Below are 72,089 nucleotides of genomic sequence, written 5' to 3'. Positions count from 1 at the left end.
GAACTTGGAAAATTTAAGGGCCTCAACCCAACACTGTCAATTACCATGCCACGTCAACCATTCATACGATCCCAAGTGTGTTAACTCATTCTGTTGAGTTGCAACCTTTCATATCCAATCATCTTACTCGGAGTCTAGTGTAGTCCATTCCTACGGTTCATCACTATACCTTTTTACCTCCCAGTATACGAATATCAGATCTTGTTATCCACTTAAGCTCCCTGACTATCATATGCTTAAGGAGGTAGTACAATGTCCATTTAGGATCTCCATCCCAACACCAAGTTCCATTAGATCACTCATCCGATCTTCATCCCTTAGTTCATGCTACGATGGTCGGATTCTTAACCATTCCCACAAGATTCTCTTTTTGAATTTCATTGTCCATAGGGATATATATCGATCCACAACCAATCACAGGTGCTCAATCAATCTCAATCATTACCTTATTTGACCTTATTTTAATCCATGGCGTCCTACCCAACTAACACAAATCTTCCCAAATAAGAGATCAGCTTCCAAATTAATTCTCCCTTGTATAGTCAAGGGTTTCTAACATGAATCACCCATTAAGTCTCACTGGATCCTGGTGTAATGCCCTACTTCCTTAGAGCTGTTACTAAGTGAGTTTAAAACGTGCAATTAACTCACTAATCGAGGTTTTAAGTCAAAGGTGTAATTAAACCATAAACAGAGTCCTATACGTTGAAAATAATTCCATTCATTGAAGATCATAAAGCCTTTAACAGTTGGGATCCCAAAATACTGTTTAGAAATATTTACAACTAAAAAATATAACTAAATCCGACTAAACGACAAACTTTAGGTTTAGTACAATCATCTCCCAAAAACACCCCTGGCCATGGTAGCCAGGTAGGCAGAACATGTACGCGGCACTTCATGCTCTCCGTACTCATGGTTGGTCGACTTATCCCTTGCCCTTACCTGCACCATAGAGCACCCGTGAGCCGAAGCCCAGTAAGAAAAGTCAGACAAGCAGATAACATATGCATTTCTATCATTCAGCATACAAATAAACCACCAATGGGCTAAACACATACGGCCATGCCGTCCTAGGCACTTTACCAGGACCTAGGTTCACGGTCTACACCGTGAGGATATCCCAGGTATCCTATAGGGTCTCTCCCTGGAAACTCGCACTCCCCATGCTAAACGCTGCTCTTGGCCCCTTGCCGTACTCGGCCTTCGCCGTTCCTGACCTTTGCCATTCTCGACCCTCGTCGTTCCCGACTCTTGCCGTTCATTCACATATATGCACATATAGCATAATTAAATAAATACTTAAACATGTATAAGCACAATCAATGGGGCTATGCCCTGCAACACAATCATATAGGGTTGTGCCCTGCAACACAACTATAGGGCCTCGCCCTGCTCTACGGGTACAACAATTTTCTTACCTGTGTCCCGAGCTTTCCAAGCACCGATGTCCCGAGCACATCCCCTAGTCTGAGCCTCGCTGAACCCTTATCTCTGCTTGAATCCACAAATTGATACTGAACAATCTCCAAGTTTTAGAGCTCCAATTCCTAGCTTGATCTTCAAAGTTCTCCTTGGTATGACTTAGAGAAAAATGAGAGAAAAAAGAGGGTGACTTGGGTCGGTTCACAAAGTTTTGAAAGCTTCCTTGGTTTTGTTTTATTTAACTTAAGTTTCTAAGGTTACCTCAAAGGCTCGGGGTACCAAAAGCGTCCCCGAGGGCAAAATTGTAAATTTCCCCAATATTCCCTCCTAAAAGCTCTAACTTCAAATATATCTCCAAATATTTATTTTCATAACCCGAAAACCCAGTAAAACGTCCAATGCCTAAAATACCCCTCGACTCGGGTATTAGACCCTGTTGTGACTTTCTAGCTAAACTGCTCCCTAGGACGGTCTCAGATCGTGCAACACAGATATATCACAAATATATCACAATATTCACATTTAACACATTTATGACCTCAACGGGCTAAAATTACGAACATGCCCCTAATAACCAAACGGGGCCCACATGCATATTTAATTCACCTAAACATGCATTTCTAATCACATATTCATTAAATTCACACATTAAGAAAATAAATCACTTATTGCCCTCCAGGCACACTAATCAAGGCCCTAAGCCTTATTAGAAAATTTGGGTCGCTCGACCTGGTCTCAGGGTTATTCCTCTACAAACGACCAAGCGCTCAAATCCCTTACACTAGGCATTCACCATCAACTCAATATTCCCTGTATACCGACCATGTTCCCATTCTTTCAACTACTGCTAGGCTCAAACCATCATCCATTCAGTCTATATCTGGGCGCGTCTCAGACTTCGACGCATCGCTTACAGTTTCATGTCTTCACAAAAATAAGGTCCTTCGTATTACCCTTCGGTATCAACTCATTACATACAAATTCCTATATCATAGAGTGCTAACCAATCCTCATTCTGTCTTCTGAAAATCTGATACAAAATCACCCATTCAGTCTACCCTTAGGTTCTTCTGTCATTTCAATCTCTAGTGTAGTTGTCTTCAAAGATACTTCAAGTAGTAGATGACATGTCCACTGGTCTCATTGTGCTTCTTATCCCTCAAACGTTCTTCAGTAACTTTTTTGTGGCTTCTGAATAAATCTCTTCATACCTGATCCCTTCGCTTCTTGTAGCGTGACCTTGAATACCCTTGGCGAGATCGAAACTGACACCTTCTGGAGCCTTACCTATGATCCTGGTTCTTCAGTCTTAACATCACCAATATAGTAGTCGTTTGCATTCCTCTTCTAACTGGGGAGTAGTCTAACACATCCTTAATGAACCTGGATGTGACTTGTTCATATCATTCCTGTACTCTCTGCATGTCGAACTTACCTGTGTTTTTGAAGTTTAAATCAACTAAGAACCTTTACTAATAATCCATCACACCCCACTGGGTACAAGTACAAATTCCTGAAATGCCTATTTCCTTGATCCTCAGATGGTAATAACCAGATCGAAGATCAATTCCAGAAGACATTGTCCTGTCTTGTAACCGGGCATTTAAACTCTTCATCCTTAACATGCGATGTCAACGAATCCCACAATACGATGCTCCGTCTAAACCACCCCTAAGCCAGATACTTCTTCAACTGAACCAGTAATTCTTTCTGCCAAACTAATACCATTCTTCATAATGTCCTTGATACCAAATCTGTCCATAGTTGAATCCTGAAGCATACCCAACAACTCCTTAAATACTCATTTGAATCCCTACCGACCACTTCAATTTCCATTCAGTCCAACTTATATACTTCAAGTGATGTCCCTCGCAATCCATGGTTGTCTCTTAACAAATTAGCTCTTACTTAGGCTCATAACAAGGCTCTCATATGACAAGCTCAATTACTTTCACTTCGAACCTCTTTATTAGTTACATTCCAGTTCCTCTTTTAGAAGTTCCTAATTCATCCCCAACAAGAACTACTATCTCAAGCCCCTCATACAATAGCCTTGAGACATAAACTTCACATCTGAACCTTTCCTGAGAGATACGCAATACTGACCTCTTTCCGCTTGTTATATAACCAAAAATGTGAACTATCAAGTCGACTGGTCACCTCCGCGGAACTAGCCTCGGGCTTCAAATGTAGCAAGGGATACCAATCTTCCATTCTTTAATCCTGAGCAATCCTAAGTCTGACCCGATGTACTAAACCATTCCATGTAGATAACGTATCCCTACCTAGCATCCTTCCATATGGCATCTCTTTCTTCCGGTGCATATTAAATAACTTCATTAGATCTCAATACTGCCCTGACTGCTGTCTTGTAAACTAGACCCCTTTCTGTCAAAACCAGGAGCCATAGAACTATCAGGGGTCTTTCTGTTTTGATTAATGAGCATCTATCCTTACTACATCCCACAAATGCAAATACCGTCATATTCATTTCTTGCCCTATTGCATTCACGCTCAATACATCATTCCTTATATCTTAAATAACATGGTCCTCCGTGTTGCCCAAGCATAGATAAACATCCCGTGAACTGGAGCGACCCTGATGCTCTGGGCCATCCCATAGTTAAATCCTTAAATGAATCATCATTTCTATATCCGCTAGTATCAACTTCCAAAGCAGATCGACTGGCTCACCAAACTTGTTGACATACTCTGTTGTTGTCTTACCATTCTAAACCACATTCATAAACTCATTAGTCCCCGTAGCTCCAACTACTTCATAGTAACCTCTTCTATCAAATCACTGTCCGAGTTCCTCCCAACCCATCATGCCAACACTTCGAGTCTGGGTTACCATTTCCGGGCATCCCTCCGCCACAACTGCTTAACACAACCACTCTATCATGACCTATCATCTTCATATAATCAATGATAGGATTAACTATGCCCATCCACTAATCAATCATCGAACATACCCAAATCTTTCTCAAAACTAGAGGATAATGCTTCTAAAGCCTTCCATATAATAATTCCAATCTATCTTCACCCTCAGGTTAAACCAACACTGGTGCCCTTACCATCAAGGTATACAAAGCAGCTATTTTCCCCAGCAAAACCCGTTGTTTCACCAATCTAATTCCCTCAATCAGACCTAACAACCTTTCTCACAAATCAGCAAACATCTGCTGCAACATTCAGGGGAAGATGGAGGATTCCAATCCTTGCTATCATCTGCAATCCCCACTATAACATTACCAGGTCCACTTAACCATTATGAGTACAACAATCTGAATTCATCCGCCATCACCGACTAAACCCCTCAGCTCTGACGCTCATACCCAGAACCATCCCACGACCAAGACCAAACAACCACAATAATCATGCACACATACAGCATAATAAACACCAATCTACAGTACTATGCATTTAGTTATCAAATTTCATTGCTACCAGGTACATTCACACTTACCATGCTTTTCGTATACCAATAAACATGTATAAAAATATAAGTTCAATTTAAACAATTTACCACCTACCATCAATACACAAACCATTATCCACGTATTCATACACATACAATAGCAATGCTAATCAGTATACATCAATAACATCACACAGCAGTCAAGGGCCAGGCCCTATAAGAATCTCATGCGCCCTATTAACCAAACAAATCAATGCATTCATATTTCATTCAAGCACTTAAGCATATAATCTCATGAATTCAATTACAAAACCTTGAGTCGAGCTTGTCTTTAGCGGTAATTGTACATGTCCAGCCAGTCTTCAGGAACCCTTAAACCTAGACCGCTCTGATACCAAGTTGTAACGGCCTGGATAACCAAGACCGTCACACTGTGTGTTTAAAATAGTGCAGGACTTGCTAATCAAGTCTTTCAAATGAAAACGTGATCCTATAGTCATAAACAGGTTAGGTTTAAAAGATTTTGGTCATAAACAGATAATTTTCTTTAGTACATGGGATCCCAAAATAGGGTTTAAAGACATATTTACAAAAATTCCAGAAGTTATAAATAAACAAGGCCACTCTAATGGCAAAATATACATTTTAGGTTTCCGTCCCTGTACAATCCCTCGACCGTGGTGGCAGAGCATCTGACAATGCACACCTCGACCCCAAAGCTCTCCAACTCATGGTTGAACCATCAAACGCTTGCCTTTACCTGCACCACGTAGTACCCGTGAGCTAAGGCCCATCAAGAAAACTATAATACAGAGCATAATCAATAATAGTAATCAGATAACTCACAGATCATTAATCAAACACTCTATAGACCACATCGTTCACATAATCAGTGATGTTAGTCAACAAACCAATAATTAACAGAATATGTAATAAAAATGCCATAATCATCAGATTAACATCAATAAACATATCATACAATATCTAGGGTCGACGCCCTTAGGCCGCACCCTCTATTTAACCCACTGACTCCGGCTCACTTAGGACGAGCTCAGTGATTATATTGTTAACCTCAGCTACCAGTGGCCGAGCCGCGTCCTTGTGCGCCAATAGTAATTCCGACACTCTTAGGCCGTTTATTTCATGTTCACATGGCATAATACCGTCATGCAACATTGCATACATACATAGGGAACTCTTAGTCCCAACATAATCACACAATCGGGTGCAGTATTCTTACCTTTAATTTCCAAGCGGAGAAAGTGAAACGGTTCCGAGCACGACCCTTAGCTCCGAGCCTTGGCGATAAACCTAGTCCCAATCCATAAATGGTACTTTGATGAGTTCAAACTCCAAAGGACAATTCCAGGACTACACTCGCGCTCTTGGGACCCCAAGTTCCACCAAACGAGGTGGTGAACCGGTCCTTCAAGCCCCTAAGCGAAAACCCTAAGAAAATACCCAAAAACCAATTTCAGGAGGCTAAGGAGCGCTACATCGCTATAAGGTGGGCGCTACAGTGCTATAGATAGAAACCCAAAACCCCCAGAAAACACAGCCTAGCGCTGTAGCGCTCCCAACCTAGCGCTACAGCGCTGATACTAGAAATGCAAATTTATGAATTTTCTTTCTTCGAACCTCCCCGAGCCAAAGCTCCAAAAATCCAATACAAACCTCAACTAAACTCAAAATTGAACCTACAATACACTATAGCTCAACAAAAACACCCACATAACACCAAACCTTGCCTAACAACTTCATCAAACACAAAAATCAAACTGAGCTTTGAAGCTCAAGAACACCATCTAAAACTGGAAAACTCAAAACAAATAAGGGCCAAAAATGGTTACCTCAGTTGGATGATTCCGATCCTAGCCTCTGGATTGTCCCTAATAGCCACCAATTCTTCCTTTCCCTCTAGCTACCACCAAAAATCAAACCTCTTTTCCCCAAAACCCAGAACACAATAAAAACCAGGGTAAGAACTTAGGAATTTAACTCAACTAAACTCAACAAACTTAAAGTCTTGACTCCTTACCTCAAAAATGGCTAAGTTCTCCAAATTCCTCAACTGGATTCTCTCCACAAGCCTTCTCTTCAGCTTTGCCCAAGCAAGAACCAATCTAGTTCCCAACCAAAATTCTGCAGCCCTACAACCTTAGCTCAGAAATCCCAGTCAAATACCCAAGCTTTTTCCCTTCTTGTCCCTTTCTAACCTTTGAACTAATTGAGAGGAGAACGTGAGCAAGAAAGAGTAGGGAGGTTCCACCTCTTTCTTCTTTATTCTACTTTATTCAGAACATATCTTTTAACAGCCAAATGACTCACTTGCCCCTCTACCCATTTAAATTTTTCAAGAGTGCCTAAAGGGTAATTCAGTCATTTTGCTCCCAGTTCCCATTAGCTGCTTGAGTGTTCCTATTATTTACCACTTAAATCCTATCATCTAGTTAATCACCAATTATTTACCCATTGTCTAAAAATTCCCAAATTATTCTCCAAATTCCCAAAATACCCCCAGGCTCCCCCGAGCCGGGTATAAATCCCGCTGTGACTATTTCGCAAATCATCTCACTAGGACCGTCTCGAACCATATGCTGCAAATATATCCACATAATAATGTGGTCTCAACAATTAATCACATAAAATTACATTTATGCCCTCTACGGGCCAAAAATTACAAATATGCCCTTATAAGCAAAACAGGGCCCACATGCATATTCAATACTCATAAACATGCACTTAATCATTTCCTCGTAGTCATATAATCATGAATTAAATCATATATTCACATAATTACCAATTATGCCCTCCTGGCACACTAATTAAGGCCCTTAAGCCTTATTAGTAATTTTTGGATCGTTACACTACTAACTCCCCAGTGGACAGTAAGGTTCCGAATCCTATAGTATAATAATCACATGGTATAAACAGTCTATGAATTACCCTACTAGAAAAAAAAAAGAGTGTGTAGCACCAGAATCAATCAAAACAATATAAGAGGTTTCAACACTAGAAATCTGACCTGTCACTACTGAGGGACTAGCCTCAGCCTCTGCCTGAGTCAATGCGAACACTCAAGCTGGAGCTAAGTTGTCCGCCTTCCTTGGTTCCTCCTTTCTTGCTCTTGCATAATCTTTCTTTAGATGTCCCACTATCCTGCACAATATCGACACTCTCCCACATGGCGCCTCCTACTCCTAGCTCACTCTTGGTAAATCCTCTAGCCCTCATTGCTGCCCTGGTGGCCTATCTGTATACCATGTGGCCTCCTGTCGAGGTCTGGAGTTGAAAAAGCATCTGGGGCCTTCCTTTTCTGGTCACTGGGGCCTCCGCCCATACCTGAACCCATAAATGGAGGTCCCATCCTCTTGGCTGCATTCTTACACCAGATTTTGTTCTTTGCGTCCTCTGCCGTAAGGGATTTCTCTACCACCTGTCCATATGTTGTCACTCCAGGCACGGTGGCAATGCAAACATGATATCATAGGTTGTAGCCCCTAAAGGAACATTTCATTCCTTGTCCCACCAGTGGGTACCAAATCTGCGGTGAACTTGGCTAATCTATCAAATCTCAGTGCATACTCTATCACTGACATGTTTCCCTGTAGCAGCTTACTGAATTCTTTTGCCTTCGCAGCCCAAACTGCATCATTATAGTACTTTTCATTGAATACCATTATGAACTCCTCGCAAACCATGTCATTCATGTTCCTGGTCTGGGATATCACTTCCCACCAGATTTGGGCATCCTCCTGAAACATAAAGGTGGCACAGGCCACCCTCTTATTACCAACTACCCTTATGAAATCTAGGATAGTGGTAACCATGCTCATCCACTATTCAGCCTTAGTCAGATCTGCACTACCCTCAAAGACTGGAGGGTGCTGCTTCTTGAACCTTTCATAGAAAGGTTCACATCAATTCCCAGCCTCTGCCGGCTGTAATACTGTCGGCACCAACATAGGTGGTACATCTAGCTGAACGTTCCCTGTAGGAACTTGTTGCTGTCTCAGAAAGTGGACCTCTTCTTCCTGCCTCAGTAACCTGGCTTACATATCAGTAAGCACTTGCTGCTAGTTCTTAGGAGCAGGCAGAGGGGTCTAACCCTGATTATCATTTTCAGCATGTATTCCTTGGCTGGCTTGCAGATCTGACTGCCCTTGAATCACACTTCCAAGCTTGTACCTTGCTGTAGTAATCAATTCGGCCAGTTAGGTAGTAATAACTTTAGTCCAAGACCGAACAAACAAGCATTCACATTCAATAATCATGCTAATAAGCATGTCAGTTCATATTCGTACTCAAACATGGTGCTAATAAGCACTTCCTGACATTTATAAGCAACGATGCTAATAAGAATTTGTTGGCATGTAAATACAAATAGCAATGTTGATAAGTATTTCTTTAACATTTAACAGTGTTAATAAGCATTTCATGACATACATGTACATATAACAATGCTAATAAGTGTTTCCCTTGCATTCACAAGCAATATCAGTGCTAATAAGCATGTCTTTATCAATCATTCAATAATCAAGGGCCACACCCTATCAGAATATCACATGCTTCCTAATAGGGCAAGCATATAAGGCATTTATATCTTATTTAAGAAGTTAAACACATAACAACATTCATAGTTACCAAACCTTGAGTCGAGCTTTCCTTTAGTGGCATGTCTACATGCTCAGCCAGTCCTTAGAAACCCTTAACCATGGCATACTCTGATTCCAAGTTGTAACGCCTTAGATAGCCAAGACCGTTACACTATGTATTTTAAATAGTGTTAGACTCTCTAAACAAGTCTCTTGGCCATAAACGTGTAACTAAAGGTAATTAAAAGATTAGGGTTAAAGATTTTGGTCAAAAAGGAATAACCATCTCATTAAAATATTCACTTTCGTACATGAGATCCCAATATAATGTTTACAAGGCTAATTACAGTTCAAAAGTTACAACCAGATGACCTAAGCGACAAAATAGGGTTTGACCCTATTTCCTCTGAGAAACCTCGGCCGTGGTGGTCGGGCAGCAACATATGTTCATGTCACCACCAAAGCTCTCCAACTCATGGCTGGTCCCACTTCCCTTTCGCCTTACCTGCACCACAAAGCACCTGTGAGCCGAGGATCGGCAAGAAAACTTAAACCATGATCATAAGCAGTTAACAACATATCATAGAATCATAATAAGCATGCCTAGCATTAATAACCCTACTCATGCATGCATTTTATTCAGGTAAGTGACTACAGTGTCACGCTAGGGCTCGTCGCCCTAGATACTTGACCATAGAGTCACCAAGGAGCTGTTGCCTTAAATAAATGAGTAATAAGTCATACTGGGACATGTTGCCCTAGGATATGGGACTATAGAGTCACCCCGGGGCCCATTACCCTATCCTCTGTATAACTAGCCTTAGAGCTGGCCCATCGTACCTAGTGCTTTAATTTTCCAATGACCATAGGGTCGGTCAAGCGTATATCACCCTCCTGATTAGGCCTAACCATATCGGCTAGCGCTCAACGAGTTATTGCCGCCCTTGTCTTATAATTCAATGCTTTCGACCAACACTCAACGTGCTACTGCCGCCCTTGACTTAAAAGTCAATGCTTTTCAATTAGATAATGCAAACATGCATACAACATTTAACAATTATCCACATACAAATTATTCAAGCATGCTTAATGAAGCAATCATAGGCACAATCATAATCATGCTCATTCACAAGAGTCCGAGCCCTAATCAAACCTATATTTAACAACCGGGCCAAGCCCTAATCACATATATATTATGTATTAAGTGTAGTTTTCTTACCTTCAGTCCAAGCACAGGTTAATTAACAACCCCCAAGCACGATCCTAGTCACAACCATAATAAATGATATATATAAATATTGAGTTAATAAAGACTTCCTAACGGATTCTGAGTCTCCGGGACCTCGATTTCTACTAAATCGGGTAGTAGAATCCTCCCCGAGCACTTAGGTTTGAGTTCCCGCCACCCAAAACCTAACTTGACAAAAATATCCACTTTGAGCCGCGGTGCCTCGTCACATGCACCGCGATTCTCCTCAAGTGAGAGAGCCCAACCCTCTTTTTCTTTGGACAGGAGCTGCAGCACAACTCAACAAGTGCTGCGGCGTGATGGCTGTTTTGGGAATTGCCCTAGCCTCTGAGTTCATGAGGGTCGCGATGCGACTCCTCGAACCCCGTTTTTCAAATGTTTTCTCCAAACAAATTTTCTTAAAATTCACCCCAAAACACTATCAAACCCATAACTGAGTTCCAAGACATCATTAGTACATCACAGGCAGCAAAACCCAACTCACAAATGAATGAAAAACTCACCAAAACAATACAATTCAATGAAAGCTTAAGAAACTATGAAAGACAAAACTCAGAAAAATAAAAGCTCAAATTACCTCTGATAAATCTGTTTTCCAGCTAAATTCCCAGGCTATAAAACTTTTAATCTTCCCTATAATCATTATGACTCTAACCTCGGTTGAATTCGAGCTCTAAAGCTTGAGTTTCTTTCGAAAATGCTAATGAACCTAAAGAGAGAACGGGAGAGAGAACAGGAGAGAGAACAAGAGTAAGATTTTGTGTTTTTCTGAGTTAATTAACTCAGGCATACCCTTATATTCGAATGGTCCAAAATGACCAAAATGCCCCCCCCCCCCCCCCACTCAACTTGCTTCTCTCTCAACACCCCATAAGGGCAAAAATGTCATTTTCACTCTGTAATCCCGCTTTATACCCAAATCTCCCCAAAATAATTCTACTGAACCCAATATATTGTTATTTCTCTTAAAGTACGGCTCACGCAACAATGGGTCTCAGTGACTTTCCAAATTACCCACAATACCCAATGGCCCGCCCCGAGCTGGGTATTACTCCCTATTGTGACTAAACCACTAACTTGCTCCCTAGGATCGTCTCGTGCCGAATAACTCAAATGTATCCACATAATAATGTGGTCTTAATCAATATGCACACACACACACACACACACATATATACAAATATGCCCTCAATAGGCCAAATTATGAAAATGCCCTTCTAATAAGTAACATGCCCTCATGCATGCTTAATACACCTAAACATTCCCATATAGTCATATTACAATATAACCCACATAATTCATATAATCATGCATATCATCACATAATAATGCAATTAAATCCATTGTTTCCCTCCTGGCCCCCTAATCAAGGCACTAAGCCTTATTAGGGAAATTGGGACGTTACAGTGTCCGTCTGTAATAAGCGCATGTTCGAGTTTCGAGTACTGTGTCAGTTGTCTGGTCAACCTTTTGTAGCCACTTGGTTTATTTAATTTAAGCCCTTGGATCTTGAATTGATCTAATTGTGTGGCCTATATCGATTACGAAAGTTTACATATAAATAGGAGAGCCACTCCTGAGCCTTACCACCTTTGCATTCAAAATTTTCCTTTTGCCTTTAATCTCCTTATAACATTCAAACTTTTTGGAATCCCTTGCTTCTCATAGATCCCTAGGTCCTCACACTCAGATTTTTCAAGCCCTTTTTGTTCTTACTTCACTCATTAATCAAGAAACTAATTTGTAAGCATGATCATTCCTGGTTCAAATTTCATTTTCTCATTTTTCAACAAGTTTTATGAAATTTTCCAGTACTTTGTCTTACTTTCGTTCTGTTTGAGTTTTGTGTGGGTTTTTGTTAGGCCAAAAACAATAGTACTAGATTTGATTAGAAATAATGCACAAAAAAATGGGTGATTTATGGGTTTGAAAGAAGAACGTCTGAATATGTGAATTTGAAGATTTGAGGGTATTTTAGGTCCAGTTCTATGTAGCTTGAGGGTCACTGTATCTTTAGTAGTTTTGCATTAAACTGCTTTCCAATGAGGTACTAGGTATGACACGCGAATCTTGAAGTATCAGGGTTTCCTGAGGTTATGGCACATGATTTCTAACCACGCATTAACTCACAAATTAGCATTAGGTGAGAATCTAGCTCATAGGTATCTTAGGTCGAGTAAATCGAATATAAAACCCTAGGTTTCCCTTACTTCACGTGTCACAATGAGGTTATATGTTAGGTCGCCTCTAACAGGCCACTTTGTTGCCAGGCGAACTAAATTATTACCAACAAGAAGAAGAAATCAGTGGCGAGCTCCTCCACTCAAAACAAAAATAACGATAAGTAGGTCACCTCCGAGACCCATATTCCTAACTTTGGCCCAGTGGTGGATAGGAAGGTTGTGGTTGACCTCGATACCTTTTTTGAGGTCGTGCATATTAAATCTCATATAAAAACTCAAGGCAAGGTGAACAAAATCTTACTGAGTCGCGGGATCAAGACAGGTTCCAAAGTATTTGTTACCCACCCTCCGTTGGATGGAGAGCGAAATTGCACCCCGCTCCAGGACGACCTTGGGGCTTGGAGTGATGAGCACCTGAAGGCAGGTGCCTTCATTCTCTTGGACCAGTACTTTGTAGATTTTTTAAACTACGTGGAACTAACACCATTCTAACTCCCCCGAACTCGTATTGACTCCTGGCAGGGTTGAAGTATTTATTTTTGAAGTATGAGTGGGATGTCCCTACTCCTACCGATATTATGTATTTATTTCACCTCAAGGCCAATCAAGAGTCAAAGGGTTGAGGTGATGGCATCTACTACCTCACAAGATTTCTCAGCACAACCTATATCATCAACCTCCCTAGCCATCAAAATGACTATAAGGACCAATTCTTTATTTCACCTCAACTGTTCTCGTAAGTTTCTCAACTTCTTGAACTTTGCACCTGAATTCTTTCTTAACCAAGTTCAAACTTATTCTGATGGAGTTGTTACTTTGTGCACATATATATAAGAAAACAGAGCGTTCCAAGAACCTCGGAGGTCAATATGAGACTCCAGCTCGTGCTCCCACCGAGGAGAAAGAGTTTCGGATGGTGGTGAATGATGCCACCATGGTGGCTTGCAAGCGTATCTGCAAGGATTAGACACTGGCCATCAAATCCCGAGGCCCCCTCCCCGAGATCCCTCATCCCCTAGATCTCCTTTTAGTCATTGAGGAGGTTGATGATGAAGAGGAGGTCGCACAGTTGGTGCGTAAAAGAAGAGCTTATGAAGATAATCAGAATTCTAGTCAAGGCCATGCTGAATTGGGGGCAGCAGTCGGCACCTCCAGCCAAGGTAATCCATATAGAGAAATGAACCAACTTGCTGCCAGTTTTAGGCTAATCTGATTTAATTTGAGGCAGCTCGTGAGCCATCATCCGGTAGATCCGGACCTGAATGTGACCCTTCTTCAGTGTGTTGACCAATTGGTCGTACACCACGATCATATTTACCCCGAATGTACTATAGTGGTAGTTAATACCTTGCACTTTAGGTCCACTATTTTTGAAGAATACGGTAAAAACCTTTGGTCATGGCCTTCCCTGTGTCATGGTGTTTTTACCACGGGTATTAGGCAGGTCGAGCACGAGTCTAGTCTAGTCGAGAAGCCTGGATCACGTAGATCTCAAATTCTAATAATACTAGAGTCTTTCCCTCCTATGATAATCCAAGAGTTAGAGGTTTTACCCAACCCGATTCATAATCCAGAGCCGATCATAGTAGTTTTCTCCTCTAGTTCGAAGGGTAGGGTTCTTGTATTGTTACTCTTTGCTTTATGATATCTTGACTAACATTTCTTGGGTCTAACTTTTCTGTTTTTCTTTTGCAGATGAAGACATGAATCTAAAAGTATCCCTTAAAACCGAACCACATGAAAAGAGGCTGAGGGTATCGAAGAAAACCACTACCAGAGCTGGAGCCGCCACTGGGTCTCCTACAAAAGACAAGGGTGCCAGCTCCACCTAGAAGTAGAAGCAGTCTTAACCCATCGTAGTCATGACCCTACTAGCTCCTCCACCAGATCTTTGTGACCCCACTCCTATCCCGTAGGTTGCCCAAACCGATGCCCCAACAGTTACTACCCCAGTGCCCTTCCTCAGGGTGGAGAAATATCCAGAGACTCTGCGCGGCTCATATTAGGAAATTGTGAGCCCTATGATGAAACGCACGAGTGTGGTCAGCATCAAAGAGTTGCAAGCTATTGAGTTGCAACCATCAATGACCATCCTCGACTTTGTGTTGGGGATGACTCTGACGATAAGTGTTATACTGATCTTCTTCTTCCACCTCCCATGCCTTCAAAAACTAACCCCTCTTTATCCTTTGTTTGTAGTCTTGGATGGCTCAGATCTGTGGCATCACTCGGGTCCAAGCTGAGGTTGATGAGGCCATGTCCACCTTGGGGAAAGTGTAGGTTTCCTTGGAGGAAGCCAATGCCATGAGGGCTTCCCAAGACGAGGCCAACAGTGCCCTAAAGACCTCGAAAGAGAATGAGCTAGTTTCCAAACCATAAGCCTTTAAGGTAATTCAACAGTAGGACTAGCTTCAATTAGAGGTTAATAATCTTAAGCAGAAGCTTGCATAGGTCGAGGCCAAGGCCAAGGAGGACGCTGCTGAAGCAGAGAACTCTTTAGAAGAAATGTTCAATTGGGTCTAGGCATATAACCATGAAGGGGATTTCTCGTTCCTGGACGCAGAATTTTGGGGGCGCAACCTCACCAAGTTCCAAGACCGATTATCAAAGTAGCCTGCAGATACATTCAAGGCTTTTGGAGCTACGATAGGGGCCGAGGAGGAAGAGGTATCATCCCCGGGGCAAGTTACCCATGCTCAGGGATGAAGGGAGACCTATTACATATATATTTTATTTTATGCCTGGAGCCTTTTCTATGTGGTCCTTTTAAGCTGAGACAATTGCCTTGAGGTTTAGTTCTAGGTTATTTTTCCTCAACATATTCATATACCTGTGTTAGTACATGTTTATTAATTTTTTATCTATTTTTTGTTCCTCTTAACCTATTATCTTACCATGTTTATGAAATCTTTTTTTTTTAAGTCCTTGTGCATTTGCATAGTCATAGGGGTTAACTTTAGATCGAGATAAATGCCTGAGGGCTCCACCAGTAAATTTTGGTTGATGACCTGTGTTATCCCCAAAAATTGGAGTTCGATGACGTGGCAATCAGAAGTAACAAGTGGAAATACATGGTCCGTGAACGACACATTAATAGTCAATAAATATATTGGCTCTTCGGAGTTGTGATAAAGTGATCTGACCGATCTGATAGAATTTCTTTCTGACTGGTGAAGATTTTTGACTGACCAATCAAGTGTCATGCTAGACCAGAGAAGTGTCATGCTAGACCAGAGAAGTGTCATGTTAGATCAGTCAGGTGCTTGCCCACCAAGTCAAGTGCTTGTCTGCCCAGTCAGGTGCTTGTCTGACCAGTCAGGTGCTTGTCCACCCAGTCAAGTGCTTGTCTGTCCAGTCAGGTGCTTGTCCGCCCAGTCATATGATTGTCCGCCCAGTCAGGAGCTTGTCCGCCCATTTATGTGCTTGTCCGACCAGCCAAGTGTTTGGCCGACCAGACATGTGTTGGCCAACTAGTCAAGTGTTTGGCCCTTCAGTTTTCCTCCTGGGTGTGGTGTGGACCGACTAAACAGAGCAGGGCTATGCAAAAGATCCCAGTAATGACATCAACAAGAATCGGTCATACCTGCGCGGGAATCTCTCAGATATCCCGGAATAATAGCCATATTGTTGTAATATTAGATTTAGTTATATTTTATTAATTAAAGTATGTTGGAAGAACCAAAGACCTGGTAAAAGGGAGATATTTATGTACGATCCATGAGCCTATAAATAAATGGCTCATGAAATCATTTAGGGGGATCTGATCTTTTGGGATTGAGAAAACTCTCTCGTTTTGAGATTTTGGGGACTGTTACTTGGTGCATTCTTGGGGCATTTTCTGAGAGAGTTTAGAGAGAGAAACTCTGTATTTTCTACTTGCACTTAAGAAACTCAGTTGGCTCAAGTTCATCAGATCTTAAGTGTAGGCTAAATATATCACAACTCCAAGTGGATTAGGCTATTACCAATAAATTGGGGCTGAACCACTATAAAATTATCTGTCATATTTTTTCTCTTGAAGGTTTATTGTAGTTTTGACGTCTACTCGTCGTTGGCCAAAATCGTGGTCAACAACCTGGTTATATCCAACACTTTTTCACCTAATAGCATTACACATGTTAGGAATCAGGCCTCAGACCTGGTTATATCAATTAGTTTGTTCGCCTAATAGTGTTACACCTGTTAGGAATCAGGCCTCAAACATGGTTATATCCAAAGTTTCCCATTTGATTTCTAGGTTTTGTTTATGCTTTGAATATTCTTAACTTAGTTTGTATTAAGAATTTATTTGAAATCTCAAGCTTTAAGAAGTCGAAGAGTAACCAATTTTCCAAATTCTAAGTTGCAAAACAATTTAGCCTAAATTTGTTGAATATTTCGAAGACTTTTCGAGGGTTATATGCCCTTAAGCGATCATACTTTATGAATATTCTAGGTCCCTATTACAAAATGAGCTCGTGATACATCATAAGAATAAGATAAAATATTGATTCTACATTTAAATTACATAAGAATCATGTGTTATTAAAATAGAACGACTTTTATAAATAAGCCTTACATGGAAAAATATTAAAAACATTAAAAAATAACAAAGTTGATCTATTACTGATAGTAATTTTAGAGATGTAGAACATTCCAGGTTTGTGGGACCAATTCTCCACTTAACTGAGCTAGTTTGAAGGTTCCTTCATGTAAGATTTCCACGATCTGGTAGGGTTCTTCCCAGTTCGGTCCTAATACACCATCTTTAGGATCTTTGTTTGCCAAAAAACATCCCTCAGAGAACTAAGTCACCCAGTTTGAGTCTACGTCCTTTTACTTTCGAGTTAAAATAGAGAACAACTCTTTGCTAGTAATGGGCGAGCTCTAATTAGGACTCCTCCCATCGTTCTTCAATGAAATCCAGGGATGCATTAAGCAGGTCATGATTTCGATCCTGGTTGTAGGTTCTTTGCCTATGCGACATCACTAGAGCCTCTATTGGGAGCATAGCCTCATTTCCAAAGGTCAGAGAAAAGGGTGTGCAAACATCTTACAAGGCATATTCAGTCTATCAATCACATTCATGGAAACATAGGAATGAGCTGCTCCAGAATCAATTAAGACTCTACACATTGTACCAGATATAGGGAGCTGACCTGTAACCACGGTGTTGCTATTGGCCGCTTCATTCTGAGTTAAGGCGAAGACTCTTGCTGGCACCAGATTGTTATTGTTATTCTGTCCCGCCTTCCATTGTGGGCAATTCTTCCGCAAGTATCCTGTCTGGCCGCACTTGAAGCATTTGTTGGAACCGGCCTAGCACTCTCCTGGGTGTTTCCTTGTGCATTTAGGGCAGGTAGGATGCTCAACTCGGTTGCCCTGTTGGTTCCCACGGTTCCGGTCATTGAAGCAGTTATTGCGGTTCCTATGGTTCTGAGAGTTGTGGTTGTTGCTGTTCGTGACTGGAGGTCTAGGTCTTTTATCAACCCCACTATTCTCCCCTTCGATAGCCTTTCTCTTGTCGCTCTCATGGAAGTTCTTGTTGCGGTGGTTCTCTCTTCTAGCGGCATTATCCTTCCATATTCGATCCTCCAAATATTCAGCCTCAAGAGCTCTATCCAATACCTCTGCATAACTGGCCACCTCAGCGCTAGTCATCCTAACATCCCTTGCTATCATCGGTTTGAGTCCCCTTACAAACCTCTGGACTCGCATTGCATCAGTCGGCACCACTTCAGGGGCAAACTTGGCCAATCGATCGAACTTCTGTGCATAGTCGGTGACCGAAAGGCTCCCTTGAACCAGAGTTATAAATTCATCAACCTTAGTTGCTAGCACCGCTGGACTATAATACTTCTTACTGAATGCCTGGACAAACTGCGCCCAAGTCATGGTATTTGGATCATGGGTCTGTTTAGTCACATCCCACCAAATCCGTGCATCCATCTTAAGTAGATAAGCTGCGCAGGAAACCCTTTGGCGATCATCTAACTCCATATGATCAAAAATAGCTTCAACAGACCTTAGCCAATCTTCTGCCACCATTGGATCAACTTTCCCTTCAAACGTCGGTGGGGCTTGTTTCTTGAAGCGTTCATATACTGGTTCAAACCCATAGGCTACAGGTTGTGGTGCAGGTGGTGGTACTGGCGGCTGAGGTTATGCCACTGGTACTTGAGGTATAGGGTGCATTTGAGATGTTTGTGGTGCTTGTCTAGCTTGCGCTAGCTCCTCATCTCTTAGTCTCAACTCTTCTCTTAACCTTGCCACCTCTGCAGCCAGGTCCACAGTTGGCACTGCTGGAGTTGTAGGTTGAACAGTTGGCACTTCAACGTCAGGGATGGCCGTAGTTTCAGACCTTGTGGAGGCACCCTTTCCTCTGCCTCTACCTCTTCCCCTTCCTCCTCTTCCTCTAGTTGACATGATGAAGTTCTAAAGCAATCACAGGAAAAATCATAAGGAAGGAACATTGCATATCGATGGATATTTGTAAATCATGCATTCACATCACACCATTTAAATTTGCAATACAATATCCATAGTATTCAAAATGTTTAAAATATTCCAAAATTAAACAATCCCAAAAAGTGCTTAATCAATCAAAACATATTTCCTTAAGGTCTTAGAAAATTATTATTAATCCATCTTATTTATTGGCATCCTCATGCGACGATCACGAAATGGACTCTAGTCCTCGACGGTGGACTCGTCCCCTGAATCATAGTTAAAGATGTCCCCCGGAATGTGGAAATAGTCAGGCGCGCTTGCCATAATCTCCATCCTCGCGGTCAGACGTGGTATAGCTTGCAGTACTTCCTCTACTGTCGATTCTCCTTCCACGTCATGCACCGTCTCTATACGCTCCTCTATTGCGCCATCATTGGTCTTTACTAGTACCAGCTCCAGACGACTAAATTCGTAATTTTCCAGAAAATCGCGAATCGTAAACTCTATGGTGCTAAACTCCAGATCCTGAGGCATAACATCATTCCAAGATCGATTCCACTGTAGGAGAGCCTCTGAATACATCGACAACGCCTCACTCATCACCCAGAATTGCTCTATGGGCCAAAGCAAGGCTCCCCTCTTATTCATTATTCCTTGTATTCGATCGCAAACCTCCTTTGTCGTCTTTAAGACCGCTATCCTCCAATCGTAAAAGTCTTCGTCAAGCTCGACTTTTGGAATCGCGCGAATCTCCTTAATCAATTGTTTCTTTGTTGTTCTTAACACAGGAGGCATATTAACTACAGCAGTTAACAATGGAAAAAAAAAATTAAATAAAATAGGAGCAAGTAATAACACATAAGCAAATACTTACGACGCGGTGAAGAGAGATTTTCCCATCTTTAGCGTGTATGGGGGGGGGGGGGGTCCTTGGTAACATGGACGACCGTCTTTGATACCATTTGTAAAGAACGCCCTAAGCTAATACTTATAAAACATTCGCATAACATAGTTTGTAAAAGAATACCACTCATTATCAAAGTCTCAGTGGGGACTTGCTTAAAACCATGCAAGTTGGCGCCATTAGTTTTAAAAGAAAACATAAATTTTTATGCAAAGTTTAAAAGAAACAAAATTAAATAACTGAGTCCCACTGATAATTTAGGAAAGTCTCTTAAACAAAACATAATTTAAATGGCGTTCTACGATGATCGTTTTTCCGTCCATAGGATTACCCCACGCCATACACCCCATGGTGATAGAACTCCTCACGTCACCACGCGTGCCATAAAGAAATCCTATTTGCTACCTGGAAGGAAAGTAAGGGGGGTGAGCTAAAAGCCCAATAAGGAAGTACAAACAAATAAGCAAGTAAGAATACAACAAATACAAATACTAACGTTCATCTAAAACATCATGGTATATCATAACATAATCGTAACATATCATCATATCATAACATAATCGTAACATATCATCATATCATAACATAATTGTAACATATCATCATATCACAATCATACAGCATACATGATGAGCATGGATCGCTAGTTGTCCATGTCACCCTATGAGGTAAACAGGAGTCTCTGGTCCTTGAATAACCTCGGCGCGTCCGCCCTAGGAGTTACGTCTCAATGTCCTTAGTAACTCGTTCGATGTATCTAACATCGTAATCTGTTTGATGTATCTAACATCGTAACTTGTTTGATGTATCTAACATCCATACACATATCACATTCAACATATCATCACATTATGGCATTCATAATTCATAACAATTCATTCATACAACAGTCTTACCATTCATAGCATAAAATCATAGAATCTATCTAACTTCCTTACCTCAGGTCCAAGCTAAGAAATTTTCACAATCTTTCAACAAGCCTATATCATAATCAAAACAACATTTCTTAGGTTCATAAAATTACTATTTTGCCTTTCCATACAACTCACGTGTGCATGGGCCATGCACACATAATAACCGTTACACATAACATGCAATTATTCTTAACTACACATAAAGCCATAAAAGAATAATGCTCGTTTTACCTATTTTACATGCATGATCTTTTTATAAAAACCACTTAGTTGAATAATAAACATAATTTTGGACGTAAAAGTGGAGTTGCATGTAACATGCATACGTGGGAACATTGCGTAATAGAGACGTTTTAAAAACGATAATTCTACATTTCTTACTTTTATTGTTTTAAAATCAATAGACATATAACATGCTTTATTTTTCTTAACATTTCTAAGTTGATTAAATTTCTCAAAACATTATTTTATTTTATAAAATAATTTGATTTAGCTTAAAAATAAAATATGTGTCAATCTCATTCATTAATCTCAAATTACAAAGAATTAACCAAAAACTTGGAATTAATTAAAATACCTATTTTTAATATGTTTCTTGAGAAAAATAAATTTTATCATTGTGTTACATAAATGATGTGAGAAAATATATTTTTAAGTGTGGAAAAATTATATTTTTATTTAAATTATTTAAGACTTAGTTTTATGTAACATAAATCCATATGTGACAATTAAATGACCATTTTTAACCTTTATAAAACAAACTTTCAGCCACCATTTATTTTCTTCAAAAATCACAAATAAATAGAATCTAAATATTTTTCTCAATCAAAATAAAGGAAAATCATAACTTATCAAAATATGCATTCCTACCATTTTAAAATACCATTTTTCAATATTACCATAACTTAGGAAAATAATTTGTTCCAAAAACTCATCAAATTCATTTTAGTGAAACTCACTTCACATTTTCTTACAAAAATTCCAGCAACTATTTTTTATCTTTAAAAATCACCATATTCAATTTAAAAACTCATATTTTCATAAAAATTCAATAAAAATTATGTAGGTAATTATTTGAGTAAAATATCATTTTAATGGGACTTAAAATACCCCTTTTAATTTCATAAAAGTAACATAACATCAAGGACATTACTTATGCATGCAAATCATTTTTTTATCAAACTTTTACCCAATTATTTACAAAAATCAGCAAGCTTAATTCCTCAATAGATTCATCTTTTATCCCAAAAATTTCACATAAAATCATACATGTCCAAAATCTCATCATACTCTTATTATATACATAATTCTAAGAATATTACTAACATATTCACATGAAATCTTATAAAACCAATTTTTCTATTCCAATGAATCTACACATGAAATCCAACAACAATAACAATGGCAATAACATACATAAATTCATAAACACCATATCTCAAAAACATGCCTTATAACAAACCTAACATATTTCTTATCATATTTCTAAAATCATCATTTACCATTTTACATAAATCAAAGATTAAAAAGATAACCATAGCAATATAAACATAACATATATCCTCATTATAAACCCTATCAAATCCATTTTCTCAATCATACCCATGAACCACTTTTAAACAAATCATATTCTCTTAAAAATACAAATCATAATCATCAATCCTACAATAATCAACCATTAGCATCACCATCAAAACCAATATATAGGCTAAGAAAGACCATTACCTCTCTTGATTGTAAAATCAAGAACACAATATGATCAACACCCAAACTTCACACCCCTTGTTCAAGCCTAGGGTTTTATTTAAAAACCACCATGAGGAGGAGAAAGAATCCAATCACACACAACAAATAAACAAAGTCAATAACATATAATCAAGAAAAGAGATTTGACAAACCAAAAATACAAGAAAACATACTCTAAAATGGGTTCCTCTTCACCTTCTTCTTCTTTCTTTCTTTCTTTCTTCTTCTCCCTCTCTCTCTACACGCCACTCTCTCTCTCTCTCTAGGTCACGGCAGCCACAAGGAAGAATGCCCCTCTCTTCCTTTCCTTTCCCCTTTATTCAACTCTCTCAATAAAGCCTCACCAACACAAAATGGTAAGTTTCCTTTTTCTATTTTATTTTCTCATAATTCCTTTTTATTTTTCTTTTATTATAAAGGATTGGAGTCAAATGATAGTTTCCCAAAATGTCTATCCTCATCCAATTAACTTTTATTCTCTTAAAAGAAAAATGGAAAAAAAATATCAAACAATCCCCTAATATCGTACACTACACGTCCACCCTCTCTCCATATCCTTTATTTTCTTTTTTTTTTTATTTAATTTCCTACTTATTAAAATAAACTACCCAAAAATATCAATAAATGGCAATTATAAAATGTGTAGAAAATCCACACATGTGCACCTTATTACCATATACTAGCACACACTAAAACACTAGAGTGCATCACTATCTACCATGCACCTTAGTGCATTCAACCATAACTCACATAATTACCTCAATTGTCACACTTATTTAAAATGTAACACTAATAGAAAAATAAACATGTTACACAATTATTCACTTATTAAATTAATTAACCAAACAAACGATTAACAAATTTTAAATTAAAAAGATTATACCAAACAATTCTAACAATTAAATAAAATAATAAACAATCAAATAAAACAAACAACAACTAAATAAAATAACAACACTTAAATAAAACAATTCATCACACTTAACATTTAAATAAAATAAATCACAAAAATTTAAATAATAAAAAAAAAATTTGGTGCACTACAGTATTTTTAGAGGAACAATTTGGGGGTTTTCCTCCAAATTTTCCTATGTTATGTTTGTAATTTTTTTGTTTATATTTTCTATTCTAATTATGAGTTTCTAATATTTTTAAGATTATTAAGGTGATGATGAAACAATATGTAACTAGATAGTATTTATGTTGTGTGTTGATTTCCCATTTTGTGCAATAAAGTTTATGGATTTTCTTCTTCAAATATCTTCTTTAATCTTAAATATCATGTATTTTGGATTGTTAGCACATATTTACACTTTGTTCTTCATTAGTGCAAAAACATAATATTCTTTGTGTAAGATGTGTTATTAAATTGTACACATCCATGCTTAGAACAAAAATATTATGTTTTTCCTTATAAATAATGCTCATTGATTTATTTGTTATTTCATTAGATTGATTTACACTAAATGCTTTGAAATTATACTTTTTGAAAAGTGAAGATAGATCCTATATTTTTATAAAAACTTGTGCTTAAATAGAATATCTAATTTGAATAAATGATGGTTTGATTAATTTCGACTATTACTAAAACTTGGTAATCAATGTACTTTTAAATATTATTTGTAACGACCTAAATGTGATAATAAGGCTTGGAGCCTTGATTAGTGTGCCTGGAGGGCAATAATTGTTATATTGCATTAGTTTATGTGAATTTAATGAATATGTGATTAGTATGCATGTTTAGGTGAAATAAATATGCATGCGGACTCCATTTGTATGATATGGGTAAATTGGTAATTTTAGCCCGCTGTGGGCATATATGTGATAATTGTATTATGTGATTTGTACCACGTGTGGGTGGTGTTATTATTGTGATGCACGTGCCGAGACGGTCCTAGAGAGCTAGTTAACTCAAAAGTCACAACGGGATTTTATACCCGGCTCGGGAGGAGCCTAGGGGTATCTTGGGGAATTTTGTGAGTTGAGTTGAGAACTAGTGGTTATAGTTATTGGTGATTGAGTAACCTGGGTAACCATTTGTAACTGCTGTGAGTAACAAGTTTAGATGGAAAATGGTAGAATTGAAATAGAAGTGAATGGACTAGAGTGCCCTTGAAGTGTTAGTTAGGAAATGATTATTAGGAGGGGTAATATGGTCATTTTGAAGGGGGTTTAGTCAATGTTCAGCTGGGTTAAAGGGGTACACGGTTTAGGCTTGGTCCTATTTTGGTTTTGTTAAAAATAAAGAGAAGAAAAGCTAGAGGGAAAAGTTAGGGCAAGAAGAAGAAGAAGAGGAGTTGTAGGAGCTGAAATTTGGAGACTTAGGAGATGAATCAAGGAAGCTTAGGGTTGGATTCTTCATTCAAGGTAAGGATTCTATGTAAATTTAAGGCTTGTTTGTGTTTTGGTTTAAGAAATCGAAGCATGGTTTAAGTTTTGAGCTATGGGTTTAAATTTTCTGAAGTTGAAATCAAAGGTGTGGATTTTTGGGTGTGATTGTGTTTTTGATCTTGATACTAGTGTTTATGGGTTGTTGGATGGTTCATTTGAAGTTTTAAATTGATCTTGGGGTTTAGGTAATTGTTTGGGATGATTTGGAGGGGTTTTAGCTCGGGAAAAATGCAAGAGAAAACCCAGAAATCTGGGTTCGCGAAGGAGCGCCGCGGCCCTATTCTTGGGCGCTGCGGCGCGAGGTTGCATCAGGATTTGGGGCTAGCCGCTGGGCGCCGCAGCCCTTGAGGGGAGTGCCGCGGCCCTAGGCCATTTTGACAGGCAAAAATTTGGGTTTTTAGGGCTTTTGCCCGGGGACTCGGGGGTTGGTTCCAATGTATTGTTTTAAGGAATTAGAGGTCCCGAGAGTGCGGGATTGGTCCCGGGAAGTGGTTTTGGGTTGGTTAGTATTAAAAAGTGTTTTATGTGTGTTGTGACTGGGATTTCAGAGGGGCTCGTGCTAGAGGACCGTGCTTGTGGCCTTGGTGCATCAGAAAGCTCGGGATACAGGTAAGGAAAAATGTAGCACCCGTAGGACAGGGCATGGACCCATAGTGTTAATGCAGGGCACGGCCCTAAATGGTATTACATGATTATGGTATAGTTTTTATTGAATTTTTATATGTTTGAATGTTATTTGAATTATACTATATGTGATTATAGTAGCGAGAACGGTTAATGAGCCAAGAACGGCAAGGAAGCCGAGAACGGCAGCGGGGCCGGAAGTAACACTTAGCACATGGGATGCTTATAGTCAGGGTAGGACCCAGTGGATAAATGGGATATCCTTACGGTGAGGACCGAAACCCCAGGCTTTGGTAAGGCTTCTAGGGCGGCATGGCCGTGTTTGCTTAGTTTGATGGCTGACCTGTTTATCTGTCGAGTATCGGATATGTTAACTGTATAATTTGCACATGTTATGAACTGTATGAGTTTTCTTGCTGGGCTTCGGCTCACGGGTGCTCTGTGTTGCAGGTAAGGGCAAAGAATGAGTCAACCAGCCATGAGTACGGAGAGCATGAAGCGACGCGTACATGTTTGACCTGCTCGACTGCTTTGGTTGGGGGCATTTTCTAAAGGGCTGTATTAACCTGTAATTTGATAGTCAATCAACTGTAAACTTATTTTAAGTTGTAAAACATTTTGCAAACCTGATTTTTGGGATCCCAAATAATAGATACATGAAGTTTTCAATAAAGTAGAGCAATTTCAAAAGATTACAGCCTTAACTTTTGCTTAGTCACACTTTTGTTTTAAAAACCTCGGTTAGCGAGTTATTTGCACAGAGTTTTGATTTAAAAACTCACTTAGTAACGGCTCTAAGGAAGTAGGGCATTGCATTATTGAACTTATATTTTGTGGATTTTATTATCTTAATAATCTTTCTTTTCCTATCTTGTTTAAAATTATTAATTTAGTTATATATATTTTCTTTAGTATCTTTATTATTATCTTTTATTTTATTTTCATTATACAAAGATTTCATCAATCTTTGGAGCTAGGTTAGAATTTATTAATTTTGATTTAAAGTAGTTTTCTTTTTGATTTTAGACAACTCCTTTGGGTTCGCTCTCGTGCTTACACGAACATTATATTTCATATACGATTTGTGCGCTTGCGAGTTATAAATATTTAAAACATACCTGTTTTGGGTCCATCAAGTTTTTGGCGCCGTTGCTGGGGAGTTGCAAGAAAAAAAATGAAATTTATCTCAAGGTTAGTAAATTCTTCTACTAGTTATTTTAATTTTTGCACTTAAAAAAAATAAAAATATATATATACAAAAATATAAAATATATATTTAAAACTATAAAAACTAAAAAAAAAAAAGATAAAAAGAAAATTTGGGACGGCTCTACCACCCATAAAAAAAAACTTACTTATATATTTATATTTATTGTTTTTATTTTTATTTGACGGCACTTGTGCCTCCTAATTTTTTCTATCTTTTTAATTTTTATAGTTGACGGCACTTGTGCCTCCTATCTATCTTGTTAATTTTTATAGTTGACGACACTTGTGCCTCCTATCTATTATTTTAATTTTTATAGTTGATGGGACTTGTGCCTCCTAACTTTGTTATAATTTTATTTCGTTTATATCTTTGTTAGTTGACGACATTTGTGCCTCCTAGCTTTTGTGTTATTGTTGTTATTATTATTATTTTGTGATAGTTGATGGCATTTGTGCCTCATAGTCTTTTATTTTATGTTTTAGTTGATGGCACTTGTGCCTCCTAATTCTTACCTTAATTTTGTTATGGTTGATGGCATGCTATGCCTCCCTACTCTTGCCTAATTTTTGATAATCTTACTTAATTTTACCTTATTTTTCTTTGTCTTTTATCATATTATCGTGTAATTGTTTAATATCTTAACATTGTTTTTGTTTTCTTAATTTTATTTTATTTTTCTTTTTACCTTAATTGTCATTTAAAAAAAAATTAGTTTGTCATTTAGTTTACCATATGGATCATTTTAACTATAGTTGGAATTATGAGTACAACAATTATGAGCACTCAAATTTAAATTATGGAGAAACTAATGATATGTATGATATGCATGAATCTTTTGATATCCATTTTTCCCCCACCTATAATCCAATTTTTTCATAGAGTCATACCCAGTCTCCAATGGGGCATGAATTCAACATGCATAATCAAAATCATGCCCAATCCGACCTATCATATCCCATTCAACAAGAAATGAGCCCATCTTTAGAGGATACCCTACAACAGTTCATACAACCAACCTACCAAATCTTACAAGCCCAGTCTCAGTCAATCTCAAAAATTGAAACAATAGTAGGACAACTTGCAACTGTTATAGAGTCGAAAAAACAAGTTTATCCCAACCAACCCATTCCCAATCCAAATAGACAAATTCAAAGTGAAAAAGAGAATGAAGTAGTTGAAGAACTTGTAATATGCATTCAACCCCCTAATGAAACAAAAGAGTTGGATGAAATAATTCTTGAGGCTTGTGAAGAAAATGAAAAAGATTTAATTATATCTCAAGAGCCCATAAATGAACAAATTTGTATATTTACTCAAAATGAAAAGGAGTCTAATATAGATATGCAATTTTCTTATTTTATTGATATTCCATTAAAATTGCATATTTCTAAGTTTCTTGTAGGTGTGATGTTATTAATTATTATTTATGGCATTTGCATCAAAGTCATAACTCACCATACTAATGAAATTTTACACCATCGATTGGGTGTAGGTTGAAAGAAAAAAAATTATAGTCGAGCTAAAGACTATAAACTAAAGCGCTTTGTGGGAGGCAATCCATTCTTTTCATGTTTCATTTCATATTTAATTTTATATTTCACTTTTGTTGTGTTTTTTTTTTTTTAATGTTTTTTTAAAGCTTGAAGGAAACTTCTTGCCCTAAAAAAGGAAGAAAAAAAAAGAAGAGAAGAAAGAAAATGAACCAAATCAAGGAAGCATTCATCCAAGGGAGTAGTTCTTAATTTTTTCTATCTTATTAAACATTGAGGACAATGTTTCATTTAAGTTTGGGGGTAGTGTGTATGTGTTTTTCTTGGTGTTTATGTGTTTTTGCATGTTTTTCATTTGTTGCAAAATTCAATTTTTTTTTAATTATTTTCTTTATTTGTTTTTCTTTTTGTTTTTATGTGATTTTCATTTTTTATATAATGTAAAATATATATATATTTTTTCTTTGTTTTGTTTGAAAAAAAAAATATTGGTGATTTTCATTTTCTAATGATAATAATAATGACTGAAATTGTTCTAAGTTCTTAGAAAAATATAAATAAATCTTAAGCTTTGTTTTAATTTTTGAGTTAGTTTTGTTTAATTATAGATTTTTTTATATGACACTTTTCTATTCTATTTGAATTATTGTGATATTTGGACAAACTTTATTCAAACATTAAATTCTTTAAATCTCTAAAAAAAACAAAATTTGAAAAATCCTAGAATTTGGTTGATTATCTCTTGAGATTTAATTAATTTTTGTTTGCATATGCTTGTCTAAATCTTCATATGATGATTTAATGTTTTTGTGTTTGCATGTAAAAACATTTTATTTTGAAAACAATTTTAACTTTTTACTTAATTACATAAGTTATACTTTTATTTGTGATTTTCTTTGAACTATTTCCATTATGTAATTTTTGACAAAAACATTTGACATCACCAATTAAAAAAAAAATGTGTGTTTTTAATTTTTCTTTTGCTCGAGGACTAGCAAAATATTAAGTTTGGGGGTGTGATAACTCTACAAAATAGAGTTATTCTACCATTTTTTATGTGCTAATTGTTGCTTAATTCTTTAGTTTTTAATTGATTTATTAAGTTTTAAAGTAATTTTGAATTTATTGGGTTTATTTTGATTTTATAGAATTTTGGGTATTTTTAAAGTTATGCTGTTGTAATATGTTGTAGATTTGAATTATTGTTGTTTAGTTTGAGGTAAGAAAAATGTGTTTTATTGAAACTAAATGTTAAATTAAATTAAGTTGTAATTAATATTTTTCAAAGAATTAATATGATTTATTTTATAATTGAAAATATTTTATCATGACTTAATTTATATTTATTTTGTAGGAACTATGTTGAATTTTTGGGCTCTTGAAAAGCAAGAAAAAGAAGGAAAAAATTGTGACATTTATGAAATGCAGCTCCTCCCAAGCCCAGGCCTAGCCCGCCTGCCCCACTTGGGCCCGTCTACTCCAGCCAGCTGCTTCAAGCATCTCCTTCCAGCAACTGCTTCCTCCTGGGCCCGTGCCTCCAATCCAGCCACTGCCTTAGCAGCCAGCATCCAGCCGAGCTCCTCCCAGCAATCAACGCCAGCACCATCCTTGCAACCACCCAAAGCTCCATGGTCCCAGGCCCAAAACGCCCCTGCCTCCTGTAGCTCACCCAGCTATTGCAAAAATAGCAAAGGCCTGTGTCCTCCAAGCCGCCTGCCTCCCCAGGCCTAATGCAATCAACCCAGCAGCTGCTGCCTTCGGCCCATCAACACCCTACCACCCCACGCATGGCCAAGTCGGCCCAAATACTATCCATGCCACCAGCTGCCAACACCCACCAAAGCCACCATTTTTGGAGCCCAACAAAAGCTCACTTTTGTACCCTTGTCCCCTTTGCCAAAAATACTATTTTTTACCCAACTTTTCTACACATTTTACCCCAAAACACCATCATTACACCCTATAATTTATCCCTATTTCCATATTATTATTAATTTAATTAATTTAAATTGATTATTTTAATACTCTCATTTTGGCTATAAATAAGGAATTTTCAAGACCATTAAGAGTGCTCATTTTTTAGGGGGAGGTCATATCACAAAGTTTCTTCACTTTCAAATCTCTCTATTCTCTTCATCTTCTTCTTCTTTTTTGTTAATTTTCTATGTATTTTTAGAGGAACAATTTGGGGGTTTTCCTCCAAATTTTCCTAAGTTATGTTTGTATTTTCTATTCTAGTTATGCGTTTCTAATCTTTTTAAGATTATAAAGGTGATGATGAAACAATATGTAACTAGATAGTATTTATGTTGTGTGTTGATTTTCCATTTTGTGCAATAAAGTTTATGGATTTTCTTCTTCAAATATCTTCTTTCATCTTAAATATCATGTATTTTGGATTGTTAGCACATATTTACACTTTGTTCTTCATTAGTGCAAAAACATAATATTCTTTGTGTAAGATGTGTCATTAAATTGTACACATCCATGCTTAGAACAAAAATATTATGTTTTTCCTTATAAATAATGTTCATTGATTTATTTGTTATTTCATTAGATTGATTTACACTAAATGCTTTGAAATTATACTTTTTGAAAAGTGAAGATAGATCCTATATTTTTATAAAAACTTGTGCTTAAATAGAATCTCTAATTTGAATAAATGATGGTTTGATTAATTTCGACTATTACTAAAACTTGGGAATCAATGTACTTTTAAATATTATTGAACTTATATTTTGTGGATTTTATTATCTTAATAATCTTTCTTTTACTATCTTCTTTAAAATTATTAATTTAGTTATATATATTTTCTTTAATATCTTTATTATTATCTTTTATTTTATTTTCATTATACAAAAATTTCATCAATCTTTGGAGCTAGGTTAGAATTTATTAATTTTGATTTAAAGTAGTTTTCTTTTCGATTTTAGACAACTCATTTGGGTTCGATCTCGTGCTTACACGAACATTATATTTCATATACGATTTGTGCGCTTGCGAGTTATAAATATTTAAAACATACCCGTTTTGGGTCCATCACATGGTCACCACAAAACCCTTCGTGTACTTATAAGGATGGTTTGGGCTTCCTCGGGTAGAACACATCGCAGGAGGGCCTGAAGAGAATTCATTCAACCATTACATACCGTGGGACTTGATACAATAATTTTATTGCAATCTTTTGATATTCTAGTAGTTTACCAGTCGTGAGGTACTCGACAATAGGAGTCATCCAGGTCAGTTCTGTGCAAATTACTCTCACTTCTACTGACTCCTTCTCGATACTTGATTGTTACAAGAACTCTATGGGAACTACATTTAATGTGTCCGCTTCCTTTGCGGTAGCGAGATGAGCTAGAGCATCATCATTAGTGTTTTGTTCGCGGGGGACCTACTCGATGGAATAGAACTCAAATTCAAACACTTCAGCTTTAACCATAGCTAGATAAGCTACCATTTTGATTCCTCAAGCTTGGTACTCCCATAATACTTGATGAACCACGTGATGAGAATCGCTAATGCATTGAATTGATCTTGCTTTCAGCTCATTTTCTATTCAAACTCTGGCCAATAATGCCTTGTACTCTGCTTTTTTGTTGGAGGCATCGAAGCCAAATTTGAGAGCCTTATGGAACCGATGTCCTTCAGGCGAAATTAAAATTATTTCAGCTCCAGACTCGTTCTCATTTGAAAATCCGTCCACGAAGAGTTTCCACAACTCTTGTTGAGGTTCTCTTATTGGTTCGTCTTGGAACCCCATAATTCAGCCACGAAGTCAGCGAGCGCTTGGCCTTTGATTGTTGTTCGTGGTTTGTCACTACAAGAAAAAACAGTATTCATAACACTTAAAAACTGCTAACCGGGACTATTGATAGCACTTCTGAAAATGCTAACATAGCCCCTGTTATTAAAAATCCAGTCTTTTCTATAACAGTTTTTGAATGTTATGTTCGGTGTTATCTTAAACTATTCAATAACACATTTTTAGGTGCTATAATATTCAAATAATAACATTTAGATAGAGTTTTTGGTTATAAATTTGAAGTTTAATCTTGTACTTTTTTCATAACACTTTTCAACTGTTACATTTGATTATTTCGATAACATTTTTAATTTGTTATATTATATAAACCATAACGATTTTTTATGCTTATAATATGTTTTTAAATCATAACATTAGTAATAAAATTTTAAATTTTATTTTGATAAGTATACTTATATGGTTTTTTTTTTAATTAAAAGATTTTCATTATTGTATTTTGATAAAAAAAAATTCAAAATTAATCATAAAATGTAATTCTCAATATATTGATAAACCATAAGTATTACATTAAACAATAACTAATTCAAACCATGAATATATCTACTTCATGAGATCTTAGTTCTAACTTAAGTTTGAAAGCATAACATAATAAAGTTTCTTGAACATTTTTTACTTCAAATATGAAAAACAAAAACATTACAAGATACACAAAAGTAAACCATGCATGAAACTTGCTCCATCCTTCAATTCATCATTCTTTGTGCACTTGTCCAGAAGACAAAATTCTCACATTCTATGATATCCCTTTGGGTCTGGTTGACAAGTCCTAGAAGTGATCTGAACCTAAAACAGCACATATGGACATTAGACACATATTATTTCCCTTAAAACCAAATAGATTATTACATAGATATGCATGAACATCAGATGAGATGAACCTCATACCACTAGCTATTTTGCACAACTTAACAAAGACCTGTAAAAGATTTCATTAACCCACTTGGAATCCAAACTAACATGTATTTAGCCCAGGTAATGAATGAATGCTATACTATAATTTTTACAGACTTATAATGAAATATCACTGGAACATTGTGCCAAGAACTTAAACAACTCTGAATTGTAGTAAATGGCTGAATGTTATTTGGGGATTGAATAGGGTTAATTAAACAAAGAGAACAAGCACTTAATTAAACTTTAAAGCATGATTTTTAATAGGCAGAAGCTTGTATTAGTTTTCAAGAGGGCACACAACATCATTAATACAAATCACAACTTATTTTTCTCAAACAAAAAAGAAAAAAAAACTGTCATGCAAGTGCTTAATAGCGAGTCTTAACGAATCCATGAGAGGTAACTCAAATGGTTGGTTTGTGCCGCTAAGTACATAAATAACAATTGTTATAGTTTTATGGTTCCCAAATATTATAGATAGATGGAGAGCTAGTAAGAAAAAAACAGTGAACTTGAATGGTCCTTTACGTAAAATTTTCCTTCTAATCAAATATTGTAAATTAACAAAGCATTCTGATCCCATCAATTTAATCCAGTACATCACACGATACAGAGATAACAATAAGAGTAGTGAAAAATTTATCAAACAAAATGAAAAATTTATCCAAAAGAACAGTAGTGACACATAATTTCAAGCCAGGGCAAGTGATCAAATTAGTAAGAACCCAATATAATATAAAGCTTAAATAAGAACAAAATAATGATAAAATTACCATATACATCAGAAATAAGAACAGCAGCATGCTTAGAGTAGGGAGAACCGATGACATAGGTGGGAAGGCCACCAAGTTTCTCGACATGGCCTGCTCCACTGTGTGGATCAAGGATTGGAGGGTCTGAGCAACACAAAGGTCCTGCTCCACTGCTCCACTGTATAGTTAATATATCAGTTTCAGAAGAAGAAGAAGAAGATAACAGATTTATTTTTTTCTTTAAGAGGAAGAACAAGCTTTGAACATTTGCTAAACAATCTGAAACACAAAAACCCAGTCAGTCCTGGGTATAAGGGAGAATCACACTATCTAATAAATCAGTAAGGAACATAATCTTTCTTACACAAAAAAATGACAGCATTTGAACAATAAGAATCCACCACAAAATTAGGGAGCCCATGCTCTTTGGCCAAATTTGATCAAATTTGAACTGGCTTTTTTAAGCAATTATTTTTATATTTTTATAATCGAAATGCATAATTCATTCAGACAAAGTTGGCCATATTGCAAGACTAACATCAAATGTCCTCAACCGATTTAGACATCAGCGCCCACTTGGCTTGGCCATATTATGGGCGCACTCTTCAAATTCTTACACAAAAATAGGACCATTAATACCACATATATCCACTATTACTAATATTACACTAATCCCTTTAGAATAGTACAACAACAAATATTTGTCTAATTTAGCTCAGCTTCCTCAACATATAAGTTGGGTGTCATTTTTTTTAACAAAAGGGAATCTTGACTTGTTCCAAATATAATAACAGGTGGAAAAAGGGGAAGAAGTTTGGACTGGTTTCAAATATTAAGCTAGGGAACACTCTCATATAATAATAATAATAAGAAAAAAAAGTAGTAATAATGCTAAAAGACATACTGAATTCATTTATAATTAACTCTTATTATTTACTAGTTTTGATGTTAAGCACAATCATTGCTCTTATGTATATGCATAGGACAGTGGTGATGAATGAGAGAGAAAGTACAAGTGTTGGGGCATTGTAACTAACTAATGGGGAAGTTTTGGTTTTATTTTGAAGCGGTGGATTACCAATCACTGCTCTAAATCCCCTCTATTATGAGAATAACGTATGGGGCAGGGGAATAAAAACTAATGCTCAAACGAAAAGTTCCCACATATTGCAGTAAAAAGAATCATCTAGTTGTTTTTTATGCCCTGTTTTCTTAATTTTTTTTCTATTTCTATTGTTGCTCTTTGCAACTACTTAGAAAATAATTCCCTTATATTGCTCTCTAAACAACTTCAAAATAAAAAAAAAGCTAGAAGGAATCAAATAACTCAAGAAAATAAACACACTATATGCAAACAAAAACAAATTATAAACACACAAAAGGCACCAGCAATTATGTTATTAAAATAATAAGTTACCATCAATTAGAAGCTGCATGAACAAGACAAAAAAAATTCAAGAAACATATCATGTATAGCTAGATGCATATTACCATATAACATGCACCCAAATGCATATTACCATATATAATACTTGGCTTTTATTGATTTTGTTTTTCTCAGTAAAAGGAAAAGAAAACTGTGACTACACTTTGTTCATGGAAATTGTTACGTACATGGAAATTGAATAGAGTACTGCATAAAAATAATATATTACACTCAAAAAGCAACAAAACCAGAGATAAGAGAAAACTTCACTTCTTAATTAGCTAGCATATATGGAGTTAACAGTGTTCATAGAACAGCAAGTGGCCACAGTACTCTAAATTTCAAACATATGGTTCCAATTCTATGCGAAGCAAAGAATTCATGATGAAAAAATAAATATAAAAAGTAACAATGAATTTATAATAGCTAATACAATGCCACTGGAATATAACCATATGGAAAACAACTAAATTACTAGAATAATGCTATTGAAAATAACCATGAGGTGTAAACAAACTATTACGTGATGGATTGCAGCTTCTAAAATTCATAGAAATCTTACATATACTAAGGAAAAATTTAGCAATGAAATTAAGGGTTTAAGTTATTTCTCATACTAGTTCATCTTAAGGCTGCAAAAAGGGAACAAGGAGTTTAAGTTGGCTCAAGAAAAGATTATGTACTCTATATCCACCAGGTGAAGTTTTATGGAAGCTTTAATGGAATGAAGGCTACACTCAAGCAATTGAGTGGCAAAGAACTTACTGTTCCAGGATGGGTCAGAATATAGGCATATCCCTGTGCAAGCTTATCTCGTGGAAATGGCCAGTGACCCTGGAAGAAAATAGAAAGTCAATTTCCCTCAATTCAAGCTCATTAGATATAGATATCACTATATAAATAAGTTATAACTAAAATTTGTATAGTATTTGCTTATCAAGGATAAAAGTTTGGCTTCTTAACCAACATCAAGAAGTGCCAGTAGGAAAAAGCATAGAGAGCAGCATATAAGTAGTAGACAATCGCTCTAGCGAATCTTGCAAATTTGGCTATTCATACTACAGATCGTATTACCAATGTGCATGTTTGTGCCTTTTTCTGAATAATTAAATGCATGTAAGAGAGAGACCTGTGTTGATCCTGTATCATGGTTCTCTAGAAATGTGACAGCACGCGAAGGCCACCATCCCATAACTCCAGTTGGTTTGCCTTGAGGATCTATCAATCTCCAGTATTGATTATGCAGAGCAGAGTGGAGGATTCCCTGCACAAGGGCAATACCTCAAGAGTTTACATCTTTCATTGAAAATAAGTAAAATAAGAAATGAAATATCTGGGAAATTAAAATAGATATTATGAGAAACTTGAGAAAGCAGAAACATCACCTTTGTTGTGACATCAAATGCTGATGAAGTACCCCCTGTGGCATTGATCCAATTGACTATCCTTTGCCTATGAGCATCTATAATTTGAGTGTTCCATCCCCACACGCACAAAAGTAAATAAATAAATAAAAGAGTGTATCTTATATAAAGTAAACTGATCTTTTCTAGCTGCCTAACAAACAGTGCATGACATAAATAACATGATTCAGGTTCCCTTGCTTCAATTTCTAACTCATTGTTTTGTAAAATAATTCTAGGTCCACGTATGTATTGGTAGAGCAAGATCAAAATCTTAACCCATCTTGGGTAGCCAAAAAAGTCTCCAGACATCTAGACCCCAGATGAATAATCAAACATGGTATTTTAGAAATCTTGTATTCTATGCCCCAATCTGGAAGATCAATTCAACAAGTTTGTAGGCACTTGAAAAAAAAAATTTTAAAAAAAAAATGCCACCCTGAAAACAGTGAGGTAGCAGGTAAATAAACTGTACGTGAATGGACATAGATCTCTCAACATTGAGCAAACATAACAGCTAAAATCCTTAAGTGAAGACTTTCTTTCGGGCCTTAAGTTCTTACCTTGATTGTAACACAAGTCGCCATGCTCATAACCTAAACTATCCCAATATTCTCCAATAGCAAATGCAGGATTTGAAGCTTCAATATATTCTTTTACATAAGAACCTGAGAAGCCCCTGTGAACAACATATAAGACAAAAACTTCTACTAAAATATAGGAATAGAAATATAATTCTGAATTTATAGAACCATTCAAAACTTTCCCAAGCATCCTATCATTCCAATTAGTGTAATCTGCAGTTGACAAAAGTCACTGTGATACCTCTTAAATTAGTCTCCTTTGAACATCAAGGTGACACATGTTACAATTAGATGGCATGTTCAGTCAGAAAAGTTGAGTACAGTACTAAACAAATGAAATTGACTGGAGCATATAGAATATTAATGTCCTTAGCAGAGCCGTCTAAAGACATGACTTTATAAAGTTATGCTTCATTCATATCAATATCAGCATCTTTGACTCAAAAAGACAAAAATGGGATAGATCTCAAAGATGGAAAGAATGATGTTCATTTATTGTAAAAGTCACTGATGACCTGTAAATGCACAAGCACACAGTGCTCTCAACAATACAAACAGAATTTTTATTTTTATTTTTATTTTTAAATGAATGGTGATGAGGATCTAATCTCATATACATTGCTTTCCATCCAGCTTCATCATTGTGATCTATGAATAAGCAATCCTAGCACAGAAATCAGCAGGAAGTGTTTGAAACACATGTAAAGCTTAAAAAGTTGAGAAATACATTACCTCACGAAGTCGAGGCGCCACCCATCATAACCAATGTAATTTCGAGGCCAATTTAACCACTCTTTTATATCTTTTCTTACAAACTCCTGGGAATGATCGATGTTTGGTGCAGCATGGAATATATCACCTATGCAAAAATTAAGAGCAACTAAGTAAGATAGAATGCTCTCTCATTTTCCAGCTTAATCATCAAAACTATTATAACATGTTAATCATTTCCAGCTTAATTATTAAAATTAATAATGACATATTGACATTTTCATCTATCGAACATTAACATTTAGACATATACACATGCATATGTATGCATGTAAATATCCACATGCATGCTACTGCAAGGCATTCTATGTCAAGCACTTATAATTACTACATCAATAAACAATTGAATGAAAAGGTACCACTAGAAGGGTTTCCACGACCCTGAAAATTTGGATCATCGCAAACAATTGCCTCAGGACCCCAAGAAAGCTTGCCACCAAAAATGTTCCAAACACCATTTGGGCTCTGAAAACAGCAATACATATATATATATATATATTCTGTAATAGAGGCCTCAAAAACATTCTTAAATGGAACCTAAAATACTTCTGATTAAGTAACTATATTATCACTTGATCGTAACAATAGATATGATAAAAATAAATTTTTTATATTAGTTTACCACATATGACAAGCCACCATTCTCATAGGTTCCTAGAAATGATAAATATATTCGCACTCAGAATAATTTGAAAAAAAAGAAGAATTTGTATAACAATGTCTAACCTGTTTATGTGCACACCGATGATTCAGCACAACATCTCCCAAGGTCTATATTCATAGAAATACAGACATAGCACCAGGTTTTAAAACCAAATTTAACATCCAAAACTCAACTTCAAATAAAAAAAAATCACAAACATACCAAAAGGTCTTGAGAATGCATTTCTTCAATGCAGTGTTTAAGTTCCTCCTCAGAACCATATGCTGAGTTTAAATTGTACATATCCGAAGGCATATAACCTGCATGTCATTAGATAATCAATATCTACTGTCTGCTATAAAATATATATAAAAAAAATTACGGTATATAGATATATCTAAAGAGTCTAAATCAGTGAAGATTAACAGATCAAAATACTACGCAAAATAATAATAATACCAAAAATTAAAAAGTTCTATCTTGAAACGTACACCAATAGACTTTCCTTTTTGAGAGAAATAAATATTCATATATCCAAAACACATAAACAGGATGTGTGGGTCAAGTGGCCAACAATAACATACTAATGCTAAAATAAAAGAGATTGCAAATCCACAAGAAGAGGAAAATCACTAAACAATTTCATCTCCTTTAGATGTTCCTGCAACAAGTTCATATATGTCAAAAAGGAAAGCACATTTCAACTACAATACACAAATTCTTAAAACTTGAGACTCACAACAAGAAGAAGGGATTCTTTAGCGGTTAGCCTCTCCATTTCTTGGGTGTAAGCAGCTGGAGCTCCTCCCTGTACAGCCTGCTGGACCATTTCTCTGCAAGTCAATCTCCGTGGTAGACCCACGAGTCGAGCCACGCCACGCCGTAGACCCACCGCCGCAAGCACCGTCACACCCACGAGCCAGCCACGTCATAGACCCAAGAGTCGAGCCTCCCTGTCACACGACCGAAGCCGTAAGCCCCATCACCTTGTTACACACCTGCAACAAACAGAGAGAAAGAAAGAAAGATTGAACGAGTGAGAGAGAGAGAGAGAGTTATTGAGTGTGAGAGAGAAACAGAGGAGGCGTGTAGAGTAATTAGGGATTATTGCTTTTGTGTTTCATTTGGCGCCTGTGTATTTCATTTACCGCCCATTTTTCGTGTTTTTCTATTACCATGCGACAATAGCACTTATTAAAATATGCTATATTTTAATGTAATATATGGGTATAATTGTTGTAGTGTGTATAGTATCTCGAAGTGACTAAGTTCGATGGCCCACTTTAACAACATCTCGATGTCTCAGGGCTTTGCAAGACCTACCTTAAAGGTTGATCGGTTAGGATGTGTATATTGTGGGACTGAAAATGTGGCCTGAGTTTTCTTAAAGCCAGTATCAAACAAAACACAAGTTTTTCAATTAGATGATATCTGGATTCAGCTACCAAAAGCCTCTTTCTCACATAATACACTTGTTTCTGTGCTCAATTCTCCTCCCCAACTAATACAACACTGTCCGCATTTTCTATTACACCTAAGTATAAATATAGACCTTCCCCAACAGTTGGTTTCGATAACACAAGGGGCTCAGCTAGATGAATCTTCAGATCCTGAAATTCATGTTCACATTCTTTTATCCATTCAAACTGTCTATTTCCCCTGAGAAAGTTGTATATGTGAAGGTATTTGTCTATGGAAGTTGATAGGAATCGGTTCAAGGCAGTGAATTTTCCTATTAAGCTTTGTACATCTTTTTACGACCTTAGTGAAGGCATCTCTAATAGAGACCTGATATTTTTTGGGTTTGCCTCTATCCCCTCGCATTGACTATGAAGCTTAAGAACTTTCCCGATGACACCCCAAAAGTACATTTCTGGGGGTTCAACTTCATTTTGTATTTTTTTAGCATGCCAAAACATTCTTCCAGATCGGAAACATGGTTATCAACAGTCTTTGACTTGACGAGCATATCATCAACATACACCTCCATGTTTCTCGTAATCTACTTAATGAACATCTTGTTGACCACCCTTTGATACGTTGCACCTGCATTCTTCAACCCGAATGGCATAACTTTGTAGCAATATACATTATGCTCGGTCATGAACCAGTGTGCTCTATGTTTTCAGGGTTCATTGCGATCTAGTTATATCCAAAACAAGAATCCATGAAGGACATAAGCTCGTGACCAACAATTGCATCTACTAGTTGATCAATTCTAGGTAGTGGGAAACGATCCTTGGGACATACTTTATTAAGGTCAGAGAAATCGATGTAGGTTCTCCACTTTCGATTAGGCTTCGGGATCAAAATGGGGTTGATTATCCAGGTCAGATATTTCGCCTCCCTGATGAACCCACACTTTGATAAGCAAGCTACCTCTTCCTCTAGAGCTTCTCCTCGCTCATTTCCCAACAACCTATGTTTCAGTGCCTTTGCTCGTACGTTTTTTTCCAGGGTTAATGTGTGCATCATCATGCTTGGACTGATTCCTACCATGTCCTCATGTGACCAGGCAAAGATGTCAAGACGTATTATGAAAAAATTTACCAGCTCCTTTCTTTTGGATCCGAGATTTTTCGCAACCTTTACCCTTTTCAAAGGTACTTCTAGGTCAAGGATGATTTCCCCTAACTCCTCTAAAACATGTAGCTCAGATCTCTCTTCGCCTAATCTCGAATCAATTTCTTCGCGTTGGGCAACCTCATTTCTTACTTCCTGAGGTTCTTCCACCTTGTTGACAACTACCATTTCCCGAGGTTCCTCATTCTCCTCGGTTATTACCATGTCTTGCTGCTTGGGTTGTGATTTTCCCTTCATGGAAATGCTATAGCATTCCTTGGCAGCGAGTTGATCTACCCTCACAGTGCATATCCCCGAGACGATGGGAATTCCATGGCCAGATGGTGAAATGAAGCTATAGCTTCTAATGTCATCAACACAGGTCTCCGCAAAATTGCATTGTTGGCTGCCAGACAATCATTTACCACAAAATCGAGCATCTTGGTGACAACTCGTGTATCCTCACCCAATGTGACTATGAGCTCGATTGTTCCTATGTCTGCCATCCCCTCTCCTGAAAATCCATAGAGGGTCATTGAGGTCGCTTTAAAATTGTCTACAGATAGTCCTATCTTTTCAAGGGTGGACCTGAATAACACATTTATGGAGCTTCCGTTGTCGATCAGTATCCTTCGTACTCTTCAATTAGCAAGCTAGATGGTTATCACTAGCGGGTCATTATGTGGGAATTGGACGTGGCTAATGGCCTCTTCCATAAAAATAATTGGTTTTTGTCCAACCGATGTTGCTTTGATAACCTCTGCTTTGGTAAAAATTCGGTGCCATTGTACATCTTCACCTCCTGGATATACCTTTTCTGGGCTCCACTGCTCGTTCCTGCCAAATGGGGCCCTCCAACAATAGTGGCTATTTCCCCTCCTTCAAAAGGATGAGGGATAACCTGATTTCCTTGAGTTGGTTGAGGGTTATCCTGGCCTGCCTGAGCTGGCTGTGGGTTTTGCTCCATCGGCTGACTAGGAGCTACCCTGTTTCGATCATATTGTGCTAACGGTCCATCCCGGATGAGAGTCTCGATCTCATCTTTCAATTGATGACAATTGTCAGTGTTGTGACCAATGTCATTATGATACCGACAAAATTTAGCTTGGTCTCTTTTCGCCCTTTGATGCTTCATGGGCTCGGGCTTCTTCCATGGAAGGCGGGTAGAGTTAGCTAAATGAATACGTTCTCATGTATCCGTTAAATCTATATAGGTGGTGTAGATGGAGGTATATTTATCCCTGTGATTATTTTTCTTATGCCCATTCTGGTTGCCCTCACCATTTCATTTCTGTTTATTATCACTCGACTGGTTATTCTTGGTAGCGGGCTGAGCCACAACACTAGCATCCGTTACCACTCCAACTGGCTGAATGGGGGTGTGGCTGGTTCCTGCCACAACAGAATATGCCTCTTCCAAATTTATCCATTCTTGAGCTTGAGCCAAGAATTCATCTACATTCTTCACTCTTTTTCTTTAGAGTTCTTTCTATGAATCTCCTCCTACGATAATTCCCTTCCTTATAGCCATGAGCATAGAGCTATCATTAGTGTCTCTAGCTCGAGCCGCTACTTTTGTGAATTGGTTGACATATGCCTTCAAGGATTAACGGGGTTGCTGCTTGATGTTAACCAGTGAATTAGCCTCTACTCGAGTCTCTTTTACAAACTAAAACTATCTTTTGAACTTGGAAGATAGATTTTTCTAGTAGGAGATTGAATGTTTTATATATTTATTTAACCACAATTTGGCCGGTCTAGTCAAAATTGGGGGAACATAATACACCTTAGGTCAAAATTTACATTGTGGGCCATCATCAGCATGTTGAAGGGCCCTAGGTGATTAAACGGATCAGTGGTTCCATTATATGTGGGCATGGTCGACATCTTGAATTCAGTAAGATATGGAGCTGTCGTAATATGGGGAGCAAAAGGCTTGAGCTCCTCATCAGAATCACAGTCATCGATGTCTTTTCTAGACAAGAGTCTTTCCGTATGCTCCTCCATTAAGGCCACCTGCTCGAGGATTGGGTCTGTGGTCTCTAGGTACGCGTTAGACAAGTTATTATCCCTCCAAGATTGAGCTCGATTAAGCGTGACATTCCCATTGTCACATACAATAGACGGATCTCCCCTGACTTGAGTATAACTCAAATCATCGTGGCGAGCTGGGTGTCATCTTTGTGAGTTTAGATGATCACGCAGGTCAGAATGCGGGTCGGAACAAAGACTTTGTGTGGAGCTGAAATGATTCATTAGGTCGCTCTCATGTTTGCCTCCACGTTTGCTCTCTGTCCAACAACTCCCATTCGTGAAACTTACAGCTCATGGATGGGATCAGGGACCTGGATTATTGGTGCGAGATCATGAGATATAAGCGTCTTCTGAAGGGGGAGAATTTCTCCTGCTATCCCATTGGGCTGAAGAATTTCTTTGTGGGCGAGGTGGCTTTGGATGTTGAATCAATGATGGAGGATGACTTATTGGTGAAGCTATCCTTGTTCCATCAAGACCAACTAGATTAGCTCGCCCTCGGTCTACTCCAATTTCTCGAGTTGAAGGCAATGTAGATTCGTTTATCCGTGCCAGGGTTGCTGGCCGAGGCACAAATGGATTTGCTAGGATGTCTCTTCTGCTTGAATCGATTTTAGCTCGCCCTATCTAGCCAGGGTGATTCCTAGGAGTGTGAGTTGAATTATTATTCATGCGAGGGTTGACAGGTTGAGCATTTCATGCAATCCGTTCAGAAGGTATGGAACTCAGTGTCGCAATTTGGACTGAACTGCTGACATTAGGTTGATGATTCCTATGGGGATCGACAGGTTGAGTATTTCACGGAGTCCATTCTAAATGTACGGAACTCGGAGATACAATTCTAACAGTGTGACTGATATTAGGTCGATTATTCCTATGGGGTCTGTGGGACCCACTTTGCCTCCTTCCGACATCAGCATCAATTGTAGGAGTGGGTAATCGAGCTAAAATCTCCTCAATATGCTTGTTGGCCCGACCAAGATGGTTCCTTAACAAGGAATTTTCCTTCTCGATGGTTGTCAGGTACCCAACAAGGGGATTTGGTGGGCGTGTTACCGAGCTCCCAGCATCATCTTGGTCCACATGTTGTTTCCCAAGGTGATGTTGCGCGGATGTACCTTCTCCAGTGGGGGATGGTTGCATGGTGACCCTCCTGATCATCAGGTTGCTCCGTTTTGTTGTCGCACATGGAAGGAGTGACCACCATAGTGATTGTTGGGTTGAAATTTATGTGGGAATTCAAGCCTAATATGCTCTCAACGAAAGCACCAATCCGTTGATGCGGTTTTTCGACAATAGAGGATTTAGAAATCCGACAATAGAGAGATTAGGGTTTTAGTAAACCGAATGTATAAGAAATGGCAAAAAATAAGAGTACAAAATGCTCACATGATTTTACGTGGTGTAGTGGTTAAAATCCACCTAATCCACAAGTCACTCTTATTTATCTGTTTGGGACTCTTGAAGAAATTGTTGATGACAATTTCAACAGAGTTTTTACATACAAAAAATCCCTTTAACTGTCCATTCCCGTTGTATTTATAGGATATTCTCATGGACTGTTTTGGGTAACCATGCATTAATATAGTAACTGAAAAACTTGGGTAACTTCCCATTTACATAAATATATGATTTCCTATTAAATTTATATCTATTATATCGGGTAATAAATGCATACTAAAATCTGCGCCTTTATGAGGTGTGTAAAGAATCTCCGTGTCTTTTGGGATCCTCCACTACGCATCATGATCAGGCTTCCATGAGCTGAAAACTTCCTTCGAGGTGGGTGTCATAGGACTAATCTGAACTAACACGGGTCACGTTCAGAGTTTCACGAAGGTGATCAAGGTGATGCATATCTCAAACTAAGTTGTTGGCGCAAGAAGCAATTTGGAGACTATCTGGTTTTCGTAAGCTGTCAAGTTGACTCGAGCTACACACTCCAGAGTTAGCAAGATGCTCTATATGTACGCTTTCTTCATATGTTTGTCTACTATTTGTGCCCCGTGCTGAGTAATTCAACTCGTATTTTTGGGGTACAACAATAGGCTATTAGAGTTTAAGTCTAATGTGATAATTGAATAAAGAGAAGTTGAGTACTTTGAGAATTTATGGTATAGTTACAATAAGCCTCAAGAACCGATCTCGGTAGAAGGAACTCAAGAGAAGTTACCTTCAAGGGTTGTAGAGCAACTAATATTGCCTAGAAGAAGCCAAATGCTTAAAGAGAATGGATCTCAAATTAAAACCTCTCAAGTGGAGACTCTTTACCCAGTAGAGGGAAACCATAAGGGAGACACTTGGAAGTATCCTATGGTACTTCAAGTGGAGGATGATCCTAAAACTTTCTAAGAAGTTATGCTCTCTAGGGATTCTAACTTTTGTAAGGAGGCAATAAATGATGAGATGGATTCAATTATGTTTAACCACACTTGGGAGATTGTTGATATACCATAAGGATCAAAGCCAATAGGTTGCAAGTGGGTATTTTGAAGAAAATACAACACTACTTGGACCATTCAATCTGATAAGGCAAGATTGGTGGCCAAAGGGATTTGTCAAAAGGAGGGCATACACTATTTTGACACCAATGCACTAGTAGCAAGGACAACATCTATAAGATTTTTGTTTGTGTTATCATCAATAAAAAACCTATATGTTCATCAAATGGATGTCAAAACGACATTCCTAAATGGTAACCTCGATGAGGAGGTGTATATCGAACAACTGGAAGGGTTTGTTATAAGGGGAAATGAACTTAGCAGATTCTTTTACCAAACCTCTGGTGAGAGATTTGGTGAGTTCCACAAAGAGAGGGATGGGAATAAAGCTCCTTGACCAATTGATTCCACAATGATGGAAACCCAACGTAAAACTTGTATACATCAAGTGTAGAGTTCAGTGGGTAAGAACAAGTCATTGACAATGGAATAGTTTCAACATTAACAACTTAAAGGTCCCATCAAGGATGAGATAATTTTGGTTGCTACCGGACATGAGGGTTAAGCCATAGGCTTTTAATCAAATTCATTTGAAGAGCAACAATCATCTCTAAAGGTAGCAAAAATGTTGTAAGAATTTCACCTATGTGAACCTAGAGGTGGTGCTGCCTCTCAAGAGAGTAGGAGTTTTCTCTCCGGATGGTTCATGAATGGATCAAGCACAAGGCCATAAAAGTGCTAAACGCAAAAGTGAGAAATACATGAGTAATCAGATAGAGGTGTGTGAGACATTACTGGTTTTTATCACTAGAAATGTTGGATTCAGTTTGTTAAGAATACATTAGCATTTCAGTAGAAGCTTTGTAGTGTTTTCACTAAGATAAAACTCAAACCCAAAAGGAACTTTATTTTATCCATTAATATCATTTAGCTAGAAAATTGTGGATACATTTAACCAAGTGGGGGAATGTTTAGTTTAATTAAATACACAGTGAAATTGGTTAGGCACGAAAAGGTGCAAAACCATAACGATTTCACAAAAGTCAACATGTGAGAGTTGACTTTCGGTATAGGCATTTTTAAATCATCTTTCTAGGTCAAAAGTGTTTCTTTGAAGTATATAAGAGTACCCAAAATGTTTGGGAGCATTTGGGAATTTTTTTAGACAAATTTTGGAGGGCCAAGTTAGAGGCATCGGCAACACAGCACCCAGGCGACATGTTGTCTGGGTTGTTCGTATGAGTCCGAACAGTGACGTGTTTTGCCTCTAAAATTCAAATCAAAATGCTCTAATTACATTGGTAGATTCTAATGAGGTTCCTATTCTATTTAAATGGTTTATTTGAGTTAATTGGTGACTTGATCACTCACCTCTCTCTCTCTCTCTCAAAGAACTCTCTCACTCTCTCTAGCTTTGAAGATTACTAGTTTTCTCCAAGATCTTCATCATGAAAGCTTGACTTGTATTAAGATTCAAGGCTTATGAATCTTAACCTCATCCCAATGTTGTAGCTTCAAGCAATTCCAAGGATTAGACTAGGATTAGAGATTTTTTAACAACAAATATTCATTTGTGACAAGCCTTGTAACATTTGTGGTTCACATTAAATCATAGACCTGTGATTTTATGTTTGAAGGTTCTTCCTCAAGAAATGTCTACTCTACACTTTATTTTTTGTGTTTATGTACTTTGTGATTATTTTCGATTAAAGTTTAGATTACTTGTGATTTGAGCTGTAATACAAAACTAAGGTTATGAGCCTCTAACCCCCAATAGTATTTTCCCAATAAATGGAATTATGAGAAATATGGGCAGTTTTGGAATTCATTTATTGGTTAGTGGATTAACTAATACATTAAGCACATTTAGTATCAAAGGATGACACTTAGGTTTCCATTAAAGCAAGGAAATGAGGGGGGGGGGGGGGGGGGGAGCTTTGCTTTATTATTAGAGGGTAGTTAGTTGAGAGAAAGGTTGAGAATTGGGCAATTTTTCTCTCATTTGTACTGAGCCTATTTTCAAAAGATGAAAGAAAGAATGAAAGAAGGGGATAACTTTAGAAAAAGGAAGAGGGAAACTCTATAAGGCTCGGCTAGGATGAAACACCATCAAGGGTGAGTTTCTTTTGGATTTTCTCATTGAATTATGCCCATGCATTACTACTTAGATACCCTATGTTGTGTTTGTAGAGTAGAAACTGAAAACAAGCAAATGAACGACTATAGTTTGGGCTTTGGAAAGATCCACACCAAGGGTAAGTTTTGATCTTGTTATTCCTCTTAGTGTATATTTTAGAGGGCATTGTTGTGAATTTTAGAGTTGAAGTCCAAAAAGGAGTAGATTTGAAGTGGTAGTCTTGACCATTAGAGTTATGGTATAGTTCTTAAGGTTCTTATCATTTTGATGATTGAATTCTAACATGCGATGCTAGTTTTGAGATTCGATTATGGTAAATTCTTAAGAGTTTATGGTCTTAGACTTTGGATAGATTTAGATTTAAATTGATGATGGATCTAGATGATGAGTGGGTGTTTATCTTGGTATTAAAATAGAAAAATTAGGGTCACAATAGAAGGGTGATGCTTTAATAAAAAATTATTAATATCGAGTCAGGATCAATACATATATTTATACATTAAATCAATGCACATAAAATAACTGAAGAATATCTCTCAAATCCTATCAAGTGTCCTAGTATCTTTTTGTATTATCAAACGATCTTCCTATCCACGTGTAGATCTGATTGAGACTCATACCAAAGTCTTCCAAGGCGATCCTCAAACATACAAGGACATCTGTGGACACGTGAGATGCAAATGTTTGATTTTTAAGCTGTTTAGATATTCTCAGCACATAAGATCTAGAGAGAGTTTTGAGAAGAGAAGCCTTAGAGAGTCTTTTCAATTTTTAGTCTTAGAAAATTCTATCAACTGATACGTGTGACTTCCTTCTTAAACATAGAGATAATAGAAAAATTACATCTCTAATTTAAAACTGATCAGTTATATTTTATTTAATGATGTATTTTAGTCAAATTAAAAAATATTAATTAAATGAATAAATAAACATATTTATACAAATTTAAATTTAAAGAATTCAAATTCAAATCTCAGGCACATGGTAGCCATGTGTGGCGCCATTCACTATGCAAGCACAGTAAGTGGCGTATGGCACACTTTAGCGCCCCCAATTTCCTCATTTGTTTGTTTAATTAAAAATAAGATAATATATTTATTCATTTAAAATAATATAAATATTATTTCAAAAATAAATATCAATTAACTTTATCTTATATTATCATATTTGAATAATTATCTTATACTAAGATAATATTAAACTCTCTATAATATTAATCCAAAAACTCATTAAATTAACTTTAACTAATATAAAAATAAAAAATTAATTAGTCAAATAATTAATTAATTCACAACTGTTGATGGTGAGAACTCGTCAACAATGTTAGGTCAGAAAACTCAAAGGTAAATATGGAGATAGCTAGATAAGAACTTAGTATAGACTTAAGGAAAAATAAAAACATATCAACAATGGAGTAAACATTCGTATATTGCTTAATAGCCTCTGTATACAATGAATTTTCCAACTCCTTAGCTTGAGGGGTGGAGGTCTATTTATAGCCTGGCTCTAATGGCCTCTAATACAAGGTGGTCCCAAGAGACAAGAAGGTACTTGGCTACACTGTTGGGGTAGTAGCACAGGTGGTAGTGGTGTTGGAAGAGTGGTGGTCAGCTCTAGTACATGTCGAGGGTCTGCAAAAGTACTCCTGCGTTGGTACCATATGTGCCTCCACTACTTGTCGGGTACAAACCTCATAAGCGTGTTAGGGGAGAACTTGCTATGAACCACTCTTGTACTGCCGCTACTTGTCTGGCGTGGACATCGTGTCCGTACTCTAAATCTTCTTGGTTTGCAGCTGCATTCCGTACCTGTACGAGCTCCTCGAGCCACAAGTTTTTACCCTCGCAAGTTACCTTATTCCCAGGGACTTCAAGTGTTGAAATCCTTATATGTTATTCCAAGGTGCTTGGCAATCAAGGACCTTGCGAGATGGCCCTATGAAAATGAGCTTAGAGGTGTCTCGTGAGGCCTTTTTTGCGGCACCCCCAGCACTCCTTGTGATGGGTGACTTCACGACATCCTAGGGGCGATACCCTCAGGACACTCCTGGCGTGATACCCTCGGCAAGGAATGCTCACGACGCCCTCGGTGCCCCTCATGATGGGTGGGCGCGCAAGGCACTGATGCAGACAAGGCGAGGCAAGGTGTGCAAGACCATGGTGCGGCATGCCTTGCTTCGTGAGACGCTGGCGCGATGCAAGGTTGCGAGATGTAGGTGCAGGCGAGGCTCGGTGTGCCTCGCTGTGCGAGGTGCTGTTGCGCTGGACCGTGGTGTGATGTGCCTTGCTGTGCGAGAAGCTGGCACGGGGTAGGGTCGTGAGATGCAGGCGCGGGCGAGGCGAGGTGTGCCTCTCTATATGAGGCGCGGGAGCGTGGGACCATGGTGCGGCGTGCCTTGCTGCGCGAGACGCTGGTGCGAGGCAAGGTCGCAAGATGCAGGCGCGATCGAGGCATATGGCTCGGGTGCCCTCGACATCTCTCGGCGTTAAGGTAGGTAGGGCCTTGCTATGCGAGGCTCCCTTTGAATGGAGGTAGGCGTACATCTCGAGTGCCTTTGACAACCCTTATGCATGCGAGTGCATCTCAACCCATGAGCATGTCAACCTCGTGCAGGCACTCCGGACCTCGCTATGCGAGGGCCTTGTGCACCCGTCCTCTTGCAACGTTTAGTTTGGCCCCTTAGCTTAGCAAGGCCAAAATTCATGGCTCATAATGTGATGTTTCCATTGGGACAATCTCCCGTATTCATACGCGCCTAGCGCCATCATGCGAGAAGCCCGTAGGCCTGCACACGGGGATTGGGCCTCGCTATGCGAGGCCATTGGACGAGGGAGATGTGCGCCTAGGGTTTTCATACTTTCACCGAGGGAAGCTTTAAGAGAAATTATTCCATATTCACAAGACCTATAGGCCCGAGCCCGATAGCACGACTAAGTGACCTTTAGCCATGTATTCCAACCAGGGACCAAAGATTTTTTCCTTGGTGGAATTTTGGCATCCACACTTGCCCCCCAGTCTATGAGGAGGTCTTTAGACATCCTTGTGGACTTGTTATGATGTTTATACTTATTTTTTCATGAGTGCGATAATTGCATTATTCTTGGAGGCCCAGAAAGTAGCAAAGGATGTCATTCAGCAATATTGGGCGATGAAGACCTGGCTATGCGAGATGGTCTCGCACAGCGAGACCCTCTCACATGGGGAGGCTTGCCTCCTTTTCTTTGCGCTTCATCCGTTGACATCCCAAGGCCTTCATCGACCTTCCTTCCAAGGATAAGGCTTATATGAGGCTCAGGGGCACATTAAACATTTGGTCTCGCTATGCTAGGGCCCTCTCGCTGTGTGAGGTCTCTTTTGTGTTTTTGTGACTTCATTCTTCATTTACGTCTTAAGGTGGCATTTATACAAATTTCCAATGAAAGAATGGAGCCCGATTGAGTTGTAAAGTTAAGGATAGTCTTGCCGAGGAAGGGTGCCCTTGCTATGCGAGATCCTCTCGCAAGGTGTGAGGTGTCTCACCGCCTTGTTTTCCTTAGTCTAGGACTTTGACAAGCTATTCTTTTTTTTTTTGTGAGGGATTTTAGCAAGTCCTCATGGTCAATAACTTTATTTTGAAAGGGTTCCCTTTAGGACCCCGCTACTACATGTGATTCGTGTCTGTTGGTGAACCTTCATTACTCGTAAGGATATGTTGACCCTTTAGGTTCTCGCTATCTTTTTATATATTTTTGCGCACGCATTTTATTTTGTGCTAGAAGCGTCCTTCTCGTCTTTATGCATTGTACTATTTTTGCAAGCGTCTTCTTCAAGACCCCTTTTGCAAGCGTCTTCTGTGAGACCCTTTTCACAAGCGTCTTCTTTGAGACCCTTTTCGCAAGCGTCTTCTTTGAGACCCCTTTCGCAAGCGTCTTCTTTGAGACCCTTTTCATAAGCATCTTCTTTGAGACCCTTTTATGGTTTTTGAGACCCTTGTAGGGAGATGGTCCTTGTGAAACCTTGCGAACGCCTATTTTCAAGGCCCTTTTTCCCTTGGTAAGGCGACTCAGTTGATCTAGACTTGGGGATCTCTTTGGGTTCCCCTTTCATCTTCTACGACGTGGTCTCTTTACAAGATGGGTTTGTTCGTGACGAGGTCACTTTTGAGGAACCTTTTGTCTTTTTCAGATTCTATAAGGGTAGCTAGTCCTTATAGATTCAAATGTTGTCTCATAAAGTTCACTACTCTCACATATATGTATTATAAATACTTTTATATATATATATATACGTCGCAAGGCTAGGTGCCTGTTTCGCACCTAGTCAATCACCTATTGGGGCTCGTGAGGCTAGACACCTGCTTTGGATCTTTATTGGGGCCGATTATGATGATTTGATGAATCCTGCTAGCTTATACTTTGAAGCCTTTTTAGTCCTCTTCCAATTTTCAACTTGATCAGCGATTCCTCTATCACGATGTTCTCTTTTACACAGAATCTTCAGACGTATTGGTACAACATGCAAGTTCTTATGGTCCTTTTCCACACATATATACTTTTGTGCTCTTTTGAAGAAGTCATCTAAGTTTGTAACTTCTCTCTTGAGTATGTTACACCATAACCTGCTTCATGGACGAACTCCCGTAGTAAAAGCCATCTTGAGCTCCTCTCTAGTTGAACTTCCCAACTTTGTTGCTTCCATATTGAACCTATTGTAATGACCCAACTATTTCTAAGACCTTTGACCATTAAAACTTCTAGACATAGCTACGATTATTTTGATACAAACATAAGAAATAACATATCTTTATTGAAAACCCAAAATATTTTATCAATAACATAAAAGTATAAAATAAAATGTGATATGGTATGGGATCCCATTGTTTATAAAACATAAAACATAAAACATAAACTTTAATTCAATTTTTTAAATACTATTTGCGGAATTACAAAAGAAACATAATTCAAAAGACTAAATGACATCATCCTTGATCGACACGCAGTCCATGCAGTCCATTCATCCTTAACACACAAGTCAAGCTGCCAAGAATCCTTCCGCCTTCCATAATCATTTTCCTACATCACACTAAAAAATAGAAGAATGAGCCTAATGCCCAGCAAGGAAAATCTACTAACAGCATATAACATAAATCATAAGCATAAGACTATATCATAAACGTACACTATAAAACATATGACTATATAAAATATATATATATATCATATAGGACCACAATATTAATGGCCATCATAAATTCTTGGGGCTTGTTAGCTAAGCAAGTCATATGCCCATAAAATTTGTGGGGCTTGCTATCTAAGCAAGTCATATGCCCAAGGACTATAAAACATATTCTTGGGGCTTGTTATCTAAACAAGTCATATGCCCAAGGACTGCAAGGCATACTATACATATACATATCATAGCATCAACATATCATTACATAAACATATCATGTAAGCACATAAAATCTATCCTATTTTCCTTACCAAAAGCCGGGATATTTGGGAACAAGAACGGGATTAGAACATTCCTATAAACCAACAGTAAAATGGTCAGAATCTAAAGAAAAAAGAGATAAAAAGAACACTAAACCATCCAAGAAGAAACTTACCAAGAAGAACCTTAAGTTTCAAGAACTTAAATACCTAATCAAGAATCATAAACAAGAGTTAAGATCTGAATAAAGGAAAACTAAAGAAAACTATAGAATCATACAGAACTGAACTTAGGAATAAGAATACCTGGAATGATCTTATGTATTGGTCTAAACCTCAATACCAAAATCACACTAAATCTCACTTCCCAAGTGTTTAGAAAAGCTTATAATAATAAAGATTTTATACCAAACCCAAGTGTATCTCTCTACAGTAATACTAGCTCCTTGGAGGCTCTGATCAAATGCTTGAAGAATGAAGAAAATGGCTGAGCACTAGGTCCTCTTTATAGAGTTCAAGGAGTGAAACTAACCCCTTTTAATTTGAATAAATAAATGAATATAAAATGAAAAAGATTTGAATTTTCGTTCAACTGACGCCCAGAATTCAGTCAAAATCGTTCAAAGGCATGTCTAAGTGGTTAAGGGTAATTTTCAAAATTAAAAACCAAACTTTCAAAAAAACCATCTTGGAGCCGATATATTGCCTCCCATAGGCGATATATCACCTCCACCTATATCCTCGAGCTCCGTTCAATCATTCGTGCAAAGTCGACGTGTTTTCCGTATCTTCCGTAGGCGATATATCGGCCCCTAGAGCTACGATATATCGGCATACGTTGATATACCAAACACGTATTTGCACTTTTTCAGCATATTTTGAATTGAGTAAACAACTTTGACTTAGTCATAATACGATCCTAACAGTATCTGGAAGGTTCTAGAGCTTCTAGATCTTTCTTTTATTTAAACTATTCATTAAAAATACTTAAATCCTTAATAAACATGCCTATGACAAATGTCATGCTCTTAATGGTTCTATCTAAACCTTAGGTTATAATAAATATATTTCTATAACCAGAAATATTAATCAAACCTTATATTATAATTAATATTCTTAAACTATATGTTAAACTTATAAAATCCATAACTGTTACTATGAGTTTCCAACTAATTCCCGGCTTGAACCAAAATCCACGCAAACTAACATACTACTAACTACTACTACTATCTAGCTAGCTAAGTAAATATCTTGGGACACTACACCTATAGATATAGCTCTTCAGAATTTCATTCTTGCCTGTTGTTTTATGTTAGCGAGGTTGGTAACTGGCAGAACATAATCGCAGACTGTACGCTGTTGCTGAAGAAATTCGCCAGAGAATTGCTGCCACGACTTGATGGTTCCTGGGCTTAACCTCTTGAACCACTTATATGCAACTCCCTTTAAGTGTAACGACAAAGAAATGGCCCTTTGCTCTGCTGTTGACCCCCCTTAATCTCATTAATTTATTGAAGGAGTCAAAGTGATACTTTGGATTTATAATGCCCTCGTATGGAGCCATGCGAGGCTCTTTGAAGCTGGTGGGGAGTTGTTCAGCCTGGATCTCCCTTGTGAAGGGCAAATCATGGTCAAATTCTTCATCATCTCTATGCCCCCCAAGTGTAGTGATAATCTTGCCTCAAGGGCTTCCCATTTCGGTGTCTAGTTCCTTCTTCTTTTCACTTAAGGAATCTTGTGGGTTCTTAGACTGAATCCTTGCTTTGGTTATGTCCCTTGGGGGAGCTGTAGGTGGTGTGGTTTTTACCCCAGACCCTTTCTAGTTAAACTTCCCCCTGAAGTCAGGTGAGGCTTTTGTGGGGATAATCTTGGGTCCGCACCTCCTGTAGGTGAGTTTCGTATCAGGCTTCGCCACTGGTGTATAATATTCCTTGCATTCTGAGCGAGGGGTATAACAAGTGGAGATCCACGTTTTGTCACCATCCACGGGTATGGTGGTTTCTCCTCATGCATGCTTTTCTCTCCTATGTCGGGGAAGGGGTATGCTTGACCTTCCTTGCAGCAAGTCATTAAACACCTCCTGTATGTTCTCTATTGCGGCTTCCAGCCTTCTATATTTGAGGTGCAACTCGCGTATCTCATTCTCGTAAAAGTGAGTCCTGGAGCTGGGACTCTCAGAGTGGAGCTGGAAACTATTGTTAGGCCTGTGCAAAGAGGAGCATAGGTCCCACTGGCCGGAGCGTGGTACAATCGGTGTTTGAGGAGAAGGGTGTGTACTCAGGCCACCCACATGGGTCATAGGTGGTTCACGATGACCTCCCCTAGGTTGGACTGCTGGGAGTATAGCCTCCTTCTCCTCTCCAGGGGTTGAATGTTTCACCGGCATGTGTCCATTCTCATGTGGCGGAGGGTCTCTTCTGGAGGCTTTTGGTGGGCCTTTGTCAACGTGGATCTCAACATACTGAGATCCCCGTAGGAGTTTTTAACGCCTTGGCATTTTTTCTTGTCAAAATTGATGGAAGAACGATGGCTTGATAGTCGTCCTTCCCATAGATAGCGCCAAACTGTTGACGGTGAGAACTCGTCAATGATGTTAGGTCAGAAAACTTAAAGGTAAGTATGGTGACAGCTAGATAAGAACTTAGAATAGACTTAATGAAAAATAAACATAGATCAACAATGGAGTAAACATTCGTATATTTCTTAATAGCCTCTGTATACAATGAATTTTCCAACCCCTTAGCTTGAGGGGTGGAGGTCTATTTATAGCCTGGCTTTAATGGCCTCTAATATAAGGTGGTCCCAGGGGACAAGAAGGTACTTGGGTATATGGTTAGGGTAGTAGCACAGGTGGCAGTGGTGTTGGAAGAGTGGTGGTCGGCTCTAGCACATGTCAGGGGTCTGCAAAAGTACTCCTGCCTTGGTACCATATTATGCCTCCACTACTTGTCGGGTACAAACCTCATAGGCTTGCTAAGGAGTACTTTCTATGAACCATTCTTGTACTAGCACTACTTGTTTGGCATGGACATCGTGTCCATACTCTAACTCCTCTTGGTTTATAGGTGCATTCTGTACCTGTACGAGCTCCTCAAGCCACAGGTTTTTACCCTCATAAGGTACCTTATTCACAGGGACTTCAACTATTGAAATTCTTATATGTTATTCCATGGTGCTTGGAAATCAAGGACCTTGTGAGATGGCCCTATGAAAATGTGTCGAGAGGTGTCTCATGAGGCCTTAATCACGACACCCCCAGCACCCCTTGTGATGGGTGACTTCGCGACATCCTCAGTGCGATACCCTCAGGACACTCCTGGAGCGACACCCTCGGCATGGAATGCTCACGATGTCCTCGGCGCCCCTCGTGATGGGTGGGCGCGCAAGGCACTGGCGCAGACGAGGTGAGGTGAGGTAAGGTGTGCGAGACCATGGTGAAGCGTGCCTTGCTATGCGAGACGCTTGGGTGAGGCAAGGTCGCGAAACGCAAGCGCAGGCGAGTCGAGGCGCTGGTGTATGGGACCGTGGTGCGTGGTCGAGGCATATGGCTCGAGTGCCCTCGAGATCTCTCGGCATTAAGGTAGGTAGGGCCTCGCTATGCAAGGCTCCCTTTGCATGGAGGTAGGCATACGTCTCGGGTGCCTTTGACAACCCTTATGCATGTGAGTGCATCTCGACCCATGAGCATGTCAACCTCATGCAGGCACGCTAAACCTCGCTATGCGAGGGCCTTGTGCAACCTTTGCAACGTTTAGTTTTGCCCCTTAGCTTAGCAAGGCCATACTTCATGGCTCATAATGTGATGTTTCTCTTGGGACAATCTCCCGTATTCATACGCGCTTGGCACCATCACACGAGAAGCCCGAAGGCCTACACACGGGGATTGGGCCTTGCTATGTGAGGTCATTGGCCAAGGGAGATGTGTGCCTAGGGTCTTCATACTTTCATCGAGGGAAGCTTTAAGGGAAATTATTCCATATTCCCAAGACCTATAGGCCCGAGACCGATAGCATGACTAAGTGACCTTTAGCCATGTATTCCAACCAGGGACCAGAGATTTTTTCCTTGGTGGATTTTTGGCATCCATAAAAACTAATTAATCATTTATAATTATCACATTTTTATTACTTAGCAATTGAAAATTAATTCCTTTGCAATTTAGTCATTTTCTCCATTAATCTTGCCTATGACACATTTACCCTTGACAATATAGTACAGAGGTGACTCGGGGACCATGAACCTATAATACTAAACTTTAATAAACTAGATTATTAATTAATCTCATTAATTGAATAATATTATTTATTAAATCCATTATTATTCCATTATAAATATTGAATTGCACTCATAGTAATTATAGAATTATTTTTACAGAGTAGTCTCTTACAGTCCATTGATATAATGAATACATGTAGTTTTGTCATCCAATTATTTGTTCGTTAATTAGAGCTAGTCAAATTTTACCGTTTTACCCTTCTAATTACCTCTTGTTCCTTAAGTACCACTAATTCACCAGTGAATAATTAATCTATAATCATATTATAGATTTGAGCTCTGTTATACCCCAAATTTTGAGACGAACAATTTATCTCAAAATGTAGGCTCGGGAAATAATTGATTAAGTTCGATTGTTTGTATTAATATTACTAATGCATCACTCAACCATTTCAGCTCAAAAATGGAGGGTCAGCTCAGAAGGTTGATAGCTACTGGCTCGGGCTATTATTCAGGGGTTAGCTTGAAGATGATAATATAAGGCTCGAAAGCACGTCTTTAAGATGTCAAAAGGTTATAATTGAGAAAATGATGCCTAATTTTTAGGAATTGGTTTAGATATTAACATAGTCAAATTGATTCATCAGGGATTCAAAATATTTCAAATTTAAATGTATGTTGTTGTTGGTAACTGGTTTACCATGTACGCAGCAGAATGCACAGAGTGGTGGGCCCAAGGATTTCAAAAAAATGTATTTAAAAAATATTTAAATAATCAGATCCATTAACATTCATACATTAATCAATGACATAGAAAACGATAAGTAATTTTACTAGTTGTAGAACTATCAAGATTCCTAGCTATCTTTTCGTATCTCCTATGAACATCCAATCCTAAGAAGCCTCGAAAATACTCAGATCAAGATCTTCCAATATGTATCTCTACACCACAAGAAGCGAGTGGACACATAGAGTTATTGTGGAAATTTTAGTGATTCTCAAGATATTCTAAACACATGAGATCTTGAAATTTTTCAGGTCTCAGAAAACTTCAGGGATAGAGAAAATAATATGATATCTATTTCTCTCTCTGTGAAAACGTAAAAGACTTAGAATTCTCTAGAATCTATTAGATGGTTTTATAAAAGAATAATAAATTCAAAATTTAAAATTCAAATTATTGTAATGTCCCATAAATTTCCTTAACATAATTTGCAGAAAAACATAATCATTTGCTAAAAATATGGTAGCCGAAAATCAATATAAAAAAAAACTTTTAATAACATGCAATAGTTCAGAAGTATGGGCATACTTAAAAGTGAATTTCAGTGTCATAATTTAAAAAAAATTCATCAAGCCCAAAAGAAATTCTTAATTAACATATGGGTTCTAGTCCCCAAAACATAAAGTTCTCAAAAGGTCGGTCCACATGTACATCCTTGCCGATAAACTCTAGTGCTCACTGCTCCACTTTGCCTTTGAGCTTACCTACAACACAAAACAACTAGGTAAGTGAAACAAAAGTAAGAAAAACTTAACAAACATAACCACATAAACGGAGCAAGAACTTAAACCAACTATAACTAGGCAGATAACCAACCAAGGATAGGATTCTGGTGAAATTGAAATCCTAGCATACAATTTAAGAACGTGTGAATGTTCTAGCAAACTTATGGTCATGCCTCATAACCAAAATTCATATCCTGAAAATACACCTGCATGTAGAAAATCCCAGAGCATACATACAGCATTAACTGGTAACATACATACGTATTTACTCAGTCATATCTTAACATACATACTTACTTATTCATTCATATCTTAACACACATACTTACTTAGTCATCTTAACATGCATATTTACTTAGTCATTCATATCTTAACGTACATACATACTTAGTCATTCATTTCTTAACATACATAAATACTTACTCATTCGTATCTTAACGTACATACATACTTGGTCATTCATATCTTAACATACATACATACTTAGCCATTCATATCTTAACATATCTTACCATAGCATCGACGGGTGTAAACTAGCTACATCGGTTACCCAGACTCCTAGAAGAATTCACCATACTTTCTTAGTCATAGAGATTTGATTCCGGAATTAACTTACGTGTCATGGATTTAACCGGACTCTTATGTCACAGGTGTTAAACCAGACTTCTTACATGTTGCAGTGGCCAACCGACCTTAGTTACATAGTCATCGGTGGCGAACCAGTTTCTTACTTAGTTCCCCGGTGGCTAGCTGGAGTTCATAGTTGTCATGATAGCTAGTCGGAATCAGAATCAACTTACTTATGTGTCCCAGAGTTTAACCAGACTCTTATGTCACGAGCGTTAATCGGACTTCTTACATATTGCGGTGGCCAACGGACCTTAGTTACATAGTCACCAGTGTCGAATCAGTTTCTTACTTAGTTCCCGATTGCTAGCTGGAGTTCATTGTCGTCACAGTAGCTAACTGGACTGCCTACCTTAGTCATGACTATGCGAACCCTCTAGGACCACGGTCTTGAGTAAACCTTCTAAGACTAGTTCAAATTATTAGCTTATAACTTAGTTGAGCACTTAGGAATGAAAAAAAAAATCAATACTTGAAAAGCATTTGCTCTTAAATCTTAAAACTTAGACTAAACCCTTGAATTTATAGCCTTATCACATTATTCATAAAAACATGCCTACAAATAATGGTGCCGAAAATTTTGGAAATAAGTTCCCAATTGCATAAAGAGACCACATTCTTAAGCCTGAAGAAAACTTTCATAATCGCTTTCTTATTTTCCTTATAAAATAAAAGTTTTAAAAGCTATCTCCCTCTTTATTAAAATTGTAAAGGAAACATTTTGAAATTAGAATTACCAAGTTTGAAAAATAAATTTTTTATTTTATTAATCTTGTAAATTTAAAAGGTTAATTTTTCAGTAAATTAGGAAACCCATAAGTTTTATTATCCAGAAAGATTTTATTTTCTCAATTAAGAAAATAAACAAATTTTAGTCCTAAGTGATAACTATTTTTGTGAAAAAATAAAGTCCTATCTCACACAAGAGTACTATCTTAAGATTTTTCAATAAAATGTAAAACCTCATTATATTTTAAGCCACTTAAATCTTAACCCTTAATCAATAGAAAGTTATCTTATATTTACTTTAAGAAAAAGAAACATGATTTGACTAGTTAATTATGACTTAAACTTTAAAAACTAAATCTGTCCAAAACATAATTTGATTTTACAACATTTTTAGAAAAAATAAAACTCACAATCTATGGGGTATTTCTTAGTCAACTCTTGCAGGGATTTTAATTACTATAGAATGAGTCTAAATGATTAAAACCAGCTAAAAATGTTGATTTTAAATGTGTCAAAATGTTGCTCAAACATGCATTCTTCAAGTTGTCAGCTTTTTCACCTCAGCTTGCACATCAATCATAAAAAGCTTATAACTTGACCTAGACATAACTTTTTTTTGGTGTTTAAAAATGCTAAAAATCAAGTATTATTCCTAAATAATGAAATAATTAAAGTCCCACTTAAAAATTTGACCAATAACCTAGTGTTTAGCCCACTAGAAGCCACTGTAACAACACCATCTTGGCAGCAAACAGTTTTGAACATCTATGTTAGAAGATTTATAACTCCCGAACTATAGTGAATTTTTAAAAACTGTTTCTTGGACTTGATATTGAATATGTCAAGAACATTCAGGCAAAAATAATAAAATTTACTCATTCAACTAACTGTTCAAAGTTTTAAGGGCGGAACTGCTAAATCATAATCCAGCTTGCACTAGATTCCCAAAAGGCTGATAATTTTAGTTATATAAAACGTTTTTCAGTGGTTCAAGATGTTAAAATAATGTACTCTTTCCAAATAACACATTACAAAAACATTCATTGAATATTTAGGTCGTTTAGGTATGATTTTTCCCATTGGAAGCCACTGTAAAATTTGGCAGCAAGCATGCATCAACATATCCTATGGAACTTTGGATTCCAAGCTACCAAACACCACATAAACCACATGTGTGCATCATCAACCAAATGAATAACCTTATTACAACCCAAATAACTAATTTAACTCCCAAAACAAAAATCAAATTCAGATTTGCTGAAGCCATTAAAATATTACGGTACGAATCAAGATTTTTACCTCTTTATGTTCAAGCCTTTGGGGTAGATGAGCTCTTAGGGTTTCAGACCACTTCTCAACACTTCACACACTTAAATCCCTTCCCATAAATACTAATAATCATATTATAGAGATAGAAAAAGAAAAGGAGAGGGATGCTTAAACAAGAGTTTGATCTAGGGTTTACCTCTTTAAAAATTTTCCTTCTAAGCTTGCATGCATGTAGATGATGGTGCTCACACTTGCATCAACCACACCTAGGTTTGTGATGATGGCTGTGGTGAGTGTTAAACCAACATGCATAGAGTTTTAGAACCCTTAAAGGTTCGGTCAACATAGGAAGAAGAAGGAAAATAAAGATGGTAAGGAGAAACAAGAGAACTCACCCCTTTTTCTTAGCTTTGGTTCAAGCGTTTTGTAAAACCTTCAATGGGGCTTCTTCAATGGTGCTCTAAATTTCTAGAGAGCTTTGAGAGAGATGAGTGTGTGCTGAAAAAACCAAATGGAGTAAGAGAGAGAGTGGGGTTCGTTTGGGGTCTCTGGGTGAGATTGAGTGTTGAAATTACCTTAGTTTTCTTTTCAATAAAAGATGATAACATGGAATAATAATGGCTATTTTCTTGAAATTCTATTAGGCAAGCTTTTCCCACTCAAGCACTCTACATGACCAGTCACACATGCCTCAAAGTGGCCTTAATTTAAATTTTATTAATTCTCAAATAAACTTGAACATAATGTCAAAAAGGCATTTAGCATAGTGTATAGTTTTGATTAATTTTTTCATAGTGAAAAAAAACAAATTTAAATAAAATGTGACATCACCAAAATTATCATATTTTATTAATAAAATGACCTATAGTTATTTTTTTTAAGTTTATGGTCAAACTTAGTTTTGCATAATTATTCCATTAAAAATATTTTATCTGATATTTTTACCCGATTAGGGTTTTTGACTTGGTCCACGACCAAAGGTCTTGGTTTCTAAAAAAAATCACACATACTACAATATGGCTAGCATTCAAACATCACAAACTTCTTGTAACATAAAATGTTCCTCTGAAATAATACATAATACATGGATTTAAATACCCGAAACTTTGGTTTACCTGGTGCCTTAAACGCGGGGCGTTACAATTATAAAACAGTTATTCAATAATAAATTAAATCAATAAAAATATCAAAAACCCAGTCTTTGAAGTTGTTACACGCTAGTCATAGTGCAAGTATTGTGATTGGTGTGAAACACATGCTTTTTCAAGGCTTGCGTCTTAGCCAATTTTATTTATTTATTATTCAATAATGTATTTATTAAAAAATTATAAAAATATCTAAGACCTAATAACTAATCTTATCAGATTAATATTTTAATCATTGAATAAATTTTATACTAATTCAAACTAAATTTGAATTATCTGAATTATATTTACACATTATTTAAATAAATAAAACTAATTAATTTAAAATTAATTATTATAATTATTTAAATTCCAATTTCAAAAATTACAAATATAATTAAATAATTATTTTTGAAAATTCAATTAATTAATTAATTTTTCTCAATTATATAATTGACCCTGAAGAATAAATTTATTCCAAATATGTCATTTCCCTTATTTTTCCTGATTTCAACTCATACCTTTGTTTACCGAGTTTTTCGGAAACGAATACAAACAAAATAATAAAAAGATAAGAACTGTAGAAGGCTGAAATATAAATAGACAAACAGGTTTTTTACGTGGTTCAGGCGTTAACGAGCCCTAGTCCACGAGTCGATGTTATTATACTTGTCGAGAATTACAGTAAAATGGCTGGTGTATAAGACCCTCACAAACTCACAATGTTTCTCTCGGGTTCTCTTGAAGAAGATGAAGCTAGAGAGATTTTTGGCAGAGTTCTTGCTCTGTAATTTCTTGGCCCCCCTCCTATCGTAAAATGAGGAGGTCTTTATAGCTAGGGTTTTGGATTAGGGTTCTACTCTGCCCCCATAAGTCTTAATTACACCAGCCGTAAATAGGGAATACAATTACCGTAGTAGCATGGCTACAAGGCTCTACGTATGTATAATTACATGAAAATATGGGGAGTGTCAAAAGGCAGCTGTCTTTTCCAGGCTGTCAGCAGAATAGTAGGTGAAAAGGCACTTTTAGGCGTGCTGGGATGTGTGCGGCCTCGACCTGTCAGGCGGGATCCTGTGTCAGGTGAGTATCATTTCAACTATGCCTCCTTCGTGACTCGACCGCTTGGTCTTCTTCCGTGCGAGGCACGGAACTGTATCCGCGAAGGTAACCTGAAGTGCTTCTCCTGGGAGGACCTTCCCCGAAGGATATCCCTTCGGGAGTCCGGGAGAATTGACGAGCTTCCGGGTCGCGGTTGCTTGAAAGAATGTGCTAGACACTAAACGGGAGAGGCGAAGCCTTTCTGTTCATCCGCGAGCCCTGGTCACCCTTCGTGAAAGATTTTGATAATTCTGCTTCCCCGAGGCTATCCATCTAAACGCTATCCGGAAATCTGGATAACATTTACCCCCCAAGGTCACGGAGCTTGAGAGGTCCGGGAGCTTGTACAGTCCTCCGGGTATTCTGGTTTCTAGATTAGGCGTGGGGTCATCTCCTGTGTTCCTAGAGGGGTTCCTTTTTCTCGTCTAAGTGTTAGTACAAAGAAAAAAGGAAATTTCTTCTGTTTGAACTCAAGTACTCAAGTGTGGCAAGGGCCACGCGTCATGCAGGGAATGGCTTTGTGACCAAGACGTGTGCGTGAGGTGACTGGCTGAGTATGCGTGCGTCAGGCGTCTGAGTAGTGATTTGACGGTATTTAATGGTACACCGGGCCCAAGATGGTACAATGATGGGAAATAAATACTTTATTCCCATCCGAGGAGTCATAAATGGGACCGGCGCTTCATCCCCAGCCGTTGGATCTGATGCATGCGGTATGGGAAGATCGGGACCGTCCATTTGTGGAATTCGAAATGACTTCGTTCCTGTTATAAAAACGAGGGAACGGACCCTTCTTCCTCTTTACGCTTTCAAATTCTCGAGCTTTCAGATTCCCAAATCTTCGAACTCTCAAGCTTCCAAGCTTCCTTTCCTTCGAATTCGCCACTTCTTTTGGTAAGGAATCCAGAAACTTTTCTTTCGATTTGGCAGTAGGTTTGCTCGCTGAAGTTCTAGGTTTGAATCGTTGCTTGTCTTTGCAGCCTTTACTTCACGTGTTCGTGCGGTGCAGTGACCCGGTTACTCCCTCAATCTTCAACTATCCGAACACCAGTAAGTATTTTTACTTTGCTTTTTCCTTCTACGCCTCAGATTGTTGATAGTTGTTAGGGTTGAGTTTTCTGCCGGTGTCATCTTTATGCATGCGTGAGTAGGGCTTTGATAGGCATGTGACTGATGTGAGTCAATAAGTCATTTCTTTGCATGCTTTGACGATTTGCTTTTGGAAAGTTGTTTCTCGTCTGCTTGTGCTGTTCTGGTTTGTTATTTTAGGGCATAAGCGTGAACGCCTTTAGGGTGTCTTCCCCTGGGAAAAAACCTCTCTCGGCGGGCTTAGGCTCGAAGTTTGAATCTGGTTCCTTGCTGTCCTCCGGGTGGCATGGTGCCAGCCCCTCGGCAAGCTCGGTGGGAGCCTCTCCAAGCAGTTTTCGGGGAGGGTCTCCCCGACGCCTTTAATACCGTTAGGGTATGACAAGGGTGTTGACTGCTTGGAGTGTTTTCTTCTTTGTTTCTTTCGCTCAGTGACGAACACCTCAAAGGAACCAATCATCGCTGCGGTAGAGGCTGAATCTGCCCAGGAGCAAGGTTCCCCTGTTGCCGGCGCAAAGGGGAAAGCATAAACTAAGGTGGCCGCGGCTAGCCCACCGACTATCAACAGTTCCATCTGGGAGATGGACCAGAAGCTGAACCTGTTCAGGAACTACGGCATGCTAGAGCTGTATTCCTCAGAGGCAGGCCTGAAGAACATCCCAGGCCTGATGTGGCACCGTCTGTCGGTGCTGGGTGAGTCTGCCAGTCAGAGTCACGAGGGTTTTGGTGCCTGGAGCTGGGCACACATAGTGTGTGGGGCACACTTGCCCCTAAGAAGTTATTTTGCCAACTTCTGCGTGAAGGCGGGGATTGCCCCCTTCCAGTTGATTCCCCCCAGCTACAAGCTTCTAGCGGGGTGGTACATCTTTTGCAAGTCCCGGGACCTGGAGGCCCCTACCCCGGAGGAGGTGCTATACTTCTATGGGTTGAAGTCTCAGCCCATGAGAGGTCATGCAGACAAGGTGGGGTTTTATAGGCTGGAGAGGTATTCGGACGTGATGTGTCCCACATGTCATACCGCGAGGGTTCCAGATCTCCGGGAGTACTGGTTCCTGACGACTGGCTTCCCATTGAAGAAGGTGCCAGCCCTATCTTTGGACTTCAAAGTCCCTGGTAAGTGCTCCTTCCTCTCTTTTTTAACTTTGTTTCTTTACGTTTGGTTTGCCTTCCGGGAGGATCTCTAACACTCGTGTTTGGATTTTGCAGAAGCCGTCCCGCGGACACCTCGCTGTGCAGAGATGATAAGGAGGTCAAACTTCTACGAGGGGCTCTCGGAGGAAGAGCTGAAGGTGGAAGGACTTGTGACCACCGAATCTTTGAGGGAGTATGGGCTACTCGCCTCTTTCCAAAATATTGAGCCAGTGAGTGGCAGGGGGCAAAGTCAGGTGTCAGCTGACGTCTGGGAGCAGATTGCCCTGAAGCTGTCCAAGGTGATCTGCCAGGCGGCCCAGGACGAGAATAATTTATCCCCCAGTTGGGCGGAGAGGTTCCCCGACCCCCAGTCGGAGGAAGAAGAAATCGAGGCTCGCCACGCCGCAACTTACCCCAATGAAGGGACTTCGGGAGCTGGTACCTCTGGGAAAGGTAAGACTAGCTTTCGATTAATCCACACCCCCAGCCTATCTGAGGTTTCCCGGACTTCTCAAGTGGGGTTCGATCCCCGCTTCCTTAGGCTAGATCCGCGTAGGATACCCTTTGACAGATATTGCGATAGGGTAGATGAGCTCCTCGGGTGTTTGAGTGACGGTAGTCTGCCAGAAGGTGTAACCATGGTTGACCCTTCTTCCCTCAGCATGTCATTCCCGGACTTCAAGGAGTACGGGAGCTTCCTGGAGCAGGAAGCGGTGTCTTGTTTTGCTCGGGGAAGGCCATCCATGTTTCTCGTGCATGGTCGTCCCTTTCAAACTTTTCTCTTTTTTGCTTCTTGTTCCCTGCTGGTGGACTTGTTTGTGCTTTTATGTTGTTGCTTGCTTTGTTTTCTGCTTATCTTTTTTCACATCGCTTGCTGGTTGGTTAACCTTGCTTCGTACATTTCTTGCAGAACATCCCGAAGCAAAGATGTTGGGGAGAGCTACCTCACTTATCAAGAAGGCCACCACCATCCAAGACCCGTCCAAGGGGAAAGGACGAAAGGCCGGAGCTGGTAGGGGAGGTAAAGCTGCCACACCCAAGAAGACAAGTGGCGAGGCGTAAGGGTCTTCGGTGGTGGAGAGGGAAATCGTGCCCGTGGTGGAGAAGCCTCCTGTCAAGGGGCTTTCCGAGAACATGGTGGTCTCGAGTAGTAGCAGTGAGGGGGAAGGTCTTGTGTTCCCCGCGAAGATGACCGGGGTGAGCAAGCGTCCCGGACGAGAGGCTGAGGGCGACAAGAAGAAACGCCTTAGACATTCTTCTCCCGGAGGTGATGGAGACCTCCGGGCTGTGCGCAGTCCCCGCCAGACTACCCCCACCCAGCAGCAACCACAACCTCAACAACAAAAGCAACAACAACAACAACAACAACAACAAAAACCACCAGCACCGCCACAGCAGCAGCAAAAACAACAGCAACATCAGCAGCAACAACAAACCGGGGCGGTAGTGTCTTCGCTACCGTCCCTAATACCCCGTCTACTTCCTCCTCCAGTCCAAAGGGAGTCCACCCTTTCGGGGTCTCCTTCTTCTCCTTCTCTTCCACTTTCTCAACAAACAAGCCTTCCTCAGCCTGGCCTGAAGTTCCACTTCCCTCAGAAACCAACCCGTTTCCTCGCTGCCCTCCTGGAGGGTGTAAGACGGGCTGATAATTTTTTGAAGAGGCGGTTGGAGGCCGAGAAGGCTGTTACTCAGGGAAGGGCAGACAACCTGTCTGCCGTGAAGAGAGCTGAGCTGGCAGAAGGGGTGAGATCCCTTCACCCGGCTGGAGCGGTTTTGGATGGTCCAGCCTTGGAGAAGAGGCTGGTGCCTAGGCTCGGACGTGCATTGGCGCCGTTCAGAGCGGAGATGATGGAGGACATGGCCCTGAGCTTGTGCGAGCTCAATTCTGAGAAATGGGCCATCAGTAGCAGTAAGGACCCGCTGTTGCTGACACATGCCGTAAAGCAGCAACTTTCTGGGGTAAGCTGTCAGTTGTTGTGTTCTGGGATCATTTGTCTTAGTACATTTGGTTCTGCTTAACTCATTCTGTTGTCTTTCCTCGCAGTCCTCTCTCATCGCGGAACGCTCGTTCCGGGAGGTAGGTGCAGTTCTGGTTCAGCTGGAGGAGAGCCAGGTGGCTCGCCAGGCCTTGGAGGCGGAGAAGCAGAAACTGACCCAACAGGTCGAGAGCATAAAGGGGGAGGCTGTGGAGAAGATTAACCAGGCCCGGCGCAAGGCTGAAGAAGAGGCGGACAAGAAATATCTTGCCAAATATCAAGAGTACCGGGCCAGCGCGGAGAATGAGTTCAAGCAGCGGTCGGATGACTTGAAGGCCAAGAACTCCAAGCTCCAGGAAGAGCTATTCCAGGCCAGGGAGGAGAAGGATACCCTGGATGCCCGCTTGCAATCGAAAAATAATATCCTCCTTAAGCAGAACGAGGAATATGCCACTCTTCAGAAGAGGCTGCACGAGGAGGAGCAAGATCACAAGAGGAGCAAGGATCTCGCGTCTATGCAGGAGTTGGGGCTCGCTGAGAAGGATAAACAGATTGGAGCCTTGCAATTCGCTGTCAGGGGGCATGTGACCGAGAAGCGATCCTTGCTGGATCAAAATAAGGTGCAGCGCAAGGAGATTGATTCCCTTAAGGGAGAGCAGGATGCATCCAAGGCCGAGCTGGAAAAACTGAGGGCTCAATTGGCCGTCGCGGAGGCAAAGCTGGCGACCTCTGAGGCGGAGCGCTTGAAGGAGAAGGAAGATGCCGAGGTGGTGCTGAATAGAACGATTAATCTATCCCACGTGGTCCTCATGCACCAACTTTGGAAAATAAACCCGGAGGTAGTAGGCTACCTGGGAGAGGACGCCGCCGCCATGAGGGAAAAGGTACAGGCGTGGGATCAAAGCCCAGAGGTGTACGTCCAGACTTATAACATCGACGAGCCTGCTGGAGCCCCCGAGGCAGAAGATCCCGAAGAGGCGGGGACCTCTGAACCTGCCAGTGATGAAGTTCCACCTTCCAATGAGCCGACTCCGCCAGCCCCAGTTGAAACCGCTGTCTCCGAGACCCCGGTCGTGGAAGCCGCTGCCACCCCCAGTGCTTGAAGGGGTCTTATCCTTTGTGTAATAATAAATTTTTTTATTATTTTCCTTTGGGGCGAAGCTCCCTGTACTCTTTTTTTAATTGCGGGAACATTACAGATGCCCGGTCCGCAGGGCCTTCATTGCAATAATTGTAGGCTTCTTCTTTCCTTTTCTGCTGAGCTCCTTGTTTAATTTTGTGCTTAGGGTAGAGACTTTTATATGATAGAAACTACTGTAGGGGCGCATGAGGTTTTGGTTCCAACGGCCAGAACCTATGCATTTCTAACTTGAAGCTCCAACGGCTTATGTCTTTTCCCACGTGGTTTCTAGGTTGCGGAGGGTTCTTGGTTCCAACGGCCAGACTCCCTCTTTCATCGTACCCAACTTTCCTAAGGTAAATAGCCAATCCCGGGACTTGTAGTTATACCGTTCGCTGGGATGGCTAAGGTGACCCGTTCCATCTTCCCATCGCGATCTTTACAAAGCTTGCGAGGCTAACACTTAATACGATTCCGCAGGATGGTGCCGGAACGGGAGTTCTTTTGGTGAGCGTCACTAGACTTAGGGCTAGATCTTTGCGAAGCAAAACTAACTGTCGTTGCAGACCTCATCGTGTCCGACTTCAGGGACTTGGCATGAAGCCTTGCGAGGCAAAGTTCGTTGCGGTCGGGAAATCGTCACGCCTACCATGTGTGATCCTGGAGCAGGGGCTTTGCGAAGCAATGCCTTCTGTAATTGGGGGATCGATTATATTTGCTCCCAGAGCTGAAGCTTGTGAAGCGAAGCTTGCAGTGGTCGAGGAGCTCTCCATGCATTATTTTGTGAGACCCGGGGCTGAAGCCTGCGAAGCAAAGCTTACAACGGTCGCGGATCTTGCCATCTTTCGCCTTGCGGGACCCGGAGCTGGAGCTTGCGAAGTAAAGCTCTCAGCGGTCGCGGATCTTGCCATGCATTACTTTATGAGACCCGGAGCTGAAGCTTGCGAAGCAAAGCTTTCAGCGGTCGCAGAGTATTCTGCGAAGGACTTGTCAGGAAGTTGGGGGTGTTTCGGCGTAGCTCTCTGAATGTGCCCCAACCTCCAGTCCTGTTCATCGCTGGGCTACACAGGAGATAATTTTCATGATGCATAATGGCAGATATTTTCATGGCAATTTTCACATAACCACATAATGCACACATGACACGTAATGCAAATATGTTCATGGAAACAAATCAACCTAAGCTTAATCAATTTAAAAATTTCAAACACATTGCTAGCACATAAGTGGTGTTCTCTTTATGTTTTGTTCAAGGGGCGTATGGCTATGCCTTAGCCATGTATACCCCCCCAAGTGAGCGTGGGGTCCGGACGTCTCCGGACCGCGTGGTCACTTGTTAAAACGCAGCTTGGAACAAAGGGATAAAAAATGCAGTAAAATCGGAGTGAAACTCTCCATGTTTTATTAAATTAGTCTGTTAGGCATGTGTTTTACAGCTTGGAGGATTATCTCCATATTTTATATTTTTGCTACGTCCACCAAGGACTTCCGACTAGATAGTCCTAGGCCTACTGATAGTAACGGCGGAGGTGCTCCGCATTCCAGGCGTGCGGGACTTTAGATCCGTCTAGTCTCTTTAAGTGATACGTCCCATGGCCCACTTTTTCTTGGACTTCATAGGGGCCTTCCCAGTTGGGTCCGAGGACTCCCACTCTCGGATCCTGCGTAGCAGGAAATACTCTCCATAGGACAAGGTCCCCAACTTCGAATGTACAGCTCTTAACTCTTGTGTTGAAGTGTCGGGCTATCTTGCCTTGGTACATTTTGAGTTGGACCTGTGACTGCTCCCGGAGCTCTTCGATCATGTCCAGGGACTCCTGGAGAAGGGCGTGGTTCCAGGTAGGTTCGTAGGTGTCCTGCCTGTGAGAGGGGATCATGGTTTCTACTGGGATGACGGCCTCACAACCGAAGGTCATGGAATAAGGTGTGTGCCCCGTCGAAGTTCTCTCTGTTGTGCGATAAGCCCAAAGTACTCGCGGAAGCTCTTCCGGCCAGTGAGCCTTGCATGCTTGGAGTTTTTTCTTCAACGTGGTCTTTAAGATTTTTTTTACTGCTTCCACTTGCCCATTAGCTTGAGGTCTGGCGACTGCGGAAAAGCTTTTGATGATTCCATGCGAAGCACAGAAGTCCGTGAAATGCTCACTATCAAATTGCTTCCCGTTGTCGGACACAATTTTTCGTGGAAGCCCGAAACGACACACTATATTCTTGATGACAAAGTCCAGTGCTTTCTTAGACGTGACCGTGTTCATAGGTTCAGCTTCAACCCATTTGGTGAAGTAGTCTACCGCGACTATGGCATACTTCACTCCACCCCTTCCAGTTGGAAGGGAACCTACTAGGTCAATGCCCCAAACGGCGAACAGCCAGGGGCTGGTCATTAAGGTAATTTCTGTAGGCGGCGCTCGCGGAACCTTGGCGTACCTCTGGCACTGCTCACATTTTCTGACATAATCCACACAATCCTTCTTCATGGTGGGCCAGAAGTATCCTTGACGAAGGATCTTTTTGGAGAGGCTCAGCCCGGAGGTATGGTCGCCACAGAAGCCTCCGTGAATCTCATGGATGATGGTGCTGATTTCGGTTCCGGGAACACACCTAAGGAAGGGTGTGGACAACCCCCTGCGGTAAAGCTTTCCATCCATAACCACGTATCGGGGAGCTTGATATTGGAGCTTTCTTGCGTCAGCTTTATCAGTGGGGAGCTCTCCAGTGGTGAGAAATCTGAGGATGGGTC

At 39.1% G+C, this 72,089-nt stretch overlaps 1 protein-coding gene and 1 long non-coding RNA gene across 2 annotated transcripts; both read right to left on the bottom strand.

The window, feature by feature from the left end:
• Window positions 1–34,015: 34,015 nt before the first annotated feature.
• LOC133829370 (alpha-amylase 3, chloroplastic-like) lies at window positions 34,016–38,108 on the bottom strand. Its single transcript, XM_062259145.1, has 6 exons — window positions 38,084–38,108; window positions 37,446–37,679; window positions 36,865–36,941; window positions 36,609–36,743; window positions 36,245–36,313; window positions 34,016–34,231 (listed from the first exon to the last, which is right to left on the bottom strand). The coding sequence occupies exons 1-6, from the start codon at window positions 38,106–38,108 to the stop codon at window positions 34,016–34,018; spliced, it is 756 nt and encodes a 251-aa protein (XP_062115129.1).
• A 102-nt stretch (window positions 38,109–38,210) lies between these two features.
• LOC133826877 (uncharacterized) lies at window positions 38,211–39,003 on the bottom strand. The gene is made up of 3 exons (XR_009889589.1): window positions 38,964–39,003; window positions 38,597–38,702; window positions 38,211–38,325 (listed from the first exon to the last, which is right to left on the bottom strand). It is a non-coding gene; the product is annotated as an uncharacterized LOC133826877 (long non-coding RNA).
• Between the last annotated feature and the right edge of the window lie 33,086 nt (window positions 39,004–72,089).

The sequence above is a fragment of the Humulus lupulus genome, chromosome 1 (assembly GCF_963169125.1).
Source record: "Humulus lupulus chromosome 1, drHumLupu1.1, whole genome shotgun sequence".
Lineage (NCBI taxonomy): Eukaryota > Viridiplantae > Streptophyta > Magnoliopsida > Rosales > Cannabaceae > Humulus > Humulus lupulus.
Note: the sequence above shows the minus strand (reverse complement) of the source record. Positions and strands in the feature narration are given on the sequence as shown.

Coding starts and splice junctions, on each gene's coding strand:
- LOC133829370 (XM_062259145.1), bottom strand. CDS start 38,108: ATGATGAAGCTGGATGGAAAGCAAT. Junction 37,680..38,083: donor GAAGCTGGATGGAAAGCAAT/GTATATGAGATT, acceptor TGTCAACTGCAG/ATTACACTAATTGGAATGAT. Junction 34,232..36,244: donor TTCTGACCCATCCTGGAACA/GTAAGTTCTTTG, acceptor TTAACTATACAG/TGGAGCAGTGGAGCAGGACC.